The 72,089-nt window shown below is 42.8% G+C and overlaps 2 long non-coding RNA genes across 3 annotated transcripts; one reads left to right on the forward strand and one right to left on the reverse strand.

Annotated features, from left to right (window-relative positions):
* Positions 1-20,301: 20,301 nt before the first annotated feature.
* On the reverse strand, positions 20,302-24,627 carry LOC116585555. Its single transcript, XR_004283684.1, has 3 exons — positions 24,530-24,627; positions 22,067-22,800; positions 20,302-20,971 (listed from the first exon to the last, which is right to left on the reverse strand). It is a non-coding gene; the product is annotated as an uncharacterized LOC116585555 (long non-coding RNA).
* A 137-nt stretch (positions 24,628-24,764) lies between these two features.
* Positions 24,765-47,354, forward strand: LOC116585556. 2 transcript variants are annotated; one of them, XR_004283685.1, is made up of 8 exons: positions 24,765-24,859; positions 26,144-26,515; positions 29,602-29,700; positions 30,597-30,685; positions 32,615-32,718; positions 38,832-38,932; positions 47,214-47,239; positions 47,313-47,354. It is a non-coding gene; the product is annotated as an uncharacterized LOC116585556 (long non-coding RNA). The 2 variants fall into 2 exon arrangements; XR_004283686.1 differs by lacking the exons at positions 24,765-24,859; positions 26,144-26,515 and adding an exon at positions 27,430-27,777.
* Positions 47,355-72,089: the final 24,735 nt, after the last annotated feature.

The raw sequence follows: 72,089 nt of genomic DNA on the forward strand, positions 1-72,089 counted from the left end.
ATCATGACCTGAGCCGAAGACAGAGGCTTTAACCTACAGCGCCACCCAGGCGCCCCTTGTAGGTTAAATTTCTGACTCTTGATTTCAGCTCAGTTCATGATCTCAGGGTCATGAGATCGAGTCCTGAGTCAGGGTGCATGCTCTGGGGGAGTCTACTTGGGTTTCTATTTCTCTCCCTCAGGCATGCATTCTCTCTCTCTCTCAAATAAATAAAGTCTTTAAAATAGTGAAACTCAGTACCAGAGAGTATAGTGATGGTTGCCAGAGGTTGAGGGAGGAGGAAATGGGGAGTCAGTAATCCAGAGGTATACAATTTCCGTTACGTCAGATGAATAATTTCTAGAAATCTCGTGTACCTATACCTATATAGTGTGCCTGTAACTAACAATACAGTACTTACAGTTCATTACTAAAAATCTGTGAAGAGGATAGGTCTCATGTTCAGTGTCATTGCCACAGTAAAATAAAAAAAGTAAGAAGGTAAAGGAGCTATCACTGGAGCCAGACGAGGAGAGTCATTTCGAAAAGGCCACTTTGAGAAGAGTTGTGGCTTTTTGTTCTACCCTACAAGGTGGAAGAAGGAAGATATGTATTCCGATGTCTCTCTTCTCCCTGAGTATCCCCTCCTGCTGGGACTCTGACACGTCCAACAAGAAGCAGAGAGCAAGGGCTATCGGTTTCCAGCGAGTCAGCCTCTTAGAGCAGAGAGCGGGGTAGAGAACGTTGAAGAGAAGACACGAAAATGCAAACGGAAGTATTCGCTCACCCAGACAGATTGAAACCAAAGAGCAAACTATCTCATTGGTACGGTGTCCCCTTTGGGGCTTCTTTTGAAGGGCTGCCACCATTGAACTGAATCTAACTCAGCTCAGCTGGCCAAGGGAGCAGGGTCCGCCCTCTGGTTGTATGAGGCCGAAGGGGATGGAAGCAAGTCAGTGTTACGTAAATATGCTTTGTTCAGATGAAGTGTCACCTTGGGCTCCACGTCTTCACATGTGAAGAGGGGGGTTCTCTGGGTGAAGAAGGAAGGGAGTATGGAGGCCTCCAAGAACTTGGGGGCCTGGAGCTGTGTGGACACAGTTTTACAACAGCGAATCTTTTTAAAGGCTCTCCTCACGCACACAGGGAAGCCGAGAACCAGTTGAGTGGAAGTCTACCATTCAAGGTCAAGCAAGGAGCAGTGGCTCCTCCATGTTCAAAGCCAGGTCTCTTCATTCCTGGTCTCATGGTCTTCCCATCTGCCCTTGCTGCCATATCATAGCTTAGACTGTTTTTACTTTCCCTTTTTTTTTTTTTTTTTAAAATTTTATTTATTTATCAGAGAGAGCACGCACACAGGCAAAAGGCCAGAGGCGGAGGGAGAAGCAGACTCCCCACCAGGCAAGGAGCCTGACACAGGACTTGATCCAAGGACCCCTGGGATCGTGACCTGAGCCGAAGGCAGACAATTAGCCGACAGAGCCACCCAGGCGCCCCTGAGGTTGTAGACATTTAACACGAGCCCGCAGCCTTTGACATGGTGTCCTTTCAGGCTGATGTGGCTTGTAATTGCTATAGATTTCCACATAGTAATTCTCTTAATTATATTTTCTGCGTCTTGACCGACTGTGACATGAGCTGTCATTTTGCCATCTTAGTTTTGCAGATTTTGCCTTTAGGGAGCCACTCCTTTGACTTCCTGGTGGAGACAGAGTCCCAGGACGCAGGCGCGCAGCCAGGCCTCCGGCCACTTGAGGACTTGGCGGGTGGCCTCCCAGAGCTTGTGGCAGTGGCTCCCCTGTATCTTCACACTTAGAAATACTATTTTTTAAAAAAATGAAACGACTGACCCAACGTAAAATAAACCAAGATCACGCTTTTATTTTTTATTTTTTTATTTTTTTTATTTTTTAAAGATTTTATTTATTTGTTAGAGAGAGAGATACAGAGCGCAAGCACAGGCAGACAGAGTGGCAGGCTAGAGGCAGAGGGAGAAGCAGGCTCCCTGCCGAGCAAGGAGCCCGATGTGGGACTCGATCCCAGAACGCTGGGATCATGACCTGAGCCGAAGGCAGCTGCTTAACCAACTGAGCCACCCAGGCGTCCCAAGATCACGCTTTTAGAGTAACAACTTAAAGAAGCCAGATGCCAAGGGACAATTATAGTCTGTGCCATGTTCAAGCCAAAAAAAAGGATTGGGATTTGTTTCTGCTATTTATTATCTTCTTCTTTTTTTTTTTTTTTTAAAGATTTTATTTATTTATTTGACAGAGAGAAATCACAAGTAGACGGAGAGGCAGGCAGAGAGAGAGGAAGGGAAGCAGGCTCCCTGCTGAGCAGAGAGCCCCATGTGGGACTCGATCCCAGGACCCTGAGATCATGACCTGAGCCGAAGGCAGCGGCTTAACCCACTGAGCCACCCAGGTGCCCCTATTATCTTCTTCTTGAGATGATCGATGAGATATTTTATTAAGCTGATAGGTTAATAAATGAAAGAATAAGAAAACAGAATTTCTTTCATGCGTAGTCTTTTATATTGGTGTCTGTAGCTGACAAGGGACGTGAATAGGTTTCTCCCCCTCACTCACGCAATCTCTGTGCATTGTTAAACTAGACATGTCAGTGGGCAAAGCAGGCATAAGATACAATTATCGTGATGCCCTTCTAGTCTGTCTTCTGGAGAGGGAATCTCTAAGGGAGTTATAACTCCTGTGTCTTCTCCTTTATTCACCCTGACCCCAGGAAGGTGTCAGGGTCATGTCACGGGTGACCATCAATCTCCAGAGCCTTCTATGAATGTGAGCATAGAATTGTACTTTGTTGTCTTCAATCTTTTTTTTTTTTTTTTTTTTTTAATCTCTCTGAAAGGAAATCACTGTCAATCTGTACACTCTAGCATTTTACCCATTTATTTACTTATTCAACATACTTTCTTGGGGCCTGTTAGATGTCAGACACTGCGCTAGGTTCCAGTCATGTAACAACACAAGATGACAGAAGATGGACAAACAACGCAACCTAACGAGCTATTAGGATGGTCTAAACTGTGTTCTGGTCAAAAACAAAAAACAAAACCCCCAAAATAAAAACCCCAAGGTTTTTGTGGCTTAACACAGCTAGGGTTCATTTCTGACTCACTTACGAATCTTACAGTTCTTGGGGCACCTGCGTGGCTCTGTCGGTTAAGCATCTGCCTTTGGCTCAGGTGATGATCCCACGGTCCTAGGATCAAGTCCTGCATCAATCAGGCTCCCTGCATCTTGGGGAATCTGCTTCTCCCTTTCCTTCTGCCCCTGCCCCCTGATTGAGCACATGTGCACACTCTCTCTCTCTCAAATAAATAAACATTTTTTAAAAATCTTGGGAAAAAGGTCATCATTCATGAATGATCAACGTTGGAAACCTCTTTTAGTCCTATGAATCTGCCGTGTGTTGAAAGAGTTAAATTTTCAGTTTTGTCAGACAATGTTCTAAAAATTAAAAAAAAAAAAAATCCAGTTGTTGGGGGCATTGCTCAGGGAATCTTCCACATAGGACTGAAAATGACTTTCAAAATGGAAAGCAGAGTTCTGGTCCAGCAAAGCTACTCTGGATTCGGTTGGATCACTAAGGGCTTCCAAAATAAATGCTCAACAGCTGAGACACCCAGGCACCCAGAACAATGACCTTTTTAAGAATTTCAAAATGAGCAGGCCGTGCTTAGAGCAGTGATCTCAAAATGAAGCCATGCATTCTCTTCGTATGCCTTTTGACTGGTTCCAAACTTCCGGTCTCCAGTTAGCGTTTTTATTGGAAAATGGCACAGGAAACCAGAGAGACTAGAATGGTATCGATTCTCAAAGGGGTGAGTTAGAGGAATGGTCCCATGGGGCAGAGTTCATGATGTTAGGTAGCCTGTGTAAGAAAATGACAAAAGGGTCCCCTAACGATCCATGTAGTCATGACTCTGTACAAGTACAGGGAGAAGGTTGATGAGCGGCTCTTCATCCTGGTGCAAGACCAGAGGAAGGAGAAAGGGGCTACAGTTTTGGTCAGAGATCATGGGTTTGGGAAGAAGAGCTTTTGGCTGAAAGTGAGCAAACAGCTGGAGGCAATGAAGAAAAATGAGAGATTTCCCATCTCACATTTAGCCAAAGCATTGGCAGGCATGTGGGGGTTCTGTCATTTTTTTAATGGGATTCTTTGGAAATGGGAGCACATCCTGCATCTCTAAGGGATGTCACTGGTAAGGGCTTCTCTTGCAATTATCCCCCCTGCTTTCAGAAAGCTTTTCCATATTGTTGAGTTGCTTCCCTGTGCTGGGTACAGCCCTTCCAGTGGACCCAAGAGGTTTTAACAAGCTTTCCTGAGTGTAGGGCAACAAGCAGGAGCAGGAAAGATGGATTATATTGCAGAAAAGGAAAACAAAATTGGATGCATATATTGCTGCTTCTGGTGTTTGCCCATGCACAACGCACAGGCCCGCTTCTTGGTTCTGGATTTATGCCATGTTGCTGGGAGCCACTGATTTCTCATGCACATTCACATCTTTGCTTTCCGGGGTCTCAAGGCCCCAACCTTTTTCCTGATTTTTCTTGGAAGAAAGCAATATACAAATCACCTCCTTTTTGCACTTTAAGTTTGGCTGCTTGTTGACTGAACGGTGTGTTTCCAGAAGAGCCTTTGCTTTCTTTCACAGAGTAAAGCACACCCAGGCGTTCCCTTTTGTACTTTTCACCAGCACAGCCCTGGCTCTTAAAAGGATGAGTTACTCTTCAAGACTTTCAAAGTCCCAAACCCAGTTAGTAAGTGGAGTCAAGTGTTTGAAACTTGCCATTCCCCAGATCAGTTTCTGCCAGTTTCATCAAGTGAAAAATTTGTTTCTCAGAATTTCCAAAAGTTAAAATAAAATTCTCCCCTTTCCATGAATATTCTTGATATTGCTCAGTCTATCTGATCGGGGGTGCTTAGTAGAGGAGACTATGCAGACAGAAGCCTATTCATACAAAAGTTTCAAGAAGATCCTGGGGAGGAAATAAAGGGAGTGAACTTCACTCCTGATCTGCCATGTCCGTCGCTCCTCAGGTCCTGTTGCTTTACCTCCTCGATGTCTCTCAAATACACTTCTTCTGCCAATTCTGCCCTTTACTCAGTCCCTGCTGTTTTTGTATTCCCAGCTCCTAACCAAGACTGGCAAATGTGAGGTACTCTTTCAAAGATTGTTGCATGATTGGATGGGTGGAAGAAGGAATGAAAAGGACTAGTGATTCTAGAGATTTGAAGGTGGAATCCCAAAGCTGGAAGAGAGCAAGGGCAGTAAACAGAGGGGTCAAGAGAACAAAGCAAATTTGCAAAAGGTAGAATATGAAGACAGCAATGAATTTTTACAGATCAGTTAGGCAGGAGAGGAGAAGTGTGGTTCAAGTCCCTGTGTAAAGACAGGTAGTTTGCATTCATTTATAGGCTGAACTTGAGCCATTATCAGGAAAGAATAAATATAAACAGCACCATTATCAGACGGTCATTAGTAGCTAACATAATATTAAGCGTGTCATGTACATCACTGTCATTATTGTGTTGGTATTGATGGACATTAACATCATTAGTCCTTACATCAAATATACATAGACAACTGACAGAATGGGAGAAGATATTTGCAAACGACATATCAGATAAAGGGCTAGTGTCCAAAATTTATAAAGAACTTAGCAAACCCAACACCCAAAGAACAAATAATCCAATCAAGAAATAGGCAGAGGACATGAACAGACATTTCTGCAAAGAAGACATCCAGATGGCCAACAGACACATGAAAAAGTGCTCCACATCACTCGGCATCAGGGAAATACAAATCAAAACCACAATGAGATACCTCACACCAGTCAGAATGGCTAAAATTAACAAGTCAGGAAATGACAGATGCTGGCGAGGATGTGGAGAAAGGGGAACCCTCCTACACTGTTGGTGGGAATGCAAGCTGGTGCAACCACTCTGGAAAACAGCATGGAGGTTCCTCAAAATGTTGAAAATAGAACTACCCTATGACCCAGCAATTGCATTACTGGGTATTTATCTTAAAGATACAAATGTAGTGATCTGAAGGAGCTCATGCACCCGAATGATTATAGCAGCAATGTCCACAATAGCCAAACTATGGAAAGAACCTAGATGTCCATCAACAGATGAATGGATCAAGAAGATGTGGTATATATACACAATGGAATACTATGCCGCCATCAAAAGAAATGAAATCTTGCCATTTGCGATGACGTGGATGGAACTAGAGGGTATTATGCTTAGCGAAATAAGTCAATCGGAGAAAGAGAACTATCATATGATCTCCCTGATATGAGGAAGTGGAGATACAACACAGGGGGTTAAGGGAGTAGGAGAAGAATAAATGAAACAAGATGGGATTGGGAGGGAGACAAACCATAAGTGACTCTTAATCTTACAAAACAAACTGAGGGTTGCTGGGGGGTGGGGTTATGGACACTGGGGAGGGTATGTCCTATGGTGAGTGCTGTGAAGTGTGTAAACCTGGCGATTCACATTACCTGTACCCCGGGGATCAAAAATATATTATATGTTTATAAAAAATAAAAAATTAAAAAAATATATACATAGGCAGATATAATTACCCTCATTTTTTGCAAATGGAGAAATTGACATTCAGAGAAATTAACTAACTTTGTCAAGGTGACCTGACTAGTCAAGGTCTAGTCAAGGACTAGTCAAGGACTAGTCAAACTGGCATTTGAACTCAGGTCTGTCAGAATCTAGATATTGTGCAATTAACCTCTGTACCATGTTTCATATAACTACTGTTCACACATAGCATAAGGTATAAAGATGTTGAATCATTATGTTGTAAGCCTAAGACTTGTAACATTGTGTGTCAACTGCACTCAAAAAAAAAAAAAAAAACACTGCTCATACATTGTATCTTCCTAACTTGGGTATGGCTTGGTAATCATGTTCACAAGAAGGAAGCAGCATGAAGGCCAGAGAGTAAGCTTAAAGAAAAATGAAAAATGCAGGGAGAGGGGATTCTAGGTAATCTTGACTCATTGCATAATTTTGCCTAGGTTTGCTCTAATAATTCCGGGGTGTGGGCTCAGATTTTAGTGGTAACTATATATCAAGTAAACACCTAATTCTCCTCCAAATTCATTTCTTAGATGAAGCAGCTAAGGTTTGGAGAGCTCCCTTGTATATAGATGCATACAGCTAATCCCTTAACTGGGATTCCCCCGACCCCCTGACCTGTTCAGTCATAAGGCCACCTTCTTACTGTAACCACATAGTGATCTTGTGTGCGATAGCAAGCATTTATCACAGGTAGGGTCATGATTATTTTATAGGGAAGGGATGGCACAACACAATGAATGAATCGGATTACGTAATTCAATTCGTTCATTTAGTCCTTGAGGAGATGGGGTAGGAAAGCGAATTGACTTGATAGTGATCACAGAACTTGTCAATCAAAAGGCTTTGCCAGGATCCAGGCTTCTTGCCCCCAGAATAAACTGCCCTTTTGGATTTCAAGGACATTCTTTGACGAAAGCCTTATCCAGATCTGTAAGCAAACACGGCACAAGGAAGGGTGAATCCTTCTTTGTCTTGGGGGAACTCCTTCCTGGGAAAGTGCATCACCAAGGGCTCTCAGTGGGCTCTGATCTATTTTCTTTGGCGGTTCCACGTGTGCAGAATTAGATACTATTGACTTGCCTGTGGGCTTTCTATTAGACTTTTGGAGAAAAAAAAAAAATCTGCCTGTCAGCTGCTTCAAAACGAAGCCTAATTATTCTCCACTCTGCAGTGACAGACGTCACAGTGATGGCGTATTTGCGTTCAAATACTGCGAATGCTTGACACACGTTATATCCTAAATATTTGAATATCGCAGGCAGAATGTGTTTCCCCGCTAGTATCTGCTGAATTGTAGAATTTAGGGATTTTTATGAAGCAGAGGGGACACTGGAGAAATTAAGTGGAGAACAACAGTCAGACTGCTTTTCAAGGATAATCCCCTGTGTCCAAATCATGTATGTATTATTGTCCTTCGTTTGCATGACCAATTACAGGGAAGTTCCTTATTGGGAGATGCAATAATTTTATATAATTGCAGTAGCTTCAGCCGTTCTGAAGGAGGTTTCCCTAGCAGAACACAGGCTCAGGGAAAACAAATTATGTTGATTTACTAGCAATTTTGCAAATGGATTGTCTGGGGGAATTAGAGGGTGTCTTTTTATGGAGCACAAAGAAACTGCTCACTATTTGACATTGTAAATTGCTTGCTTGGAATATGCAGAGCTGCAGACCCATAATTGCATGTCATTGTCTCTGAGGAGACACCATTTTGCACTTGGATTTGGAGACTTTCCGTGTGATGATTAAGGGAGGGAGATGATACTCATTTACCCGGGTAGCAGAGGGCAGGGCAGGGGCTAAGCACATGCAGAAAAAAGCAGAAAAGAACAAGGCTATTGTAACTTCCTGTTTAAGACCGTTTCAACAGCTCTGATTTTACTGAAATTAGCTTATATGAACGGTTGTCCCCAAAAGAGCAGCGAGAGAAGGGAAGATAGTGGGCTACCGAGAAACCTCCTGGTCTCATAAAATCTAGGATGAGATGGATTTTAGAGAGAGTCTAGGCTCAGTTGCCGTTCACTCTGCGGGCAGGAAAGCTGGGAGGTTTAAGGTCATGTCTGGCTGGGACACAGCTGGATGGTGGAGGGGTCAAGGCTGAATTTTGTTAGCAGATTTTCTGAAGTCCCTGCACGGGGAGCGGGGACGAGTCCTGGCAGGCTGGTGGTATCAAATCGGGTCTTGCAGCATTTTACAATCTCTGTATGGCATTTTATTTATTTTCCGTGAGACTCAAGAAATTGACCATGGTGATTTTCAGGTGGCCCAATGTGAGCAGTTGCTGAAAAAGACCAGCGAGCTGTGTTCTTGACAAAGCCCCTGCGTGCTCTAGTTGGCCATGGGGACGTGTGACTTGGCCAAAATGCCTCATGGCTTCCAAAGTTTAGAGTGCTTCTGTTTTGTGCTGATGTTATGAATGAAGGGTATAAGGATTTGAGGATCCCACTCTTCCTCCGACGCTTCCTCCTTCCTCTTTCCTCCGCATTTAAGAAAACTTGACTTCCTTGGGGGAATTTCTGGCCTGGAGGGGGTGGAGTACCAGTGATAAACCTATGCTTTCTTCATTCCTTTAACCAGAACCACGTTTTTAAAAGTTAAAAAAAAAAAGTTTTTAATCTGCTGAATTTTTTTTTTTTTAATTTGACAGAGAAAGAGAGATCACAAGTAGGCAGAGAGGCAGGCAGAGAGAGAGGAGGAAGCAGGCTCCCTGCCGAGCAGAGAGCCCGATGCGGGACTTGATCCCAGGACCCTGAGATCATGACCCGAGCTGAAGGCAGAGGCCCAACCCACTGAGCCACCCAGGTGCCCCTAATCTGCTGGATGTTTTAAATTCTTGATTGGTATTACTCACGTGGGACTTATGTGACATTTGATCTCATTTTTACTTAACACTAGATTTGAATATTACAGAGGGTAGAGCTTCAATCTGAGACAGCTTTTTTTTTTTTTTAAAGATTTATTTGAGAGAGAGACAGCATGAGAGAGAGAAAGAGCATAGAACTCGATCCCAAAACCCTGAGATCATGACCTGAGCCAAAGGCAGATGCTGTCCTGCGTGGCGTGTCCTGCCTCACACACAGCGGGTTCTTAGTAAATGATGCTGAATGATGGACACATTCCTGGCCATCTCTGGACCCTTCCCTTTCTGGATCTCTCCCAGTAGCTAGGATTGCACAAGTAGGGTTTCTGCCCACAACCTCTCTTCCTCTGAGACGTGGTGAGTCATGGTGTGGAGATCTCTGCTTTGCTCCCGATAAACCCTCACTCAGGCACTCACTTTCTTCTTTCTAGATGTGTCTAGTAAAGAGAAATCTAAGGGCAGTCCTCCAGACCTACAGCTTGGTGTCCATCAGTGTTCTTTATTCTTAAGTTCAGAAACTCAGTAAAATAATTTTTTTTCACTGCCCAGGCAGAACAAGCTATGCTTATTATATTTCTAGTGAGTTGGCTTAATGGGAAATACAACTGTCATCCTTTTAGAGAATTAGCCCTTTTTCCATGACCCTGCAATTTTTTTTTTCAGGAATCCTTTCTTTCTTTCCTTTTTTTAAAGATTTTATTTATTTACTTGAGAGAGAAGGAGAGCAGAGAGGGAGAGTGTGGGGCTTGATCTGGGACCCTGGGATCATGACATGAGCCAAAGGCAGACACTTTACCGACCAAGCCATCAGGCACCCCCCTCCCACGCCCCCCCCCCTTTTTTCAGGAATCTTGCTAGAACAGTGGAACTGTTTTTAGTTTTTCTGGAGCTACTATCATTCGTCTACACCTTAAAATTTAGAATATCATAGAGCCATTATTTTGGCAATGTCTCCATGAGGTAGATTCAAGGCTAATGTTCCAAAGGCCTGTTTTATTAATTTGATTCTTCAGAAAACTTAGTTTTAGATTCGTAAATAAATCGTGTCCTGAAGTACATTATGTAACTCTCCCAGATTCTATCTGTGTTCTGTGTGCACTCCTCTTTGAGATCAGTCATTTGATTATATCTTCACTTCGTCATTCTAAAATAGGATTTTAGTTAAGTCATTGCAATGCAGATGGAGTAGGAAGAATTTGAGGAGGCTGCAGGGGTAGAGCTGAAGACCAAGTTTGGATAAACTTGTTAGCGAAAGGAGGGAAATGAAGGGAAAAGCTTAAGATGGCGGAGGAGAGAGAACTGAATAAAGTGTGGGAGGAAGGGTCATCATTGTAGAAACTGATTCAGACTGCGTGTTTAGGAATTACAGCAGGTGTAAGGAATGTGATCTGAGGGCATCTGCGTGGTTCAGTTGGTTAAGCGTCTGCCTTCGGCTGGGGTCGTGATCCCAGGGGATCCTGGGATCGAGCCCTGCATCCCACACCTGGCTCCTTGCTCAGTGGGGAGCCTGCTTCTCCCTCTCCCTCTGCAGCTGCAGCTCCCCCTGGCTTGTGCTCTCTCTCTCATGCTCTCTCTCTCTCATGTAAATAAATAAAATCTTAAAAAAAAAAAAAGTTATATGATCTGGGGGAGAAGAGGAATATGTTTGTCTATGCTAGATCACTATGAGATGTGCAGTTTGACTAGGGCCTGGAAGTTGTATCCAGGATTTAGCTGAAAAGGACCTGGCATTCTACCAGGTACTTGGATGTTAAAATGGATTCAGAACCATTGAAACCTTTTGCTCTCTAAGGATAAGCAAGGCCGAAATCCCTCTGTTCTAGCAATTTTATAAACCAGAGCACTCCCAAGAACTCTCAAGGAATAATTATTCATCCTTGCAGATGAGCTCATATTTAAAATGGACAAATTATATAAGTGAGATCTAGCAGATGCAACCAACAAAATAATTAGTATCCAAAGTAGCAGACACTTTTAAAAATATTTATTTATTTGAGAGAGAGAGAGAGAGAGAGAGAGAGTGTGTGTGTGTGCCTGCTAGTGGGGGGAGGGGCAGAGGGAGAGAATTCTCAAGCAGGCTCCCTGCTGAGGCTCCTGACTCAGATTCCATCCCAAGACGCTGAGATCATGAACTGGGCAGAAACCAAGAGCTGGCTGCCTAACCCGCTGAGCCAGGTGCCCCCAAAGACAGATCAAAGAGAAACTATATTACGGAAATATTTAGTATGATTGCAGAGGTAAAATAAAATAATAGAAAACACAATGAAGGAATAAAATAGTATGAATAAGAGCAAGTGGGTTAGGGACGAGGAACCAAGCAGATACCTAGCAACAACAGCAACAAAAAAAGTGCAGTCCTTGAAATTCACAGCAGAAGAGATGAGTTGTAGAGGGGATTAGGTATAGAAGAAGAGAGAATTAGTTGAACTAATAGCATTAAAGGGAAATCCCATGGAGATGGTAAGATGGAAAGAGTAAAAGAGCATTAGTAGGTAAATAAGCCACAGGAACAGAATGTGCAGCATAGGGAATATAGTCGGTGGTATTGTAATAGCATTGTGTGGTGACAGATGGTGTCTACGCTTATGGTGGGCACAACGTAATGTATAAACTTGTCGATTTACTATGTTGTACAAATGAAACTAACATACATTCTATGTTGACTCGACTCAAAGTGTTTTTTTAAAAGAGCTGTTCATAGATAAAGATGTCAGGATATGCAGCAGAAAGTATGCAAGAAAGAGAATGGAGAAGAGGTAATGTCAGAACAGATAAGAATTTTTTATAACTGAAGAAAGACATAAGTCATATTGGAGAATCAGTGTTTTCCAAGGAGAATAAAAAAAAACCTCCCCGCTCCTTCTTGTTATTTAATATTATCCTCTTCATTGAAAATCCCATATTTTAGAAATATATCCATGATATGGGTGCTGGGACGGCTCAATTGGTTAAGTATCTGAATCTTGATTTCAGCTCAGGTCTTGATCTCAGGGTCATGAGTTCAAGCCCCATGTTGGGCTCCCTGCTGGGCGTGAAGCTTTCTTTAAAAAATGTATGTCTGTGATATTGTAAGTAATGTGCCACGAATACAATATGGACCAAAATAGCTCTTCCATGTGGAGAGTTCATAGTCATCATTCTCTACATTGTCAGCGAGAACATATCTCAAGGTTCAGAAACTGAACTAAGCATTTTAGGTCAATTACTTCATTTACTCTTGGAGTCCTATTTTATAGCCTTGTTAGACTAATTGAAAGATGATATCCTCTATGTCTTCTTCTGAATAAAATAAGGGGACCAAAATTAATTGTGCAGGAAAATGTTACATCTTTTCAGATTTTCTATGAGAAAGTCTTTTTACAAATATGTTTAATGTGATTCAAATGATGACCAGCACAATTAATTTATTTAAGGAATTCAATAGGCATTTATTGGTCATCTACTATGTACATTAGGGGTGTAGGTGCTTTAAGGTCTGAGGGTCTCCCCCCCAAGTTTTTAACTTTGATACTATGTATAGTTAACAATTACAGTGTTATAGTAGTTTCTACTAGTAAGTAGTAACTAGTGGTTAACTAGTATTAGTTAACTACTATATGTTAACTATACTGATACCAGTATATAGTATCAACTATACCAGTATATAGTATCAACTATACGAGTATATGGTATCAACTATACTGGTATCAGTATAGTTAACATATATAGTGCTATACTAGTTTCCAGATGTGCAACAGAATGATTCAACACTTCTATACATTACTCAGTGCTCATCATAAATGTACTCTTTATTTTTTATTATTTTTTAAAAAATATATTTGACAGAGAAAGCACAAGCAGAGAGAACAGTAGAGGGAGAGGGAGAAGCAGACTCCCCACTGAGCAGGGAGCCCTATGCGGGGCTCGATCCCAGGACCCTGGGATCATGAGCTGAGCCCAAGGCAGATGCTTAACTGACTGATCTACCCAGGCATCCCATATTCTTTAATTCCCATCATAGATCTGAGGGTTTTACCAATCACAGCATACATGTCAATATAACAAGACTTAGTGCCTCAAAACAATATTTATTTGCTTTTAGTTCTGTAGGCTGACAATATGGGCCAGGCTCTACTTGCACAATTCATTTCTGCAACCCATGTTGAAAGGCTGGGCTCATGCATGCATTTGAGCTTTGGTTCAGATGTCAGCACAGCAGAAACTTCACTCTACATGCTCTCACATCCCCCAAGAAGCTACCTGGGCCTTTTGCCATGGTGGTAGGAAAGTTCCTTGTAGGCAAGCACTTTTCAAGCTTCTGTTGTATCATGTTTGCTGATATTCCATTGGCCAAAGCAAGTCACAAGGCCAAGGTCAATGTGTGTGTTGGTGGGGGTGTTTGGGAGTGTTAGGGGAACAGCCAATGGGCCTGGATACAGACAGACTAAATTCACGGGCACCATTTTTAACATCATTTACCTCAAGGGTCATTAAAATTTTACTTTATCTTTTTTTTTTTTTTTTAACAGATTTTATTTGAGAGAGAGAGAGAGAACACGAGCAGGGGGAGGGGCAGAGGGAGAGAGAGAGAAGCAGACTCTCCGCTGAGCAGGGAGCCCGATGTAGGGGATACAGGGCTTGATCGCTGGACCCCGAGAAATCAACGCTTACCTGACTGAGCCACCCAGGCACAAGGGTCATTACAATTTTAACTGGAGTTGAAATCTCAACCTGAAGTTGTGGGGCAAACACAATTGGAGTTTCACTATTCTTTTAAGATTATAAGCCTTAGTTATTTCTTAGATCATGATGGTCTACCTTGAAGCATTTGTTTGGGGAATGTAGTCTAGATGGGCAGCCAATCTGAATTCTTAGGTAAAAGCAGGCTCCCATTAAACAGTGTCCAAGAATCTGTCCATTTTAGCTGAGTAGATGGGTCTTATACAGTCAGTCAAAAGTGCTCCTTTTTGAGAGCTTGCCTTGAAGGCAGTGAATTATTGCTTCTGTGGAAGGATCAAGTGACTAACCTTCCATTCATATCTCACTGCCACAGGCAAAGACTCTCTTGACCTCCTTAGAAGCTGGAAGAAAGATGATGCCCTCCAGGACATTGGACAGCTCCGTCGGCAAGAATATAATTAATCATTGCTTTCTGGGTCAGCTCCTGAAACCACTCCGTTATCATCATCCATCTCTTTCTAGAAGGGATCTTTAAATTCTACTTTGTTAAAGAAAGAATCATGTGGCTGCTTTTCGTGGGTGGGGGTGGGATATGAGTTTTGGAGGGCATTGTTCTTTGCAGAGAGAGATTTTTAAACATCCGTTAAGTATATTGGTTAAAGTCTTAATGTTTTTTTTGGATACTTGTGTCTTCAGAAAATTATCACTGTATAGGGGTGCCTGGGTGGCTCAGCCGGTTAAGTATTTGTCTTTGGCTCAGGTCATGATCTCAGGGAAAATTGTCATTGTACAGGCTATGATGGACATTTCCTGCCAGCCATGGTTGCCCCTTTGTTTCTTCCCAGTAGCCCCAGACTTCCATGTGGGTATTGACATGTTTCCTAGAAAACTGGGTCTATCTCTAGCTTTGAGATTCCAATTAGACAATCAGTGAATTTTATTCTACTGGCCTCAGTTCAAATGTGGGCAGGTAACCTAAACGATTATAATTAAATTGAATTTGTGGGAACGATAGGGTGATGCTCAACGCAGAGTGGCAAGATAGGAAGAGGTCAGATCCAGGGTGTCATCCATGAGCTGCTGGATCAAGCTTTACCTGAGTACCTTTTCAGTTAGGTGAGCCAGTACATTACCTTTCTGTTTCATCTAGTTTCAGTCAGGGCATTACATTATCTGTAGCCAACAGCACCCAAACTGACAACCAGCTGACCTCCAAGAGCAATGAAAAGTTTCCTTTGGTGAAATTCCCTTGAAGCCTGTGGAGTGAGCAAGAGGATGTTGGTGAAGGAGAGGATGATTCTGACCTAGGAGGGAGGGAACTTTGTCCAACACTCTGCTCCCCAAAGAGCCTTGAGCAAGAAAGATACAGACACATTGCATTGAATGGTGCAAGAACTATCAGTGGGAAAGAATACTCAGAGATGAACTATGTTCTCTTACAGAAGGATAAGGACTGTTTTTTTTGGTCTGGGACCCATCGGCCTTGGCATTCCATTTACACATAGTCATTGGTATTAAAAAATGATTTCATAGGCATGTACTGAGCATCTATTATGTACCAGATGCTTAGAATACAGAGAATATTAATAATAATCCCTATATTCAAAACTTCAAAAATTGGTAGAGAGAGGGTGGGAGAGATCCAGGGAGAGAAACACACCTTACTGGAGCAAATCTGCACCACGAGTTCTAAGACCATGGAACCACCAGATCCGTCTGGAGGCTAGGACAGTGTGGTTCCTGGTTGCAAGTTCATGACTGTTCTTTTGTGACTGTTGTTTTCCTGTGGCAAACTGAGAACGTTCCTAACAACCAAATGAGTGAAATCTCCATAAAACCAAATTCATGAAATTGAATGACTCTCATTTATTCTGAGGTTAGATTCTTCCTGGGTTTGTTGGTTTGTTTTCAGTGTTAACTTGGCCTGAGCCTGATACCAGACCAGAGCCGGAGCGGAAGGCAGCGGCTTAAACCACTGAACCATCCAGGCGCCCCAGAATTTGCTTTATAAATAGCAATAATATCTGTTATGATACTTTGGCAATCTCTCGCCTAGGAAATAGATGGAGGTGCTTTGGGGAGGGTATTGTGGAGTGGATCTGAAGAAGAGATACAGTGTCCCCAGGTATAGGGAAGAAAGCCGGTGATCAGCTTATGCAAACACAGAGATATGAAGTGAGCAAGGCCTGTTTGGGGAATGGCAGGCATTTGGGCGTATTTCAAGAAGGGGATGGTAGGTGCTGAGGTCAAAATAACTGGCTTGATTCAGATATTAAAGGGCCTTGAATGTCATGCTAAAGAATTTGGATTTGACCTAACAGCATTTAAAGGAGGGAAGAAACATGATCCAATAGGTGATTTAAAAAGTTAATAAAGTAATAGGGAAATGTGTCCATTTCTCTGACAGTTACTTCTTTCAGTGGCTCTAAAAGTGGAATTACTTTTCAAAGATCAAGGAAGAAACTCTTAGGAGTGCTCTGATATTTATCAGCAGTAAGAACTGATCAGTGACTCTTGCAAAAAGATGCATGACAAGCTTGGCTATTGCTGGTTATTTTGTGAACAGTAAAGGGAACCCATATGCCCCCAACACACACACACACAGACACAGACACACACACACACACACACACCAGTGCTCCAGAGTATAGCTCTTAAATCAGTTTCTTGTCTGATTTGTTACAATGAAAAAATATCTGTTAGTCTTTCCAGAAGCCAGTGGGAACCGTTGGAAGGCATCTAGTTACTGTTAACAAGGAGCCTGGTAAAGACAAGGTCATAGCTTCTGGACTCTGGGTCTGTCTAAGCAGATACTCTTTTGGGAATAGCAAACAGTTGTTAGTGTCATTTGCTCATTCCAAATGAAAACAAAACCCAAGGGCAAGTAAACTGCCATTTGTATCCTCATCTCAAGGATGGATTTCTATCGGGAAGTAATTGGGGCGCCTGGGTGGCTCAGTGGGTTGGGGCCTCTGCCTTCGGCTTGGGTCATGATCCCAGGATCCTGGGATTGAGCCCCGTGTCGGGCTCTCTGCTCAGCAGGGAGCCTGCTTCTCTTCCTCTCTCTCTCTCTGCCTGCCTCTCTGCCTATTTGTGATCTCTGTCTGTCAAATAAATAAATTTTTTTAAAAAAGTTTAAATCGGGGAGTAATTGAGTGGAAAGAAAATCTTTGTCATTGACAAGAATTTTATTGGGCGTCCAGATCCTTGCTTATTAGCTATGTGATTTTGGCCAAGCATCTTGACCTCTTTGGTCCTCAGGTCAGGTGCCTACTCCATCTCAGAAACTGCTAGAAGGTTGAGGTGAAATGACCTCAAAAAAAAAAAAAAAAAGCCCAGTTGCTCGAGTATCACAGATGTTCACAAAATGGCAGCTGGCTCCTCACAGATGAGAATGCTAGGCCATTTTTCTTTACCCTCTCCAGGGTCCTAGGCAAGAGTTCAAAGGGAAGCCTGTGTCCCACATATCTAAATGCTTCAAAGTTCTAAATTAAATGAGCAAACTTAAATACGTATGTTATAGGGTTCTAGATTGGCAAATATACCTTCCCAGTGAAGAGCTCAAAGCTTTGTGCAAAGCAAAAGTTCCTAACAAATAATTGTGGAGAGCACAGATTTCAAGTTAATTTCATTTCATCATTGTCAAAGACCACGATCCTTTCCAGGAAGATTCACCTGCACTGGACTAGGAGAGAGAGAGGTGAGATTTCTCCTTCACTGGTTGGTTCAAAGGAACCTGAAACTCAAGGCCAGACTCTCACATCCCCTCCAACCTCTGGTGCAAGGTCTGTCTCCTTGTTTCTATGTAGTTGATTCCGCCCTTTTAACAGGGTATCTTGTGCTGGATGTGCCAACACTTAGGTCCAAGCTCTGCCCACACACATTGCAATAGTCGCCCTTCCCTGTCCCTTGGGCTAAGGGTATACACAGCGGTGGCCTTTCAGGAAGCTGGATCAGGGGAGAGGCCCATGTAGGACCTGGAATTGGAATTAGGACCACCAGCGCAGGAATCACAGAGTCCCTATACCCCAAGCATTACAGAGGAGAGACCTACCCTGCAGGTGGCCACATCACCTCTCTTGAGCAGGGGTATAGATGGAGGAGAGCAAAAGTGGGGCCCTTTAAAGCATAGGGTTCAGCACAGGGGAGCTTGCTTCGTGCGTCGTAGGGGCATGCTGGGTTTAAAGGATAATTTTGAGCAGTAATCTCTTCCCTCTTATTTCAGCCCCCCTTGAGTGCCTCTGATCATCTTTTCTTCTTTGTTTTCCCTTCCTTTGTGTCCCGCTTTGTTGACTCTCTTCCTCACTTCTTGGACCCTCCAGATGGCGACACGCTCTTCTCCACCCCCCTGGATGTGGAGTTTCTAAAACAGTCAATCACTTTGCACAGCATGTTCATAATAATTACAAAAATAGGACATAACTTCACTCTTCTCTCCACTTAGAGTTGGGTTAGGAGCTGTTCCATTCTATGACGGGGGAGTCCCACTCTTAATTATAATGTGGAGGGGACACGTAGCAGGGGGTTCATCGTGGTGCTGTATGGGCTGACGAGGTAGGGGAGGTAGAACTTGACCTTTCTCAATTAACATCAGGTTTTCTGTCCTTAAACAAAAAGACAGATTGTCGAGAGAAGAACAAAGAGCTTCTTAACTTATGCAGCAACACGGTCGGCGGAAAAAACCTCCGTGAAAACTCAAAGCTGTATGTTTGTAGGAAAATGACGGGCTAAAGGAAAGTGATTTTAAGCTTCCAGGGGAAGCCACCCCTCCTACCTTTAGGAAGCAAAGGGGACGCTTTCTCTGTGTTTACTGCTTCTTAATTGCCTTTGGCTCACAATATTTTTGGTCAGAGAGGCATCTTTTTGGGGTGATGTATTCTGATATCCTCCAGTGGGGAGTTGGGAGGCAAAAACCTCATTGATACACATACAGCAACAGGGATGGATTTTAAGGGCATGCTGATATGTGAAGTAGCCTAGAGCATTGTACCTTGTGTGGAATGAGACTCATTTATAAAAACGGCATAGATTTTATGAGAGCAAGGGTAGTAGAGGAGCGTCATGTGGAGTCATGATGCTAATATGCCATGGAGGAGAAATGTGATGACCTCAACTCTAGGCACCCGAAATTCAAGAAAACAACATACCGTTTTTTGGTGGGTGATGCCTGTGTGGTCATTGAATTCCTTTCCTTTCAGCCTACCAGCCACAGTCTTGAATTGCTTCCTGGGATGACAGCCTCCCCAATAGTCACTGTGCCCTCAATCCTGCATGCCCTAGTAAGGCCATGGGGACAGGCGGCCGGATTACACCCTACTGGGGAGTCTTCTTGCTCTCCCCGGAGGACTCAGGGATGGCTTTGCCATACCTGCCCTAGAAAGAAAGTAAGTTTGTAGATTCGGGCTCCGCCAGGTGTGGAGGCTGTGGGTCCTTGGTCCAGAGTGTTCCTGGTCTCATTTACTAGTTTTATTTTATCTTATTTTTAAATTTTTTATTCTATTTTCTAAAGATTTTATTTATTTATTTGATAGAGAGAGACAGCGAGAGAAGGAACACAAGCAGGGGAGAGTAGAAGGGAGAGAAGCAGGGTTCCTGCTGAGGAGGGAGCCCGATGTGGGGCTTGATTCCAGGACCTTGGGATCAGGACCTGAGCTGAAGGCAGATGCTTAACAACTGAGCCACCCAGGAGCCCCTTTATCTTATTATTATTATTTTTTAAAGATTTTATTTATTTGAGTGGGAGAGAGAAAGAGAGAGAATAGAGGAAGAATGAGAGGGAGAAGCAGGCTCCCCACTGAGCAGAGAGCCCGACATGGGGCTCAATCCCAGGATCGTGAGATCAGGACCTGAGCTGAAGGCAGATGCTTAACTGACTGAGCCATCCAGGCACCCCTCATTTGCTAGTTTAAAAAAAAATGATAGTAGAAGTTACTTTGGGTTTCCCTTTCTCCTCCCATGTTAGCACAGTGCCCACTAAAATAAAATAAAAATAGAATTATCAATGGAACCATAGTGAGAACTAATCGATTTAGACCAGGACTGGCTTATGGTTCTTGGTTCATCTCCAAGGTTGGGTGGGCAGAAGAACCCATTGAGTTGTCAAGAGAAAGTTAGAGATGTCTATTTACTTTGTATCTTTTTTTCCCCATATTTTTTAAGCAATAGCCATGATACATTAAAATATATTAATCAAAGGTGCAAACTAAAAGGTATTTGGAGACCGCTGCTATAAGGAGACGTTTGTTTGCTTGAACCCTTAGGACCTGTAGAGTGGTGATTTGGCATTGGTCTACATAGAGGAAAATTGTGCAATTTTCCACAAGTTGTTTTGGGTGATTTATACTTTTTTTGGGAGGTTGGTGGGAAGAAGTTACCTGCTTGCTCCCAAACATTTAATAGCTTGCCTATTATTGTCTAAAACATAATCTCTTAGATCCAGAACATCTCTCCTTGGTCCTGTCATGTTGCTCAACGGAGGGGTGCTGGTGGAGTTTTGGGAGGATAGCCTTCCCTGGTGTGAAACTTCCTGGACCTAGGGAAGTTTAGCTCTCCCTGGCCTCCACCTATTTGGAGCTTTAAGAGCAGTTCTCTCTGATACTCTGCCTGCGTCTTCTGGGCTTGTCACAGCCTCTGAATTCTGCACCTCCACCTGGACCCCCTCCATGATCGCACCAACCCACAAAGATCTCTTCCTCCTACGAATGCACAATGTCATGCATTCGACCATTATAGCTTATCTTGCGGTATCTTTTACACTCTCTTAGGTCATTTAGTATGCATATTCTTTGTAAACTTCCATGTGTCCATATATTACGTTTCCAAGCAGCTTCTAAAGAGGGATTCCTGAAGGGTGGGAGAGAGGAAAGAAGGCCTCCATCACTTTTCCTTTTCTGATCAGGGACTCCTTCTAAATAAGGGTGCTACACCAAAAGCTTTCATTCTAGGAAAGCTGGGCATAACTGACCGCAGGCAATTTAGGAAGTCCTGAGGAATTTCACTGTGGATTGAGAACTCTGTTTCTTTGAGGGACTTGAGTTTTTGTTGAGCCACTTCAGGATAGTAAGCTTCCATAAACACGAGTTGCATAAGTGAGCTGAAAGTCGTAGTAACCAACCTCTTGTGAGAACTTGGTCAAAACTGCTTCCTTCCCTCAAAGTGGTAATTAGCAAATTTCCATTTCTCCATGAAAAGAGGAAAAAATGTTCTCTCCCTTTCACGTCTCTCTCCTGGCCCTGAAGATCCATCATCTAGGATTTCGGTAGCGTTTTTTGATCGTGCTAAAAGCTCTTTCTTCCCCCCTTAATTTGGTAAGTGAGGAGAAAGGCAGTGATGATTTTAAATAGTTTTTTTTTTTTTTTTCTCCCCACAAGCCTCTTGGAGTTACACGTCCTTGCTTCGAAAGACCTTTGTACAACTTCATGCTTGTTACTTTGAGCTAACAGCCAATTAAATTTGCATGGGAAAGAATCTGTGGAGAGCCTTGGGTTGAAAGCACAGAAACGCTAGGGAACGTTTAGTAAGTTGTCAGCATATAAATCATCACTGCCCGGACCTCCTGAGCTTGTTAAGCTTCAAGCTGAATCAGCAAGATTTACCAAGTCAAGGGGCCCTAGCACTTGTGTCTGTGAGAGGCGAGAGTCTGCATTGATAAAGGGGGACATTGATAAAGGGAAGTGGGGTGCTGGTTTCCATTCTGCCAGCTGGGGACCAGAAGATACCACCCCTAAAGTTTCTATTTGGCATCAGGATTTTGAGCTGGAGGCAGAAAGATGTCTTTCTGAGCCTTCTGTCATTTGAGCAAAAGCAGAAACTCCTGGAAAATGGGGGGGAGGGTGCCATAAATCTCTTCTGGGAAAACTGTATGGGCGTGAAGAGGCAGGCACAAAGATAGGCCGACGCCAATAGTCGCTATTTCATTAGTTCCCTCTATATATTTACCTCATCACCGTGTGCCACCTTTGAAAGCCGAGGACCCTTCTCCTTTATCTTGTCACTTCCCTGCAAATGGGAGAGATACTGCAGAAGCCCAGATTCTAACAACACCTTAGCCTTACTCATCTGTGTTGCATACTTCCAGAGGGACGCACGGGCACATGTTAATAAACTTTTTTTTTTTAATCTGTTTTTTGTCCATTACGTTTTCCCAAGACCCTCGTTGGAGAGAAGGGATTTTTTTCATTCCTTAATGTCAGTCTTAGGGGTGGAGCTGAAGGACCTAGGAGGGAGGATGGTCCAGGTAGCAAGGACCCCGTGATTTTCCGGAGTGGCTCCTAACAGTGCGCATAGATCAAATCTCTGTATTAAAATGTTGGACTTAGATACGGATAAAGTCTCTTTGTAGTGAACTCTGCGGTGCATTTGTTCTATGAAAACAGATGCATGACTGGTAGAAATCCTGCTCCCGGGCCAGTGGAGCTGATGCTGAGCCAGCAGCAAAATTCTCTGCAGGATGTGTATGAGTGCAAAAACAGTTCGGAATTCAGGGACGCAGGTTAAGTGTCAGTCATGCACCACTCACATTTTGGGGCTCTCCTGTGGGCTGCTGAGCTGTTCCTTAGTGCAGGGTGGTGCTCCTACCCCAGGGCCTTTGCATTTGTAAATTTTCTCTGCCTCCCCACCACTGGCCCAGATCATCACATGGCACACCCACTCACTTCCTTCTGGTCTTCACCCTTAAAAAAAAAAAAAAAATTCAACTGAGTAAATTTGAAGATCTAATTGGTTTTAATAAATGATTCACAAATTGAGCTGCATCCCATCTAGCCAGTGGAGGGGGGCTCTGGCAGCTGCTGAAAAGGAAAGGTTTTTCAAGGCAGAGTTGGAGGGAGTGAGGGGTGGGATGGAGGAGGAGGGCATGGGGGGTTGAGGGTGGGGAGGGGAGAGTTTAAGGGCTGGTGGCCCTCCCCTAAGGGGCATGTAAGGGTAGGCCAGTGGGTTACCTCCTAGTTGTTAACCAGGAAAGTCTAGTTTGGCTGGTTAAGGATTACATTCCTGGGGGTGGGAGAGGGGGTTGCAAGTGCTAAGTATTAAGTACTAAGTCTTCGTTTACTGTCTTGGGGCCTTTACCCAAGTGACAGTATTTTTGCCCCTCTGGTTTTCTTTTTTAACATCTCAGATGACACTTTCTCAGGGAGGCCGTCCCCGGACACCCCATCTAAAACTGCCTGATCCTCTTCCCCATTATTTTTATCTCAGGCTCTTAGGATTACTTAACAGATTCTAAAATGTACTTGGTCTTCATCTTTTTTTACTCCACTCTGTGCTCCCAAACAGAGTATCATCAGCTGCATCCAAGGGAGTTTTTGTCTGCTTTGTTTGCTGTTGTATCCTCCATGCCTAGAATAGTGTTGGGCACATAGTAGGATCTCAATAAATACTGGTGGAAGGCACTGAGTGACTGCTCTCCCCTGCCCTACCCCCCTGCCCCAGCTCTCCAGAGCTCCCCACTGCCCTGCTGTCACTCTGCACTCCCAGAGCTCAACCACCCACCCTGCCTACCCCCACCCCCACAGCCTCCTCAGCTCCCTGGGCTGTCCTTTCTGAGGTGAGGTTCTACACTCCCTAGATTTCAGCTCTCTCAAGCCACCACGAATCTTTTAAAAATAATTTTTGCTGCTGGTAACTATGTAGAAGGCGGGATTAGCTATGATGATGATAATGGAGACGTCTCTGGGTATTTATAGCTTGTAAGATTGACTATCAATATTACTCTGAATTCCAGCAAAATTTGGAGGATCTAGGCAGTCTTGCATCTGTTTTTCTCTCTACCTATATTTTCTTTTTAGAAGAGCCTGTAAAAGATCTTGGTCCTTTTGACTTTTTTTTCTTTTTTCTTTTTTTCTTCTTCTTCTTCTTTTTTTTTTTTTTTTTTTTTGGTACCTTCTTTTTACCTTCCTGGAGAGCAGGATGCTTGTTTGCCAACTGGAAAGAGATCATCAGCCTGTGCACAGGGGAAAGCCAAACACTAAAGCACTAGTCTTTTCCCGGAGAGAAAGATTGATTGCAAAGTGGTCATACCAGGAAAGACGGGAGGCTGGCTCAAATCTGTCAGCTGAGATTAGAACAAGTTTTTTATTTTTACTTTCATTTATTTTTATTTTTTATAATCACAGGGGTGCGGGAAGGGCGGGGACATTGATGATTACTCAGGAAGAGCGATGGCACCTACCACAGAGCAAATACATCTATAACATATATCCCGCGTCCATTGCAGCATGGAGACTTAACATCAAAGGGAGGTAAAATTTGCTCCCCCTCCTACCGCCTCCATGAGGTCGCGGGTAGGACAAGGAGGAGGCTGTGCGGATGCTCCAAACGCTGGTGTAACCTGGATGGAATATTGGGCTTCCTGTCCCTGGTAAGGAATGCGGGGTGTTGCGGGCTCATGGGCCGGAATCTTACCTGTGACCTTCACTTGTGTAGGTCCAGGCCTCTGCTCAGACAGCAGAGTGGGGTCTGAAAACAAACAAGAGCTGATCCTGGAGGGACAGGTCTCTGAAAATCAAGCTGTAAATGTCCTGTGAGTGTCAACCTCATTAAGCCTGGGGGGTGTGGTTTCAGTTGTGACATCACACAGGACAGCTCCTCCCACTCCACCCTTCACCCCCCATGTCCAGGCAGCTGTGACCTTGGTGTCCCTGTGGTGGGGGGTTGCAGGGCTTGGGGGGTTCCCGGCCGGACACGCTGTGACAGCGGCCACTGGGGACCCTCAGGGGAGAGCTGCTACCTCAGGTTTCTCCAGACTTCTCCATGGTTGCAGAGATGGTCTGATGGAGGGAAGGCTGAAATTCCCTTGTTGCCAGACTTCGTGAGGATTATCAGATCCTACCAGAGCCTCTGGTCCACAGAGCACCCATTCTGGGCTCCGTCCCTTATGTCAGGAGGCTGGGGCACAGTTCTGGGAGCCATCGGGGAGAGGGGCTGCTGGTGGGGAGACAGGAAATCAGGGACCATGATTGCAACGCTTCATTGTATAATTTCTAACAGGGTCTAATGTTATTTTGTTCCAAATAGTAAGGATTCGGGGTAACAGCAGGAGAAGGGAGCTTCCATCAAAGAGATGGGGTTTAGGAGATAAAAAGAATTTGGTTGGGCTCACATTGCAGGTTCTTAATCAGTATTTAGGAGAGTGAATGCCTCCAGTCTTCAGGGAATATCTTGTAGAAGAGGGACTAGGTCAGTGAGTATGCGCCTTCTGTGGACTATGGAAGGAAGCCAGGAAACCGAATTAGAGCACCTCAGATGAGACTAGGCTCAAATCCCCTCTTCCCCTCTCCCAGTCACCCTGCAGTCCCTTTATTTCAATTTCCTATTTTCCTGGGAACCCTGCTGTGAAATCTTCTGTCACACCCTACATTCCTTTTTCTCAGAGCTTCTTGAGGTTGGGAAACCTGTCCCAATCTTCTGTGTGGCTGAGGATCCCTAGTAAGAATCCCTGAGGTCAGAAAGGGTGTATCTTTGGTTTGAGAAGGAAACCAGGAAAATGGAACTGTATCAAGTCTGCTCTGATGTAGCTCGGAGTAGAAGCCGGTTTGGCTGGGGAGATTTGCAAGGGAAACCATCGCCTGGGAATACATTGCTTTGTGTCTTCAGGTAGTGTGCTTTTGATGACCTTTTTGATAAGAGTGGGAGAGGTTGAAGAGCATCTCTGACTTAGTGAGCTAAAACCCAAATCACATTAATTGATTAATTAGGCTGAAGAGGCCTTAGATACGATCAAATTGGTCCCTTATCCTAAGTTAGAGAATTTCCCTGTGCCGACATTCAGGGCAGAGGAGTCAAGACTCCTAAGGTCAGTTTGTCTCTGTCTTACCTGGAGAAGGTAGCCCTTTGGCCCTGAGGCTTATCCTAAACCCTGAAGTTTGTAGAACATGCTATATTTATTTGGAATAATAATATGTGTGTACTGTAAGGAATAGTAGAATTTCAGAAAGTAGAAATGCCACCTTATAAGTAGGGTGTACATGACCTAACTCTCTAGATTTCGCCCGCCCCTTTCCCTTCTTTGTTCTCCAGATAGAAAACTATATTCCTTCAACTTCCGGGAGGGGAGGAATCGGAGCAGCTCTCTCTTCTCCCCTGCAGTGGCTGGCATTGGAATAACGACGCGCCTGGCTGTTTCTGATTCAAGTCCAACTCCAAGATTTGTTTCTTCCAACTCCTCAGGCTAGGTACATGGCCGGTGTTCAATTCATACCTGTTGATTAACTGAATTGTAATTGATGCTTTGCCTTTAATAAGGAACCTGGAGACCTTGTAGGCATTTTCCTTTGGTGTTTTACATGAGAATGTGTCTGGCCTTGTATTTGGAATAAGCATCCCCGCTGGATATAGACTCTGAGGCATGTGGTGAGGACACGATTTCTTGCCCCCGAAAGCGTATTGTGTGTAAGGTTCCAAGGTTCTCCTGAAACTTTTTTTTTTTCTGAGTTTAAGTTAAAGCGAATTAAATGCAGGCAGTCAAAAACATTGAAGCGTTCCTACCTTGCAGGCTTTTTTTTTTTTTTTTAAACCTGAAATTTTAGCCAATAATCTTAGGAAAAAGAATGTCACTAAAGTAGGGCACGCCGTCACCTCTGCTCTCCAGACAGACTATTGTTTGTTTCCTTAAGAGGTGACATTCGGTGTGGCCCAGGGTGGCTGTTGACAGCAGGATCCTTCAGGCCAGCAGGCTATTGTCTGACTTGTTTTGTCCAAAAGCAATTCTATCCCCGGGAAGACTGACAGCAAATAGACTTCTAGCAGAATAACAAGTGTGGGGCCGGTGACAGGCTGACATTCTTCAGAATTTTCTACAGTAAACCAGTCTATTGGCTCTACCTTGGGTTCTGCTCAACCTACAATAAAACATTTAGGAAGACTCCAGAAGCCCCCATCCTTGTCCAAATGAAGAAGAAACGCTTGATTTCAGGACTGGCAGTCGGTGAAAGCAATCCTCCCCCAAGCAATGCCTTTGTGAATTAAAGTGTGCATACAACAGCAGCTGATGTCCATTACGGAAATGGAAATGTGAAGAAATCAATTTGTTCCCGTTTAGAAAACATTTTCGCTTTAGATTTGCAAAATTAACCCTGGGAAATAAAGGCGGACTTTTTTTTTTTTTTTTTTTTTTCCCTTCAAGAGGTAGATGTGGCAGAGTGTTAGGTTATAAACCTAAGGAGAGAGAATTCATTGAATTGGATGGTGGTAAATAGCATTTATCTGAAGTTAATGAAATGTAAATTAATTGAAATCATATATATGTAAAAATCTATATGTATATGTGATTTCATATATATATGTGAAATATATATGAAGGCGTATCTATAGGAAATATCTATCTGGCTTCAAAGGAAGGAGGCAGGAGAGTATGGAATGAGGTATTGAATGAGGACAGCTTGCCCCTGGATGGGGAGAAGGAGCAGCTGGTAATGAAGGTCTTCTGTTTGCCACTGTGGATTAGGAATAGGGGCCGTCAGAAGGGAAGTGACTACCCTGTGTCTCTTTTCCATTTTCTGATGTTCTCTGTGAATGTTCGATGCAGCAAGAAGGTTCTGAGAGTCAGAGTCTTGGCAAGCTGGAGAATGAGTGGAGGAGCCCAGGGAATGTCTGGCATGGAAAGAAAGCAGAAATCATTGGTCATATCCTGTATCCCGCAGAATTCTTCTGAGGTGATGCATTTTTTTCTTCTTTTTCTTTTCGCTCCCGTCTTCTCTGCCTTCTCCTCCTCCTCCTCCTCCTTCTATAGAAAGCATTCATTTAAAAAATACAGGGGAAAGAAAGCAAAAAAGTAGAGATCTTTTAAAAAGGTCTCATCACCCAGATAAAAGCGCTGTTTGCTTTTTGTAAAGATGGGAGATGTGACAGCCTGTTTATATGCTGGGATTGATCCGGTAGGGAGGAGACATTGATGATGCACTGAGACCGCATCAGGCTCCCTGCTCAGCAGGGAGTCTGCTTCTCCCTCTGCCTTCCGCTCCCCCATGCTGTGCACAGTCTGACTCTCACTCTGACAAATAAAATCTTAAAAAATTATGCTCAACATTTTATCTAAAGACCCTGTGCATGATTTTAAATAATTCATAAGAGAGAATTTATGTAGATGTACAAATGAAAGGGTCGATAGATGGGTAGGTGGGTGGATGGGGGGGTGGACAGAGCTGATGGATAGGTTAAGGAACTCCTAGAGAATAAAAGTGATAAATATAATAGAAAGATATTAGATGCCACAAGTGACAGCTGAGTCCTCCAATTTCTGATTCCTAGGATGTAAAACCTATCAATCCAGGAAGAAAGCATTTAAAGCAGCTGGCTCATCTTCTGTTTCTATCCCAGTTACTCAAAGGGAAGAAGACAGCTGACCCAGACTAATCTGCTTATAGCTGCTGATGACCATCTTCCTGGTGGATAGGCTAACACCATTTACTAGGAGGAAGAGAGTCCTTACTTACACAATGCTCTTAGCAGGAAGTCTTGGGATTAGGATTGTGGAAGGCAGACTAATGCTCCCCCCAAAGATGTCCACACCCTTATGCGTGAAGATCAACTTTACTTTGCTGGGGAACTGGTCCAGAATCCCTTTTTACCTTAAGACGATATTCACACTCCCAGTCTCCTCCAAAGCGTGGTCTAAAGGATGGATCTCACCCTGACAACTACAGGACATCATGCTGGTTCCCTAAACTGAGAACATCATCCTAACAATTTGACGAGCAGGCAGTGACAGGCGCTCAAGATGCTGTAGGAAGACAGATATATGCAGAGGATTGGCAGCCACATCAGGAACGTTTGCAGGGACATTTGCAGGGACTCAATGGCTCAGGGCAATTCCTCTAAAGTAAAACACAAACTATCGTCCCTCAGGCCTCCTTATCACTAAGCAAGAGGCAGAGCGCGTAGTAGGACTCTTTGGATCTTGGAAGCGATATATGCTGGACTTTGGAAAACAAGTCCCACTTTTTTAATCAGAAACCAGGAGGCTGCCAGTTTCCTGTGGGGTCCAATTCAGAAGAAAGCTCTGCAGCATATCCAAGCTGTAGAACAGTGCCCTGTTCTCTTGGGTTGTATGAGCCAGCAGGTGTGACTGTATTGGAGACCTCTGGCTAGTGACCTTACTGCATAGTCTCTGGCCAGCCCCTGGGGTTCTAGAGCAGGTGCATGCCCTGAGAGCAGAGAATGACACACCTTTGGAGAAAGAGCTCCTGCAGGTCAGATAGACTCCAGTAGATGCTTGTAGTTCTGATCATTGTGACTTAGTTTATAAATGGAAGTTCGTGCCTCCTAATCCTTCAGTAAGGGACTTTGCAATTAAAACTTCGCTTATGGGTCCCAGGCTCCCTTTAAAATTAATTTAAATTATGAAGTATTTCAAACATGCTATCAAGTCAAAAGAAATAACATGCATAGCATATACTCATCATTGAGATTAAACAACCTGTTAAACTGTTGATATATTTATTCAATGTTCTTGTTCTCTTTTGTTTTTTACTTTGTAGGAAATAAGACAAGATGAATGGATCAAAATCCTAACCCCCACTTCCCATCTTCCTCCTATCCTGGAAGTGCTTTTTTTTTTTTTTTTTTTTAAATCTTTCGTGAGTATGTTTTTATGCTTTTATTACACATTTGTGTATTTATGGATACTGTCCTATTGCTACTTGCTTTCTGCATCTGACATCATGTGTTTGAGGGCCGTTCCTCTTGATTCATGCAACTCTTTCTCATTTTGGTAGCGGAAAAAATTTCATTGTGCAACTGAGTTGGTTTATCTGTCGTCTGGTTCCTTGGCAGATTTTTCCAGTTTTCCTATTTTATGTGTAATGAGCTCAAAGAAACATTTTCTTTGTAAATATATGTGAACATTTTTGTAGGATAGATGATAGGAGTAGATGTCGTGAAAAGAAGGGCCATCCGTACCCCAATGTTCATAGCAGCAATGACCACAGTCACCAAACTGTGGAAAAAGCCAAGATGCCCTTCAACGGACGAATGGATAAGGAAGATGTGGTCCATATACACTATGGGGTACTATGCCTCCATCAGAAAGGACGAATACCCAACTTTTGCAGCAACATGGACGGGACTGGAAGAGATGATGCTGAGTGAAATAAGTCAAGCAGAAAGAGTCAGTTATCATATGGTTTCAGTTACTTGTGGAGCATAAGGAATAACAGGGAGGACACTGGGAGATGGGAAGGAGAAGGGAGTTGGGGGAAATTGGAGGGGGAGACAAACCCTGAGAGACTGTGGACTCTGAGAAACAGTCTGAGGGTTTTGGAGGGGCAGGGCGGGGGATGAGCCTGGTGGTGGGTACTAAGGAGGGCATGTATTGTATGGAGCACGGGGTGTGCTGCATAAACAATGAATTCTGGGACACTGAAAAGAAATTAAAAAAAAAAAGATGATAGGTTTCTGGTCATTGTGATTGTCATTATGTATGTATATACATATCTATTTGTCTGTCTGTCTATCTTCTACATCTTTCTTCAAGTTGATTGGGTATTATCCAGTTCTTCTTTGAAGACGTTCAATCAATTTACATTCCACTCACAGCATGAAAGAGTTGCTGTTCCAGAGCTGGTAAGTAGTTGGTGCCAAACTAGATATAGTGGTGAAATAGGTCAACTTTGTCTACCAGTTGCTACCCTTTGGGAGAGTTCCCCCTTACTTGGAAGCTCCACTTCTGAGGTGCCCCAGAACTCTCAGGGCGTGACTTTAGGAGTTGTACCTCTTGAAAGATACATCAGTCACTAGGTTTATTAGACATTTTAATGTTTTGCCACTCTGATGGGTATAGGTTTTGTTTTACTTTGCTAATTTCTTTCATTTTAATAGCTGTATTGATTTTCAATGAATAGAATTTCTTTGTTTTTTAGGTGTGCCTGTGTGGCTCAGTGGGTTAAGCCTCTGCCTTCTGCTCGGGTCATGATCTCAGGGTCCTGGGATCAAGCCCTGCATTGGGCTCTCTGCTCAGCAGGGAGCTTGCTTTCCCCAAACCCCCGGCTGCCTGGCTCTCTGTCTACTTGTGATCTCTGTCCATCAAATAAAGAAATAAAATCTTTAAAAATATAAATTTAGAATTTCTTTTTTAAAGATTTTGTTTATTTATGAGAGAGAGAGATAAACAGACCCCCTGCTGAGCACAGAGCCTGATGTGGGACTCGAACCCAGGACCCTGGGATCATGACCTGAACCAAAGGCAGATGCTTAACTGACTGAGCCACCCAGGTGCCCTAGAATTTCCTAATCATTTCTTTTATATATTCATTGGCCATTTGGATGTTTTCTTTTGTGGTTTTCCAGTTGTTATTAATTTTACATTTTTCTCTTGGATTGTATGCCTTTTTTCATAAATATTTATTTGGCATATGTCTTATTAATGTCCTCTTCTAGTCTGAGGCTTGCCTTTTTAGTTCTTTGTGCCTTTTGTGATAAAGTGGTTCATTTCAGTGTAGTCCTATATACAATTTTCCTTATAGTTTTGGCTTTTTGTATTCTGCTTAAGAAATTAATTTTCATCCGGAAGTCATAAAGATATTCTCCAAATTTTAGAGATTGGCTTCTTATATTTAAGACATTGACCTACATGTGTGTGTTGGAGGCCTACTTTTGTGTTTCATTATATGAATTACCAAAATTTTCAGCACCACTTATGGAACAGTGTATTTTTTTCACTGTTTGATTTGTTTTATCTACTCTGTCACCTGCCAGCTCCCTTCTGTATGTGGGCTCCCTGAGTGATTTTTTTCTTTTTTAAGATTTATTTGTTTATTTATCTGACAGATCACAAGTAGGCAGAGAGGCAGGCAGAAAGAGGAGGAAGCAGGCTCCCCGCTGAGCAGAGAGCCCGATGCGGGGCTCGATCCCAGGACCCTGAGATCATGACCTGAGCTGAAGGCAGAGGCTTTAACCCACTGAGCCACCGAGGCGCCCCCTCCCTGAGCCATTATTACATTGGTTCCATTATACTCTCCTAGTAAGTTGATACTTATAAAAAATGCTCACATAGTCTTTCCCTTAGAAACAATTTGGGCTATTCTTGGCCTACTGAGTGAGTATGGGGATCAAGTTTTGTGAAAAACCTGTTGAGACCTAGAAATATAGAGAAGAAGCTCGTCGGGGCCAGAGGGGAGGGGTGGGGAGTGGGGAAGGATGGGCAAAGTGGGTGAAGGGGAGTGGGAGGCACAGGCTTCCAGTTATGGAATGAAGAAGTCATGAGAATGAAAGGTAGCATAGGGGAGAGTCGGCGGGATGATGATGGCATTGTACGGAGACAGATGGCGGCCACGCTGGTGGTGAGCAGAGCGTGACGTGTGGGCATGTCGAATCATTATGTTATACACCGGAAACTAACAAAACATTATGTGTCAACTACACTTCCATTTGAAAAAAATCTGTTGAGAATTTGACTGAAATTATACTGAAAATATTAATAGATTTTTCTAGTGTCAGTGGGCCCTTACTTTCCTGGACAAGCCCTGTTTCAATGTGTTCTGTGATTACTTTCAGTATTGCTGGGTGCCGTCTCCTGATGTCTTCTATAGGATATTTGCTTCTGTTTTCGCAAGAGACATTAACCTTTTCTTTACCCTGGCCTGATTTGGGGGATGAAGGTAAGAAGAGTCTCCTGAGGTGAGTTGCAGAGGTCTTCTTCTTGTCCCATTGTCTAGAACAAGGGTTGGCAAACTGTGGAGTGCTCACTGAGTTCAGTCCGCTGCCTGCTTTATAAACAAACTTTGGTTGGAACACAGTTTTGCCCATTGATCGACGTGTGTGTTGTTTGTGGTAGCTGTCATGCCGTAGCTCGTCATTGCATTGGAAACACTATTGCCTGTATGTGAAGACAGGAAAACGGTGAACTCATTATAAGTGGGGGAAGGAATCATAAATAAAAAACCCAAATTGGTGGAAAAAAAAAATAGAGAACACCCATGGTTCCAAAAGCTAATTCTTGAAAAGTATTGATGAAAAAGATGAACTTCTAGCAAGATTATCCACAAATATGAGAAAATAAATGCCAGTAAGAATGGAAAACCGGACATAAAAATGAATGCTACAGTTCAGGGCTCAGGGCTCTCAGTAGAGCACAAATAATGCTATTTCAATCAAATGTGAAAACTTGGATGAAATACTTCATTGAGAAAGTAAAAATTGATGAAAGACTTTTTTTTTTTTTAAATAGATTTATTTATTTATTTTAGAGAGAGAGGGCACACGTGAGAGCGGGGAGGAGGAGCAGAAGTAGAGGGACAGAGAGCCCCAGGCAGACTCTATGTCAAGTGTGAAGCCCGATGGCAGGACTTGATCCCACAACCCTGAGATCATGACCTGAGGCAAAACCAAGTGTTGCCCACTTAACTGAATCAGAATTGGTTTTGACTCCAGAATGGACAGGGCCGGGACACCTGGGTGGCCCAGTGGGTTAAGCTTCTGCCTTCAGCTTAGGTCATGGTCTCAGGGTCCTGGGATCGAGCCCCACATCAGGCTCTCTGCTCAGCAGGGAGCCTGCTTCTCCTTCTCTCTCTGCCCGCCTCTCTGCCTGCTTGTGATTTCTCTGTCTGTGTCAAATAAATAAACAAAATCTTAAAAAAAAAAAAAAAGAATGGACAGGACATCTAATAGATATATAATCATCATGAAACTGTGGTTAAAAATCGAAACACACACACACACACATACCCTATATACACACATATACATCCCAAGCCCACTAGGACCAGATCATTTTATAAGCAAGAGCTATCACATTTCAGAAACAGTCTCACATAATATGTTCTGGACTAGGGGTTGAAAAATTAAGAGTATCATTATACAATTACTCTTTTTAGAAATTACTATAATTAATTTCTTGGGCCCTAGGGATAGTGTCAGATTAAGTCTGAGCCTGTACAAGGGCACAGGCTTGGGGTTACAACTCTTGTGAAGACTTCCCTTCCCTTAGTCTATCAGACTCCAGGATGATGTAGACTGTCTTCTCACCACCGTGTGATACTCAGTAGATGATTTCAAGCCCATCTTTTCACTAAGGCTGCAGGTCTTTGAAGACCTTGTTTCTAGCACTTTGCTTTACTCAGGCTCAAGATCTCATCTCTTAGCTCAGAGGAAGGGCCCAGGCCCCTTGTGGCTGAGGCATTCATCCTTTTCCCTCACTTAGGGCATCTGCCACACCAGCTCAAAGACCCTAACAGTTGTGATTCTGGGTCTTTCTTTAGTTTTGGAAACCAGGAAATAACCATTACAGACTAAATTTTGTTCTCCTCCATCCCCCCAAATTCATATGTTGAAGTCCGAGTACCCTAATCCTTAGAACAGGATTGTATTTTGGGACGGGATCTTTAAAAATGTAAGTAAGTTAAAATGAGTGCCATTAGGGTGACCCTCATTCAGTATGGCTGTATCTGTAGAAGAAGAGGAAATTTGGGGATGCCGGGGTGGCTCAGTTGGTTAAGCATCTGCCTTCGGCTTAGGTCATGATCCCAGGGTCCTGGGATGGAGTCCTGCATTGGGCTTCCTGCTCAGCGGGGAGCCTAATTCTCTTTCTGCCTGCCACTTCCCCTGCTTGTGCTCTCTCTCTCTCTCTCTCTCGGCGTCAAATAAACAAACAAAATCTTAAAAAAAAAAAAAAGGAAGAAGAAGAGGAAATCTAGACACACACACATACAGAGAAAAGACTGTATGAGGACACAGTGGGAAGACAGCATCCACAAGGCAAGGGGATAAGCTCCAGAAGGAACCAGCTCTACCGATGTCTTAGTCTTGGACTTTGAGACTCCAGGACTGGTAGACAATACATTTCCTCTGCTTACGCCACCTCATCCATGGTTCTTTGCAATGGCAGCCCCAGTAAACAGGTGCCCTCCCTTTTCCCCGTGAGCCCCACTTTGCATTTAACACCATGGTTTGTGAATTCTAGGGAGCATTTCTAATTGTAGCTGGGAGGATTTTCAGGTTGGCCAGGAAACATACCATGGGAATGTAGGTCCCACGCTCCTTTCAAGGAGCCATACTGTGCCCTCTGGACTCTGCCAGTCTTCATGAAAGGTAGTGCCCGGTGTCTGTCGGTGAACACCACACCAGAGGTCAAGAGCCCTACCTAGGCTTTCAGCAGGGCTTTCCACTTTTAGGCTCTTCTCTGTGCAAGAGTGGTCTTCCATTGGACCTCACGCTTCACCCCCCCAGACGCCCCTCCACAGCTTACTGAGCTGCCTTTCAGCAGGCCGTCACCCCACTTTTCCCCCTGAGCAGCTCCCCCCGTGTGCCTGTTGCCTTTGCGTTCTGCAAAGCATCTCACGCAAAAAAGCCTTGTGGGCCTAAAATCAGTGTAAAGGTATTTTTTTTTTTTTTTTTTTTTAAAGATGAAATCCAAGTTCCTGTAGAACACTGGATCCTGGTAACTTTCCAGCAGCGAGCCAGAAGCTCACTGATCCCATCTAAGGCGCCCACCGTCCCGAGAGGAAATGGAAGGTGCCCAAGCCCCGATGCCAAGACACACACACACATTTTGTCTTTTCTGAACCAATTAGGTTTGGACTTTACTCCACCGGCAATGGAGAGGTTTTATCCCCTTCAGCTGACAGACAAGGACACTCAGACTCAGGGACGGGAAGAGATCTGGCTGGGATTCCTCGGGGAGCAGAGTCACAACAGAGCTGGGACTAGGATGGGGCCCCTGAATCAGACTGTGTGTTTTTACCATGTTCGGAGCTGGGCGAGTATCTAAGTGGTTTTGGAAGAGCCCAAACTGGCTTCATTCAGCTCAGACCAGAGGCAGAGGAGAGAGAGGTCATAGTTAAATACAGGGTTGTGAGCATTCCAGACGAGGGGTAAAACTGACCGTCGCGTAGATCAGGATGTTGAAGCTGAAAACAGTATTTTAGAAATAACGACATAGCCATCGAGATAGGTCAGGTGCGTGGTTAACAGCTGGGCCACAGATGCAAGGATGGTGGAAATATATGGAGAGTCCTTAACCCCAGCAGATGTAGGTAGAGTAGAACAAGTGTCCTATTCTTTGCAAAATATGGAGCTCAGAAACGTCATGTTCTTTGTATGCATTTGAGGAAAAAACCTAAGTAGTGTTACATGGTTATCAGAAAAAAAAATGCTGCCAAGGTGCCAAATTTGGTCAAAGAATTCGGGATTCTGTGGAACTATCACACCCTACCCATCCCCTGCTATCCCCCACACCCCTACGCACATACGGTGTAGAAAATGATTATTCTGTAACTCACTGGAAATCTGGATATACTCAGAGAATAAAGGAGTGTGGGGTTGATTCTATTCAAACGGGTAAAAATAATCCGCGTGTGTTCAAGAAACTCTCTGGGTGTGACCACCTCTGTTGCTGCTGATTATTTAAAGTCAACGTTGCAGATTGGCTTTGCTCTGCCCGGGCCCCTCCTAACCTTGGCAGGGCCCCTCCTAACCTTGGCAGGGCCCAAGGTGGAAGTGGAAAGGGAGGCCTAATACCATATTTTAAAAAGTTAGAATTTACCAATTAAGCCAGCTGTGGAAAGTGTGGAGTGTGTTCTACCGTTCTACCCTGGTATGAAGGTAGGAGCCAGGTTCCGTGTTGAATTGTGAGACTCTGGGGAGTCGGATGAGGCCCTTCATCCATGGCTCCTGGCTCCCCAGCATTGAGCCTAGCCCCTAGCCCATGCCCCATATTGTCCCGTCTCCAACCCCATCCTTTGTTGGGGACGGTTGTCTCACACACACATATGGACACCCAGTCTGTGATCTAAGCACTGTCCTCAAAGGCACTCTTGGAACGCCACTTAGGCTGAGAGGTGTATTTGGGGGCATGGTTTCCCCTTAGGGGGACAGTCTGAGAAAGAGGTCTATGCAGTCCCTGGAAGCAGGTTCGGGGAGAAGGATCTCTGGATCCAGTGGAAGAAGAACATAGTCTTGGAGGAAGGGAACATAAGGCTTTGGCACCTGTCCTTGGCCATGGCTTCCTAGCCCTGAGGAAGGGCAGGGCCAGTGCATGGAGTCCCTCTGGCCTGGACCTTTGCTGATGCTGGCTTTGCCTCCTCACTCTCCACTGTCTGGTTCTGTAAGACTTGGTTCTTGGACGGGGAGACGGGACCACTTGGCAGGGCTGTGAGTTGAATGGGAATCATGGCAACGCTGACAGCCTGCTGTTACAACTAAGCCTCTCTTTTGTTTCTAAGGATCATGAAGGAGGTTGAAGGGAGGGAGAAAATGGATTGACGACATTGACATTGACATGTTGCTGCTTCTGATTGCATGGTCTCTTCTCTTTCTTTCTTTTTTTTTTTTAAAGATTTTATTTGATTTTTATTTGACAGACAGAGATCACAAGTAGGCAGAGAGGCAGGCAGAGAGAGGGGGGGAAGCAGGTTCCCTGCTGAGCAGAGAACCCGATGTGGGGCTTGATCCCAGGACCTTGGGATCATGACCTGAGCCGAAAGCAGAGGCTTTAACCCACTGAGCCACCCAGGCGCCCCTCTCTTCTCTTTCTGATATAGGTTCTCTGTGGTTAAACCAGTGCACTGGACAGCATCCTTCCAGGGTCTTCTTACTGTGTTTCATCTCACCTAGCTACCTGGCCCAGTGACTTCCTTCAGCTGCTAAATCCTCACCTTTGACGTGTCCCCCGATGCTCCCCCCATCTGCATTTTCTGTGACCTTTGCATTTCCTTTGGGGATCTTTTGATCACAGACATAGCTGCCATCCTCTTGGGCTATGTGCTGTTCTACCCTTCTTTTGTGCAGAGAAGTCCCTGGACTTCCTTCTACAGCCTCACACCCCAGCTCTGGATGGCCCCACATGGTCCCACTAGTTCTTAAAGGCTTTTTACTTTTTTTTATTTGACCGAGAGAGAGCGGGAGAGAGAGAGAACACAAGCAGGAGAGGGAGCAGCAGAAGGAGAGGGAGAGGCAGACTCCCCGCTGAGCAGGGAGCCTGACACAGGGCTCGATCCCAGGACCTGAGCCGAATGCAGACGCTTAGCTGACTGAGCCACCCAGGTGCCCCCGGTCCCACTAGTTCAAACCAGCTTTTAGTTTGGGTTCAGTCTCCCGGCTGAAGCATAACATATGCATTTAGAGATGTAGACACATACATACACATGCAGAAAAAGACGTTGGAAATCATCTCTAAGATTATTTAAGCATCCTTTGGCCCAGATTTCCAGTTTATAGAACAGGAACGTGAGCCCCATCGATGTGTTGTGAAACGTCACACAGCACGCCAGGGACATAGCTGGGACCCACAGCCAGGCCTTCTGACCCCTTCTCCACTGCCTTCCCCGCAGGTGACATCCCCATCATGTAGATTTTCCGTCTCTCTGCCAACTTATAATTCCTAGAACTAACCAAATATCAGAAAATCCATTTCAAGCACTGTACTTCTTGTCTGTTCCCTTCCTCCCTCCCTCCGTTCCTTCCTTCCTTTTTAAAATATTAATTTATTTATTTGGGGGTGTATGTGAAGGGGGAGGGGCAGAGGGAGGAGCAAGGACCCTGAGATCATCACCTGAGCCAAAGGCAGATGCTCAAGCGACTGAGCCACCCAGGCGCCCCATCTTCTTCTTCTTCTTTTTTTTAAATTTGTTCAGGTTTCTCTTCTTATGGTATCTTCTGGTCTACGCACACTAAAACAGATATGTGACTTGGTTCACATTCGGTTCTCTCTCCTCCTAATATCGACCTTCTGAGAAGAAAAGAAGATAACGTTCTTTTTTTTTTTTTTCAATTTCAGAAGCCAATCTGTGAATCTAGGATGGGGATGTAATGGTAACCGTAGGATAATCAAGCTGTTTGCTTCTCATTGACACCAGAAGCTGGGAACACAGTGAAAAGGTGAATAGATGCTTAGTCTTTGAATGCATTCCCCAACAAGCTAATCAATCGCATCAAGGCTGCCTAAGGTCAAGGTTATTTCTTGCGTGTTTCCTAACCCAGCATTGCAACACCGGTACACACGTGTGCACATGTGTGAACCATATAGAAATGATTTATAATCTTTTTCTGAATAGCCTTGCAGAATATCTTGCAGAAGAATTCTGTGTTCTAGGGCAGAGAGAGCCATTCACTGCATGTGGGTAGTAGTTTCTAGCCTAATTCAGTTCCGCGCGCGCGCGCGTGTGTGTGTGTGTGTGAAAGTTGAGATATTGGAAAAGGTACAGAACTTAATATGTCATTTATTCAAACCAGCCAATTAGGAAAGATTTTGTTCCTTGCCTCCCATGTGACTCGGTGTTGTCCCTATTCTGTGAACTTTGTCAGATTTGTTTTTGCCCTCCTGGGGGTTGCAGTCTGGTTCATTCACGTCTGAGTCTCCTTTTGCTGATACATCATAGGCATTGAAGAAATAAAATCGGTAAATAAACACGTGAAAAATTCAGTTAATAAACCTAGTCCATGGCTAAGATGAAATATTTACTGTCAACGCTGTATATCACTTGGTAAACTCATTAGTGAGGCAGTCACTGTAAAGAGAATTAATGTAATTTCCAAATTTAGAGAGAGTGTGAGTGGAAGAATGAAGACAGGCTCATTTTCCCTTTACTCTTTATATAATCCTGGGAAAATGGAGTGGAAAAATCATTCCTGCTCTAAATCTCATTTCAAAGGTTGTAGGTTGCATGGGTTCATAATTAGCGTCTTTGTAGAACTTGACAAAGTATTGGACACATGATGGGGGGACTGCAGTCCATTCTCGGCACAACGTCTGTTCAATAGATCTTCGTGCCTTGTTGCTCTCATCAAAGCGAATGCTGACATTTACTGAGCACCGGTGTATATGACATATAGCATTTAATGTAATCGCAGTAACCCCATTGGGGTGTGGGTGGGTGGGGGGGGATGCAATTTAAGTTGTGTCAGACCGCATAACTGAAGAGCGAAAGATCCAGTACTTAGGACTTGATCTTCCCGCTGAGGGCATGCTTCATGCATCAAATAGTCCCACTTCTTTAGAAGTCTGAGTTGAATGATGCTCTTGGTCGTCTAATAACACTCTTAACTTCATTTTTTTTTTCAGTATAGATACAAATTTTATTTAATTAAAAAGTGGGGTAATCACATTCATCTACAAAAACAATTGATTGTATTATTTATACAAGTATAAAAAGCCTAACTTTTTAAAGAGACTCATGACCCCAAGATTAAAAGGTGAACCCTGTAATGACTGAAACAGCCAGCTGCCCCAGAATTACATTATTTTTTTTCTTTTTTTTAATTTTTAATTTTTTATAAACATATATTTTTATCCCCAGGGGTATAGGTCTGTGAATCGCCAGGTTTACACACTTCACAGCACTCACCAAAGCACTTACCCTCCCAAATGTCCATAACCCCACCCCCTTCTCCCAACCCCCCTCCCCCCAGCAACCCTCAGTTTGTTTTGTGAGATTAAGAGTCACTTATGGTTTGTCTCCCTCCCAATCCCATCTTGTTTCATTTATTCTTCTCCTACCCACTTAACTTCATTTTATTCCTCTGTTGATACTCGTTTCATTTCAACAGAACCTTCTATTGGGTCTTCATTGGAAAGGAGAAAAAAAACTGGGTATAGTTTTTTCCCCCATAGTGTTCAAAATCCTTGAAATGTTCTTAAGACCAAACAGTTTTCATTAAAGGCCATCTTCTGGAAACTTCTGAGAGTTCCATGCTAGGAAAAGAGCTTAGCCTTGAAATAGGACTGTGTCATGCATTTTTAGTCAAACAGAGGCCCCTAAGTGCCTGGTGATAAACACAGGTAATCATAACAGTGAGAATACCGAACTTTCTACCAGGCATTATACTCTGCATTTTATGTCAGTAACAATTAGAGCAACATTGTTTGAATATGTATTAGGTGAAGGATACTGTGTTTTGCATACATTATCTTCTACTTCTTTTTCAGAGTATTTCAGGGAAATAGAAATACATTATTTCCAAAAGAAAAGAAATATATTATCTCCATTTTACATAGGAGAAAATTGATCTTCACGGAGGTCGAGTTGCCTAAAATCACATGGCTGGTTAGGATCGAGCTTAGAATTGATTTTTTAATGACGTGATTTTTCAAAAACTGGAATATTGCAACAGATACCCCTGGAAGTGTCTTCTAAAAAGGAAGGAAATGTCCTCTTGAATGCTCTTTACCAGAATGAAAGCTGAGAAATGAGCCCCCCTCCTTCCCAGGTAATTTCTGAGCATGCTTCCCATGTGAGAAGCTCTCTGCCTGAGAAGGGCCTGGGAGGGTACTCTGACACCACATTGCTCTAAAGGAGTTTACTGAATGTTCGGTAGAGGTCGGAGAAGCCCACAATAACAACGTTCCACATAGATGGGACCCAGGGGGGAGCTGAGACAGAACACAAGGGTCTTACTCAACTTTGTACCACTCACTGGCATCCCGCAGAAGAGGAATTAAAACAGTTTTGGTTTTTTTGTGTGTGGGTGAAACAAAATGGCAAAAGCTTTGCCCACCGGCTTCGGATGCTTATTAAACATTTTTCTGGATGAATAAAAAGAGTGCTAAAAGCTTGACGAGCCAGCCTTGGGAAAAGGAAATGGGAACAGGCGGGAAGAAAGGAGGTAGAATGGTGGGAAATGGTGGTGGAGGGAACAGCTACCTGTCCCACTGTTCTATTTTTTGAAGTTTTAAAAAACGATTTTATTATTTATTTATTTGAGAGAGAGAGAATGAGAGAGAGCATTAGAGGGGAGAGGTCAGAGGGAGAAGCAGGCTCCCCACTTAGCAGGAAGCCCGATGCAAGACTCCATCCTAGGACTGTAGGATCATGACCAGAGCCGGAGACAGCCCCTCAACTCACTGAGCCACCCAGGCTCCCTCCCCCACCTTTTTTTTAAAGTGGGCTCCATGCCCAGCATGGAGGGCTTGAACTCACAACCCTGAGATCAAGAGATGTACATTCCACCCACTGAGCCAGCCTGAGGCCCCTCTGTTGGGCCCATTTTAGAAGCAACAAAGATAACAGGAAACAGTCCCTGTTTTCTCAGAAGCGCCCAGTTCCTGTGAGCAGGAGGTGGCAGCCCTTAGCATCTCCCACAGTAACCCTAAAGCATGACTTAACCGGAAACTGAAGATGTTCACGATTGACCTACAGTTGCCTTGGCTACTTTTTGTTTCTTTTTCATCTGACTAACAAATAACAACTTATATAGATCTAATTCTCTTCTTGATCCTCTGTAAATCAAACTGAGAACTTTAAGGATGGCGATAAAGAGGAGATTGAGTTTTGAGTCTTTAGTTCGCTACCTTAAGTTCTGAGAGGCGTGGGCAAGCAGCATGTTGTTTTGGGTGGAGTCCTCTGTACGCCTGGAAGTTGGGTTGACATAATTAAGCTCGCACATATGTGCGTAAGTGTGTATATAAATATATCTCAATTCTCTCTTGTGTCTAACCAGCTATCAATATGCTTTATATATAGATAGATTTGGGGAGTTCCCAAGGCTTATTGATTCTAAGTTCTATAACATCCAAGTTAGTGCTATAAATTACTTTGCCTCATCTATATGTAAAAATTTTCCACTTCAGAAGGTTAACATTTTGCCCACTTCTCTGCACAAAAACCACTCTGTTAGTGATGTTCAGGGCTTTTCGAAGATGGCCAAGCCAGTTCTTACGATAGGGTCAATGACCAGTGATCGAGCTTTGACTATTTATTTCATTAAATTCTGTCCTCATTTCGCACTGAAAAAACATACCCTTTGGGGGTTAAGGTCTTTACTGATAGCAGCAGCATTGTAATGGTGTGGACATGTCACTTGTGCTACAAGGTCTCTGTGTTGCGGTTACTGTGGGTGAGGTTTGAGGAGGAATTTCCCATCCTTACCAGTCAAAACCCACTGTTTCCTCTAAACAGGAGCGTAGCATCAGGACTGATCTCTGATAGCATAGGCTGTCAGCCTGCACAGTTTGGGTGTCATTCTCAAGAAAGAGAGTACACAGGGTGTCTGGGTGGCTCAGTCCATTGAACATCTGACTCTTGATTTCGGCTCAGGTCATGATCTCGCTGTCATGGGATCAAGCCCCATATTGGGGTTCACCTTCAGATTCTTTCTCCCTCCCCCCTCCTCCTCCTGACTAACACGCATGTGCTCTCTCTCTCAAATAAATACATAAGTGAACAAATAAAAGGGAGTACATAATTATCTTAATTTTGTAACCAGAAAAGCTTATGAGCATACGAACATCTTGCCAATGCCGGGGAGGAAGATTTTCCTCTGGCTTTCAAGATCCTTCCAGCTGGAGTTTGATTCAAAGTGGTGTGAGATTAACAGGAAAAAAATCAAATTTAATAGTATACATACATAGGTATGAGGAATCCACACAGATGTGCAAATGCCAAAGATTCGAAACATGATGCTTAGGAAAGGGGCAGCGACCTGGGGATATGAACGGGAGAAAGGGAAGAAGGACCATTAACAGGAAGGCTAGAAGAGATATTTGGATAATGTAGATACGTTTCTCCTATAAAGGCGGGGGGGTCCTCTGTTAATAGCTCTCTTTCTGGTATAAGCAGGCAGTTGTGGGGAAGGTAAACAGTTTTTCCTTGAATCTGCTGGGTTTTGATTGCTTTTAACTCAGAATAATGTTCACGCCTCTGGGGCCCATGGTGGGGTGGCCTGCCCTTAGCCCCTACACTAGGAACTTTCTTTCACAGAAGGGACTGTGAATGTGAGAGCTTAGGCCTCATTAGTATCACGGTCCATTCGCCTCTGCTTGGTGCTTGTCATACTACCTTCAAAATGCCTTTTCCTATTTCTCTTGCTCCCACTTAACTCTGAGTCCTTGGGGGCAGAGGCCATGTCTTTTTAATCTTTGTATATTTAAGATGTTTTTTAAAAAAATGCTTGTTAAGCTGAACTGAACTGGAAAATGCATTAGGAACTGGCAGCCTTGATGTGCTCCCACCTTGTCCTGCAGAAACTGGGTCAAAAGAGCTTTAATAACATGAAGGAATCCTCACTCATTAGCCTTATGGCGTTTCTCCCCTTGACAAATTAGGGCATGATCTTTCTCCGCCAAGTGTCACGGGTAAAAATATAACAGTGATTACTGTCATAGCAGTGGTTCACAGTAAGGTAGAAGTCAGACTTGAAGGAGGCTTGCAGAGTAATTGTTTTACATACAAGGAATAACTGTGGGTTGACCCATATTGGTGAAGTTATTAGGAGTGGGACAGAAGAGAGAGAAGGAAGTGTTTTACGAGGAGCTGGTGTTTGCTTGTGTGTGTATTAGTTATCTCTTAGTGGAAGCCTGAAAACCCAGTGGATTTCTGGAGACCAAGCAGCCAGTCCGAGTCAAAACAGGCATGGAGGTCTGCTGCATATCAAAGGCTTTTCCTCCCAACAGGTTTGATAAATTGAGATCACTTCCTGGGCTTTTGGATTTTGATCCATGGAAGGGTAACCTAGATGAGAAGTCTTAAAGGTAGAAGGAATTTTTTTTTTTTTACTTCAGAAAAATTAAACTGGCTCTATGTCAAGGTTAGAAGTGCTCTAACCCCACCGGCCATTTACATCTGTGTTTCATTTTCTTTTAAATTTAAGTTTTAGGTAGTTAATGCATAGTGCAATATGGGTGTCTGGAGTAGAAGTCAGTGTTTCATCACTTTCATACCACACCCAAGGCTTATCACAAGTGCTCTCCTAAGGCCCATTCCCCATCTAGCCCATCCCCACCCACCTCCCTCCAATCTTCAGTTGTTCTCTATCATCAAGAGTCTCTTATGGTTTGTCTCCTTTTTGTCTTTTCCCATTTCCCGTATGTTCATCTGTTTTCTTTCTTAAGTTCCACATATGAGTGAAATCCCATGGTATTTGTCTTTCTCGGACTGACTTACTTCACTTAGCATAATACACTCTAGCTCTATCCACGTTACTACAAATGGCAAGATTTCATGTTTTTGATGGCTGAGTAATATTCCATTGTATATATATATATACCACGTCTCCTTTATCATTCCTCAGTCGTACATCTCTGCTTATTGGTTGATTGATCAACAGTTTATTGAGGGTAGAGGATGGGAGGGAAATCAAGTGTGCCAATTAAAACTGTGAGGCTGTTTAAAAAGATTCTGGGAATGAAACTTCCTGAAGATATTCTGGTACAACCATGAAGGGGACAATGATTTCCATGTAAATAAAACTAATGTGGACTCCTGGCAAAAGATGAAGCTAAACTGAATTTTGTAAGAGGGTTTGTGGTTTGCGATCTGCATATGTATGTAAATAATCGAAAAGTGAAATCTCATGTTCTATCATATTTTTAAAGTCTTAATATCAGATGTAATGTACAGTATTCCCTTTTAATTTGGAACTCTTTCTTCTTCATATCCTGACTTCTGATTTAGTGATTTAGATCCTTGATCTGATTTAGTGATCCAAGAACACACAGATGTGGTGGAAGTGATTTTACAGAAGGAAGTATGGTTGGAGGGCATCGGGAAGGGAAAAACTTTTTCTACCCTCTTAGCTTTGGTGACTGGGGCATGCTAATTAAATTAACAAAAAGATGGGTTAACAGAAGAAAAGGTGTACAAAGTTTATTTGATGTTTCTATTTTGATGTTTATGTGTATGGAGGGCTTATTAGTAAGAAATGAAGATCTGGAAAGGGTGGCTGGATTCAAGGGCTTATCCACACATTTTAACAAAGGGTGATAAATCTGTGAAGTGACAAGAAAAAGGAAAAGGTTTTTGGGCTTCTGGGGGCAGTAGATTGTGGGGATAGGAATAGAAAGAATGGAAGATAAGGGTAATTTTACTAAAGTATGATTGTGCAGACCCATGTCAGTGCTGACTTTCTAAGATGTAGAGGAAGGAGTCCTGCCTAGGGATCAGGAGGTGTGGGCTGGGGCCATGGTTCTTATTCTAGGCTTGTAACAAGGAAAATAACTTTTCTTGGTGTGTGTGTCAGTGGTGGAGGGGGTGGGGTGCTGGGTCAGAATAGATTATCATCCTCCAAAGTATGTTCTATAGATTCTTTCAAAATATGAGTCCTTGGACAATGCAGCAAGAAACATCCCTTTCTTGGAAATTCACGGAGCACATAGCACTAAGAATTGCTACAGTAAAGAAATCTGCCAAATACTGTTTTATCCAGGATTGCCAAAAAGTGTTTGACCATAGAAAAACCTTCTGTTACTACTTTTGTTATTCTTTCAAAATAGCAGCTTTTAATTACTCCTGAAATTATAGTTCCATAAGAAATACTTTGGGGGCACCAGGGTGGCTCAGTCAGTTAAGCATCTGCCTTCAGCTCGGGTCATGATCGTGGGGTCCTGGGTTTGTGAACCAAGTAGGGCTCCCTGCTCAGCATGGAGTCTGCTTCTCCGTCTCCCTCTGCCCCTTTCCCCTTCCCTCACCTTGTTCTCTAGAGCGAGTGCTCGAGCATGGGTTCTTGCTCTCAAATAAATAAATAAAATCTTAAAGAAAATACTTTGGAAAAATGTGAGCTTAATGATCTCTAAAATACCTTGCTGGCCTTACCCTTAATATTTTTAAAACTTATTTTACTTTAGGAAATAACGCATTTGTGCATAGCTAATATGTTGAGTATTCTACGGAAGGAGGCCAGTAAAGGTGCATTTGCTTTTTTAAAAAAGACAGAGACAGAAAAATATGTATACCTGAGAGAATACAGCAAAGACATGGTAATACAGGCGGAAAAATATAGGCAGAAAAGAAATTCAGCTGATAAGCAATAGGTATTACCATTAGTGTGTGGTGTGGGTGGTTGAGGGAGAGGTTTATGAGTGTTTCATTCGGGAGGTTTGTGAGATGTTAGTGAAAATACCCAGAGCCACCGGGGAGAGCTAACAAGTGAGGAAAAGGGGTAGGGTCTTCTCAGAAGACTATCTGTTACCTATATGATCTTTAATCTCAAAGAACTCAAGGAAGCCATACGATGAATGTTCCTGTATTAATAATCAGTGACGTCGAGTAGTTGTGTCTCATAGGGGATGTGTGGGAACACGCAGCAGTACGCTGCTGGATGGGGAGCCCTAATGAGTTTAATGATATATAATCTGCTTGGAGAGAATATTTTTGAGTTTTAGTGGAGAACCCATCTTGAGCCCAGGCATGGCCCCATCATTGGTGGGGCCCTTTGCATTTTGCACCAGGGCACAATGAAGAGGTGGTGATGGGGGTGTGGGGGAGGGGGTGGAGGGGTGGGAGTCTCTCTTTAAAAAAAACAACAACAAGAAAAAGTGTCATTTAAGTGCTGGCATGGAATAAAGAGATGAAGAAAAGAAAGTTCCAAGCAAAGAAATAAAAATGAAAAACTGAACCGAACCAGCTTGAATTTTATCGTTGGTCTTTATATTGCGCCATGGCGGCTTTCAACACAGATCGGGCGCGTTTAATTTTTCCAACTCATCAGGAGCCTTTAAGTCAGTCGCCGCGGTGGCACCATTTGTGTTTTGCAGCTCAGTCATATATACGGATAAAGAGAATTGCTCCTGACATTTGGATGGGGTCTTAACCATTTACGGAGAACTTTCATGTGCCATTCCTCTGTATACAAATTAACATATTTTATGGAGGATCCAGTAGGGGCTCAGAGAATATATCACATGCTAACTAGTCTATCAAGACAGAGACTCTAATTTTGGCTTCTAATATATTGAGGCTCTATCTATATCCTTTAAATTATATTGCTGTTGTAAAAACGTCAGAATCTATAAAATGGCAGTTTTCCTTTGTTCATGCTTAATCAGATCCTTTTTTCTAGCAGGCGGCTTTGGGCTTTCCTCCCCCAAGAAGGAGCGCTGGAGTGCGTTAGGGCGCTGTGCACCGAAGTTTCCATCTCCACCTCTCTCTAGCTGCAAAGGCTTGGACCAGTCACTTGGGGCTGAAAAGAGGGCCTAACTCCCCGGATTTACCTGAAGGTTCCAGGAGGTGCTGCCTAGCCACCCTATGCCACCCATGCAGAAAAAAACCTTTTTGGGGGGTCATTTTGTTGCTCCGAGCCCTTGTATGGCAGAAGGAAGATTAGGGAAAGGAAAACAAACCCAGTATTTTTGTTAGTTTTTCTACTTTCCAGAAATCCAGCGAAAGATTCCATTTGGGGACTCATTAAAATAGAAAAAGGAGACCCTTTTTAAAGTAGTTTTAAATGGGAGTCATTTTCAGCCCTTTCAAGGTCCCCAGATGGACCCCCAGCCGATCAGGTAGCTGGTTTTTCTCTCTCAGGGGTTAGAAGCATAAGCCTCTTTCAGACTCTGAGCTGGAGAGACATCAAAAAGAGCACATTAGTGAAAATCTCTTATCCCTGGGAGAGAAACAGGCCTTTGGGTCCCAGCTTTAGAATAAATGCTAAGCTGCCTCTGTCAAATTTGGGGGGATTTAGAGAGAACCAGCCAAAAAAAAAAAAAAAAAAAAAATCCCTTAACCTGGAATCAAAATTCTCAGGCCCACCTTCAGAGGTGGGTGACTGCCTGAGAAGCTCCTCTTTTATGATGCAGATGCCCCTGGGGAGCCCAGCCAGTGAGAAGCCCTCATTTGCCCTTCAAAGCAGTGAGGTCCTGCGTTTTTATCTGAAGGGGCTGTGGAGTTGACTGTGGGGGGGTGGGCTGGAGAGGTGGGTCTGCTCTGTTGGTGCTAGAACCAGTACCAGTTCCCTGAGCAGCCCTGGGAGGTGAAAGGTCAACTTTGGGAGGCCCAGCCTCGCTCTGACGGTCCTTGAGTCCCTGTCCTTGAGTTCAGCTTGGCAGCCAGTACTATTCCGTTGTGAGGTGAAGATCAAGCCTTGGATCTCAAGGGAAGGCGAACAGTTTCAAAGTTTCTTGAATATTCTGAAAGGTGTACTCAATGTGCCGTCTTTTATCCATTTGAGGCCTTCGCGTAGTAATCACGGTTGTTTTAAATTCCTGGTCTGCGAATTCCGACATCCCTGCAGAGTCTGCATCTGACGCCCACTCTGTCTCTTCAAACTGGTTTCTTTTCTTTTCTTTTTTGGCCTTTTGGTCTGTCTTGAAGTGTTTTCATGATAGCCAGACGTGACTAACCCAATAAAGGGAATGGCTGTAACCGGCTTTAATAATGTGTGGTGAGGTGTAGGCAAGGGGAGAAGGGTCTAGTCCTAGGAGTCAAGCCTCTGACTTCACCCTGAGCCTTTACCTCTGGACTGCGGACTTCACCTGCATTCCTCTGCTTTCTTCTCCCTGCTGAGGGGGCACAGGACTGATAAAGGGGGATGGGAGTGTATATTTCCCCTTCCTAGTTTGCTTAGGCTCTGATGATACTCAAGCAGGTCAGGCTGGGATTACCCATTTTATTCTCTGGACAGGATGCTCACGTGTGTTTCAACACGACCTCCTTTCTCCCCTTCTGTTGGAGACACCAGGGGACTCTTCTCTGACCCTCACTGTGAGGACCACATTGAGCTCTTAGAAGCTGTCTTAGAACTGTCGTTAGCCATCAGGGAGATTCAAATCAAAACCACATTGAGATACCACCTTACACCAGTTAGACTGGCCCAAATGAACAAGACAGGAAACAACATGTGTTGGGGAGGATGTGGAGAAAGGGGAACCCTCTTACACTGTTGGGGGGAATGCGAGTTGGTGCAGCCACTTTGGAGAACAGTGTGGAGGTTCCTCAAAAACCCTGCAATTGCACTACTCTCCTCAAAGACACAGATGTAGTGAAAAGAAGGGCCATCTGCACCCCAATGTTCATAGCAGCAATGGCCACAGTAACCAAACTATGGAAAGAGTCAAAATGCCCTTCAGCAGACGAATGGATAAGGAAGATGTGGTCCATATGCACTCTGGAGTATTATGCCTCCATTAGAAAGGATGAATACCCAACCTCTGTATCAACATGGATGGGACTGGAGGAGATTATGCTGAGTGAAGTAAGTCAAGCAGAGAGAGTCAACTATCATATGGTTTCACTTACTTGTGGAGCATAAGGAACAGCATGGAGGACATTAGGAGAAAGAAAGGAAAAATGAAGGGGGGGAATCAGAGTGGGAGATGAACCAGGAAAGAATGTGGACTCCGAGAAACAAACTGAGAGTTTTAGAGGGGTGGGGAGTGAGGGGATGGGTGAGCCCAGTGATGGGCATTAAGGAGGGCAGGGATTGCATGGAGCATTGGGTGTTATAGGCAAACAATGAATCATGGAACACTGCATCAGACACTAATGGTGTACTGTATTGTGACTAACATAACATAATAAAAATAACACACACACACACACACAAGTTTGGAGGCCTCCCTCTGACTGGATGCCCTGGGGTTTTTAACTTTCAGACTAGTCCACATAGAGCTTCTAGCAAGTACTTACTCCCAGTTCAGGTTTTCCCACCCCTGGGGGACCTGGTTCCCCTGGCAGATTCTTCTGGGGGATGTTGGTGTTCTTTGCATTTGCCTGTCTGTCTCTCCGGTTCTGGGAGCTGTTGTTTGTCCCATGACCTCAATTCTCTTACAGATCTAAGAAGAGTTGTTGATGTTTTTGGTTTGTTCAGCTTTTCACTTGTTGTGGAGATGGAGTAGTGACATCCAGGCTCCTGGTGTGCGGACCTGGGAAGGAGGGAAGTCTGGAAAGCTACATTGACATAGCTAGTGTCTACCAGTTCGAAAGCATGACCTTGTATGTCCAGGACAATCTGTTACTCCCTGTCTCAGGGGTGATGTTGAAAAAGCTTATAATCTCTGGTTTTATCAGCCCTCAGAGGGTCTCTGGTTTTTTTCTGGGGGCATAACCGATTTTTCAAGTTCTCTAAACAAATATGATAATACTCCATCTCGTGTTTTTAAAAGAGTGTTTGTGCACATCACTAACCACAGTTTCCATTCTGGTCTTGAACCTGCTTGCTTTAGCCCCTCAAGAGACAACATGGGGCTCTTCTTTGATGTTCTCTTTGGGCTGATAGCTGTTTGGGGGCATTTTAGGGACATGTCTCTGGTACTTCATAGATTTACATTTAAATTATTAAATAACAGACCCAGGGCTTGTAGTTAGTGGAGACAATGCTCCCTCGAGGGGTACGCTGCTGAGGCACTGTTGCAGGTGGCAGAAATAGCATGGATGTCATTGTCCTGAGGCCTGTGGTTAGCTGTAAGAACGTTCTCCGTGGGAAGGCGCCGTGTTTGCTGGTCCAGGACTGGATTCAGCTTGGCCTTTTGTGCTCACCAGGACCTCCCAGGAAGTGGTTCCCCCTCCCCCTCCATCTTATCCTTAATACTGGTCCAGGAAGGGCTGGTGTATATGTTCAAGACCTGACAAAAACCTTCACTTGGGTGTACTTTACTTATTCTTCCCAGAATCCTCCCTTCCATTTGCCAAGACAACAACTCTCCCTTCAAACCCTCTTCAAGCTTCTCTTCAAGAGCATTTGTTTGGGCTTTTCTGTTAGAGTCATCCTTATGGTCCATTAAAACTGGAACTGAGGTGATTGGTAACCAACTTCCCTTGCCCTTTCTTGAAGGTGGGAAGGAGACAGTCTTTAGTCATTCCAAAGGGAAAGGGGTAGGTGGCTTATTTACATTCTAGGCCCTCTTCCCATGAGTTCAGTTCTTTAAACAAAGTGAGAGCATGAGTGTCCCCGAAATTAAAAATCTTGTCAGATGTTACCTTCAGGAGTCTTAAAGCCAGGAGAAGGAATAGGTTGTTAACGTATTTGAAATGTTGAGAACCACTGCTGAACGACCTACTTTATTATTTTTGTATTTCCAATATTCCTATATATAAACTAGGTAGGGGGGACTTGTGTCTCCGAAGAATTGACAGAAGGAAAAAGGGGCTGCATATTTCAGTTATCCACAGTCTTTTACCTGTATGTAATTCACTAAACATTGTTTATTTCTTAATAAAGATTAAAAAAATGTAATATCAATACTCAACGTGGGATTCAAACTCACAACCCCGGGATCAAGAGTTGCATGCTGTACTGACTGAGCCAGCCACATGCCCCTCAGTAAACATTAAGCACCACCAGAGCTAGATTGCGCCGGGGAATTGGAAGATTCTGAGATAAATGGGACATAGCTCTTACCGTAAAGAAGCTTAGAGAACAGAGGATAAAATAGGTTCTAAGAATACAAGCAATGTGCAGACTATGGAACAGAAGTGGGAAACATTGCACTTTTTTTGTGAACGAGAACAGAGGTGGTGTTTGAAGGATTGAAAGATGGGTAAGACTTGACAGCTAGAGGTACAGTCATTCTGGAATAGCCCCCCACCGTCCATCCCACGCCTCTGTTAGGTCAGAGCAATGTCATTTGGGGGATTGATTCTATCCCTGCTCCCTGGATACACTCTGATTGGTTCAACCTTGTTGGTGCAACTCTGCATCCTGACTGTCATAATTAATTCAGGTAACCCAGACCTGAAACATTTTGTTGGATGGCAGATGTAGGTTGAATTTGCATGAATCACAGGCATTTTCTTGGAATTCCATGACACTGATGCTGTATTTCCTTCAAGTTGTTAGTTACTATAATGTATTGATAGGGAGCAGGGAACTGTAGGGTCTGCTATAGGGGAAGCAAGTCTAAGGACAAAGTTAACTCGAGATGGGCACAGAGCGATGGAAAGGCAGAAGAATGGAACTTGAGTACTCTTCTAACAGGTACAAGAAAGTTGAAATCCTTCAACATCTTATAGTTACATAAGATGATAAATTCATTTAACCATTCTGGCTAGTTCACATGAGGACTTCTGTACTTGGAACCAAAAGTATTATAGATGATATGAGATGGGGGAGGGTGGGCATTTCAGGGAAGCTCAGTTTAGGCTCTTGAAACATCATAACAGGCAAAGGGTAAGTGATTACATGTGCCATATTTGGGGGAGGGGCGCAAGGGTCCTGAACGGCTGGCTGAATTTGAGGAATTTTAGAATTTTTAGAAATTTTAGAATTTTTTTTTATTTCTTTTCAGCATAACAGTGTTCATTGTTTTTGCAATGCGTGCCCTCCCTAATACCCACCACCTTGTTCCCCCACCTCCCACCCTAGAATTTTACAGCTGAACATAAGTATAAAGATCACTTGTTCCAGACCTTCTTTTGTCATATGAGGAAAGGGAGGGTTAGGAAACCCAACTTTTCAGGGTTTCAGTTGGGGAAACCACCTTTTCAGGGGTTCAGCTGGGTGGAGGCAGGCTTGGTCGTAAAAGCTGCCAGTCTGTTCTCTTGATCCTGCCTGCCTCCCCATTTTGTATGTGATCACAGTGCCTGGCCTCCGGACCAGTTTTACTTCCTCCTCAATGTCCCATGTAACTAGGACAAGATGGCGCCCATCATTTCTGCCCAAACTCTTATTATTCCCTCTATGTGTCCTGTCTTGAGTTACTCAAAACAGAAATGTGATTTTTTTTTCCTTCCCACCTAAATGTTCTTCTTATGTGATCTTGCATACCTTCTCTCAAACTCTGTATCCAGATGACTCCCAAACATACAGCTTTAAGCCCATGACTTTCAGACTCTTGGATACATTTTCCATCTGTACATTTTCATCAGAAATTCTCGGAAGTATATTGGACTGAACATGTCCCAAATGCCATAGATTTCTCCCATTTGCCAAGAAGCCATTATAGCCGACTAGTGGGTCCACTTGTCACGTTTCTGAGATTTATTCCCAGTACTGCCTTCTCTCTGAATTGAATCGTCCATCCCCACTAATTAACCAGTTGGTCAGTACTATTTCTTTTGTCTTTATAATGCTTTCCATTCCCCCTGCCCACTGCCATTGTTTTTATTCAGGTATCAATGTTTCTTTCTTTCTTTCCTTTTTTTTTTTTTTAAAGATTATTTATTTATTTATTTGACAGACAGAGATCACAAGTAGGCAGAGAGGTAGGCAGGGAGAGAGGGGGAAGCAGGTTCCCCACTGAACAGAGAGCCCGACCTAGGGCTCTATCCCAGGATCCTGGGATTATGACCTGAGCCGAAGGCAGAGGGTTTAACCTACTGAGCCACCCAGGCACCCCTCAACGTTTCTTAATCAGAAATTGAAAGTCCGGGGCACCTGGGTGGCTCAGTGGGTTAAGCCGCTGCCTTCGGCTCAGGTCGTGATCTCAGGGTCCTGGGATCAAGTCCCGCATCGGGCTCTCTGCTCAGCAGGGAGCCTGCTTCCTCCTCTCTCTCTCTGCCTGCCTCTCTGCCTACTTGTGATCTCTCTCTGTCAAATAAATAAATAAAATATTTAAAAAAAAAAAAAGAAAGAAATTGAAAGTCCGTCTCCTTGCCCCCAGTCTTGCATTACTCCTAACCTGTCCCCCACCCCCACCACTTGTCAGTGATAGTTCTAAAAGGGACATTTTAGATGACACTGTAGTGGCCCCAGCTACTGATCTCCCCTGCCCCCAGCATTGTGATGGCTGTTTTCTTGGTCATTTGACTTGTTTGTGACCCAGCTGAAGTCTCTTTCCCCCACAATGCACAGCCTTCGATGGCTTTGCTCAGATTTTCCTCCCCATTTTAATCTTTTGCTCAGCTACATAGGGTTCAGACAAAGCCACTCTTGGCCAAAGTCATGTTTAAGGTCCCTTACGCGGCCGTTTTGGTTTTTTGCCTTTATTGGTGTGTGTGGTTTGTTGCAAATCAGGGAGTTGTGTCATTGTTGTGTGTTAGTTTTGCTCAACTTTAACTTGGAGCTCCCTTCCCATGGCTCTTGAAAGGACAAGCCTGGGCGTAGGCACTGTCTTCCAGACTACTGGCCGCGCTTGTGATATTATTTGTAAGCCTGGCTGTCTGGGAGTCGTCCTCTGCATGAGCAGCTTATTGTTCAGCCAGTGTTTGGTCAGAGGCGGTGCTGGAACCCCTTGTAGCAGGAGGCGTCCACTGCGTGATGGTGGATCTGTATGGCTTGGGCTGCTTTTAAGTGTGTACCAACCCTCTGTGACTGCTCACGAGTAGTCATAACCTGACATGTATGCACCGCTTTCCTGAGACCCACATCACCTCCAGGACCAAAGCTAATTTCCTTTTTTTCATTGTTGCTTGTAAATATTGGAGAGGAGGAGTGAATGTGTAAGAGGCACAGGTGAACACTGGCTGTATCTTAAGAACTGCAAACGTGTATTTGTTCAGGACTGAGATATTTCACAACCTCTTTTTTCCAGTTGTAGGTCTTCTGTGGAAACCTGAGCCTACTAGTTGCTCCTAATCCAGTTTTCCTCTCTTTATTGCCAGTGGCACATCAGATTTTTAACTGGCCATACAGCCATTTAAAGACTACATTTCCCAGCATCCCTTGCAGGGAGGTGTGGCCTGTGACTCAGTTTGGGCCAATGATAAAGGTAAAGATATCAGGTTTGATTTCTGGAAAGTGTACTTAAGGGAAGAAGCACACTCATTTTTGTCTCTCTCTCTCTCTCTCTTTTTTTTTTTTTTTTTGCCTCTGGAATGACTGTATAAAGGCTGGGTCTTAAAGAGTTACCTTAACACTTGATGGGGCAAAAGTTTTAGAAATCAGGGTCTCTCACAGTTGGTGGAACTGCTCTACAATCCTGGGCTATCCACCTGTGGACCTTAAAAATGAAATTAAATGAAAAAATAAAATCACGTGTTTTTTTTTTTATTTTAAATATTTTATTTATTTATTTGACAGAGAGAGATCACAAGTAGGCAGAGAGGCAGGCAGAGAGAGAGGAAGGAAAGCAGGCTGGCTCCCCGTTCAGCAGAGAGCCCTATGTGGGGCTTGATTCCAGGATCCTGGGATCATGAGCTGAGCGGAAGGCAGTGGCTTTAACCCACTGAGCCACCCAGGCACCCCTAAAATCACGTTTTAAGCCAGTATTAATTTACCTTAATTTGCACGCAGTAATGAGTCTAAAACTAATCTCATTGATGCAGCACTAGATCAATTTTTAAATAGAAAGTGAGAAATGTGGTGTTAGGTTATGTTTGAAAAAAACACTATACCATTTTGTGATGGAAGTGGTTAATCAAAGATCACAATGAGGGATGCCTAGGTGGCTCATTGGGCTAAGTGTCTGCCTTTGGCCCAGGTCAGGATCCCAGGGTCCTCAGATCAGGTCCTATATGTGGCTCCTTTTGCTCAGTAGGAAGCCTGCTTCTCCCTCTGCCTGCAGCTCCCCCTGCTTGTGCGCTCTCTCTCTCTCTCTGACAAATAAATAAAATCCTTAAAAAGAGGAAAAGATCACGATGATATGCCGTTTTAAAAAAACTAGATTTCTGATATAATTGACATACAATTTACAACTGCACACGCTTTAATCATTCCGTTTGTTAAAGCATGACATATGTACACACCTGTGAAACCAGCATCTCAATTAAGATAATAAATATTTCCATCGTACTCAGTTTCTTCTGCTCTTTGTAATCCTCCCTTCTGGCCTCTTTCTTCTTCCTGCTCCCATTCCCCAACTCCAGGTGATCACTGATCTGCTTTCTCACGTTAGATTGTTGCTGGATTATTTTTATTGCTGGGTAACATTGCACTGTAAAGGTATATCACATTTTGTTTATTCATTCACTTACTGATAATCGCTAGGTTGTTTTCAATTTTGGGTATTATAGATAGGACTGGTATAAGTCTTTGTAAGTCATTTTGTGAACATCTTTCACTTATCTTAAGTAAATGCATAGGAGTGGAATGGCTGAGCCACATTGTCTGCTTACGTTTAATGTTTTAAGAAACTGGAAAATGGTTCTCTTAAGTCTTATCTCCCCACTGGAAGTGTACATGGGTTTAGTTCCTCCACATCCTCATATTTGATACGGTCAGTCTTTTAAGTTATAGACATTGCAAGAGTGTAATAGATCTGGTTTGGTATCTCATTGTGATTTTAATTTGCATGTCCTTAAGACTAATGATGCTAAGAATCTTTTCATCCTTTTCCTTGGTACATATCTTCTTTGAAGGTGTCTCTTCAAATCTTTTGCCTAATTTTTATTGGATTTGTTACCATCTTATTAGTTCCTAGTAATTGTTGCTTCCTTATTATTTATTGTTGAGTTTTGAGAGTTCATTATGTTTTTTGGTTGTAATTTCTTTATCAGACATATGGTTCACAAATATTTTCTCAAGTCTGTGACTTGTTTTCTCCTCTCCTCCTTTGCACAGTATTTTTCAAAACACATAAGTTGTTAATTCTGGTTAAGTTCCATTTATCAATTTTAATTTTTTTGACTTATCAGTTTTTATTTTATTTTTCTAAGATTTTATTTATTTATTTGACAGAGATCACAAGTAGGCAGAGAGGCAGGCAGAGAGAGAGGAGGAAGCAGGCTCCCTGCTGAACAGAGAGCCCAGCGCGGGGCTCGATCCCAGGACCCTGAGATCAAAACCTGAACTGAAGGAGGAGGCTTTAACCCACTGAGCCACCCAGGTGCCCCCCCCTTTTTTCATCAATTTTTAAATCGATCTTTAAACCAAGGTCACAAACATTTTCTCCTAGGTGTTCTTTTATAACTTACAGCTTTAGGGTTTTACCTTAGGTCTATGGTTCATTTTGACTTAATTTTTGTATATGCTGTGAGGGATGGGTGGTTCTCTTTTCCCTCCCTCCCTCCTTCTTCTTTCTTTTGAGTTTATTACTTTTTTTCATTCTCAAAGGTACAGGTTTTTATTTCATTGATTTTCGCTATTGTTTTCTATTTCATTTATTTCCATTCTAATCATTATTTTTTCCTTTATTCTGCTTATTTTGTGTTTGTCTTGCTTTTCTTTTTCTAGTTTCTAAATGGATGAAAGCAGTGGCAAGCAATTTGAAACTTTTTTTTTTAATATATGTGTTCAGTGCTGTAAATTTCCATCAAATTACTGCTTTTGTGCCATCAATTGTTTTGAACTGTTGTGTTTTCATTTTCATCTGGTTCAAAGTAACTTCTAATTTCCCTTTTGATTTTACCTTTAAGTCGTAGGTTTAGGAACGTGTTATTTAGGTTCCAATTATTTGGGGAGTCCTCAAATATCTTTCTGTTGTTGATTTCTAACTTAATTCCACTGTCGGAAAACATACTGTGTGTGATTTGAATCTGTATAACTTTATTAGAGAGTTGTTTCATTGCCCAGAATATGGCCTGTTTGTAAGTCTTCTGTGTGTCCTTGAAAAGAACGTGCATTTTGCTGTCGTTGGGTATTGCATTCTGCAGATGTCAGGTCTAGCTGGTTACTATTAGTGTTCAAATTTTCTGTGTCTTTACCGATTTTCTGTCTACTTGTTGAATCAGTTATTACACAAGCGGTGTTGAAATACCTATCCATACTATGGTTTATCTGCTTTTTGCAGTTTTGCCCATGTTTCCTTTATATATTGTGCAGCTCTGTTATTAGGTACATGAATCTTTAAGATTATTATACCCTCTTAATGAAATGACTCTCTTTTTTCTTTTCTTTTTTTTGCTTAAAAATCTATTTTGTCTTATATAAGATAGTCTTGCTTTCTTTTCATGAGCATTTGAATGACATACCTTTTTTTCCCTTTTACTTGTAACCAATTTGTATCTTATTCAGTCTTTTCTCCTAGCTTCAAGAACCTTTGGAATACATTGTAGCAATGCTTAATTATCCTTGTTTATTAATGCTACTTCTCTATAATTTCTGAATTGATTTTATTTGTGCTTCCCCCCCGCTCTACTAATGATAGCTTTTTTTTTTCTTTTTTTTTGCTTCTTTGCATGACCAGTAATTTTTAGGTAAATAACACACACACAGTGAATTTTACTTTGTTAGGTGTTTGGGACTTCTTGTGTTCTAATAAATATTTTTGAGCTTTGCTCTGTGATACAGGTGAGTTGCTTGGAAACAGTCTGATCATTTTGGGGCTTGCTTTAAACCCTTGTTAGGTGAGATAACAGCAGGTTTCCATTGAGGGGAGACATTAGCCCACTACTGAGATAAAAAACCCTTGTAGTTATTCTACCTGATGAGCAACCTATTAGATTTTTCACTCTGGCTGATAGGAACAGAAATTATGTCTGTTCCTATTTAAGCTGCGAGCATTCTTCCTTCGTATGTGTTTAGGTGGAATTTTTTTTTGGTCCCAGAGCTTGGGCTGTTGCCATACACGCATGATGTACTGATCAAAGCTTAGCTGTATAATCAAGGGAGACTCCGCACATTTCTAGAGTTTTCTGTCTGTGTAGCTCACTCCTGTCTGGGACTCTGCCCTATAGGGTCTAACCAGGTCCCTTCTGGAACTACCCACTCTCTCTGTTCTCGGTTGAGGAAGACTGCTAGGCTCTGCCTGGGCTCCTTGTTTTGTCAGTTGGGTCTTTTGGGAGGAAGACACTGAGATTACAAGGGGTTTATTAGGGGATGTCAACTGTGAAGGATAAAAATGGGCAAGAAGCTGGACTGCACAGTGAGCGTTTCAGACTGTATGAAGATAGAAAGACTAGGAGGGGAAAGGGGAGTGGAGAAGGATTTGGGGCAGCAAGCACTTCAGACTACACTGTAGATCTGAAGAAGCTTCCAGCCGGTCAGCAGGGGGCGCTAGAGCAAAGACTACTGGAAAGAGTCTTTCCCTGGGAAAGAAATGGCCAAACCTGCTGTGTCACTGTCGGGGGACTCCATGGGAAGAGCATGGCTTTGGTTAAAAGTTCCTGCGGATTCTGAAGGTGCACAGAACTGTATCCCTGGAAGGCATACAGAAAGTTCTCTTTCTAGGAGAGACTGACCAGCAGACCTCTCTGGCTGCCAGTTTCATTGTACTGAATGAAACAGCCTCCCTTCATGAATAATTCCACTAAAACAAAATCTACACTGTAAGTCATGTGTGTTCTTTGTTGACTGAACCCGTGAACACTTACCTAATCAAGATTTATTGACCTCCTGCTTCATGTTCAATACTGTTCCAGCCTCTAGAAATACGGTGTCGAATAGACATTGTACCTCCTCTCATGGAGCTTACCTTCCCGTGGGATGCATTCGTTGGGCCACGAAGCTATTGACTTTAGATGTCACACAACCTAGCAAAGTATACATACCAAACTTGAGCTCTCTGGGGCTTGAAGTCACTGGGCTTGCCCAGCAGAGGAGTCAAACAGGCAGGCTCCCAGAAATTACCAAATGCAAACCCACATAACCTCTTTCTCCTTCACTCCGCTGTTCCCAGCCACAGAGCTCAGGAGCTGTTTCTGCAAAAACATATACAAGCCCACCAGCAACTGGGGACCCTCCGTTCTTTGATAGGGAAGAGAAACATTCTGGCATTTACTCATGTAAGCCTGCCCACCTCTAATGTCAGGTGGCCCCTGCTTCTAATTCTATTCTGAAAAATGAAAATTTAATTCCCACCTCCCTGGTTCAATCATACACACTCAAAGTCTGTCATTTAATAAAAGTGTTCCTGTTTGTTTAAAAAAAAAAAAAAGGTAATACAGAGAGACTAGGAAATTGTAGGTGATAAGAACTTATAAAAATGTACAGCATCAAAAAAGGATTTCTAATTTAACATTGTTATTCATTGTCCAATTCACTCATTATAGACTAAGGCACAAACCAGACTGGCCAGTTGAGAGAACATAGTTTCTTTAGGTTTTCAAAACCAAACATGTGAAATCATTATGATGAAAATCAGCTTTTGGAGGATAGGATTAATTCCAGGGTTAATTTTCACTGGTAATAGTTCAAGCCTAACGTGTCCTTAAGTTCTAAGACTTCCCTCACTCAACCACTAATTCACCTGGAAAGAGACATCAGTAAATGATACACAGTCTAGTGATGTGGTTTTCCACCAAAATCTAGTTGTACACCCTTCGTGTAAAAACAGAATTTAGTTTAACACACCTCGAGGGCTAGATATAGTCTAGGCTCTGAGGAGAGGAAGATGCCCTAAGATCCTAACCTACAACAGAATCAAGAATAAATTGGGCGGGTTGCCCGGGTGGCTCATTGGTTAAGCATTTGCCTTTGGCTTAGGTCACGATCCTGGAGTCCTGAGATCGAGCCCCTGCATCGGGCTCCTTACTCAGTGGGGAGTCTGCTTCTCCCTCTGCCCCTCAACCCCCTTGTGTTCTCTCTCTCTCATAAATAAATAAAATCTTTTAAAAAGGGAATAAATTAGAGGCTGGGATATTCAATTGGAAAGACCTCCCAGTCCTCCCCCCCAAACCCCAACCAACAGTGCAAATATTGATTTGTCTCCTTTTGGTGTAAGTTTGGGGCAATGCTGCTGAATTCCTCTTTCTTAGACAGTAGAAGGTAGAGTCTCCCTGAATCTCAAGCTTAGACGTTTCTGCTCCCATACAAATCGCTGAGATAGGGAAATATATTCTTGGTCATCGAGACCACCTGGCAGTTTGGCATGATTTGTAGTATATTTATTTTTGAGGATAAGAGATTTCAGGTTATTTTTAGGTCTTTAGCAGGAAGATAACCTTTCGTTATATTAACGCTGTAAAATACTGCAGGTCCTGGCAGCTTTATGAATTCCATAGCCAGGGAATATGATGGGGGATCCAAGCTAGCTGGATGGGGTGTGTGGTGAGGAGCTGGAAGGTTTCACTGAGGACACTTCAAAGGGGAGTTCATAGAGGAGTTAGGGCAACAGTGATTGGTGGTAAGAGCAGTTCAAGGACAGGCAGCACTTGGTGGAAGCTCCAGGAAGCTTGACATTTTTGAGGAACAAAGTAAAAGACAACATAGCTATGAATGAAGAGATTAGTGCAAAGTGAAGCTAGAGAGAAAAGTAGGGGGTTGATTACACCAAGTGTTGTGAACAGTCCTCTTTTTCCAGAGGTTCTCTCACTCTCTCGCTCTATCCTAACTCATTCATTCATTCATTCATTCATTCCCTCTTTGGGGCCAGCCACTGTTTGGAGCGCTTGGTATATTTTAACTTATTCATTCCCCACAACAATCTAGATGCTATTGTTTTCCTCATTTTACAGGTAAGGAAGTAGGTCAGAAAAATTGAATAAGCTGTTCACAGTTCCATATTTACGGAGTGGTTAGAGCCGGGCTTTGGATCCTGAACTCCACTCCCTCTCAAGAACAATGGGATGCAGTAAAGGAGAGACATCATCTATTCCATGTGTAGGAGATGGCTCTACCCAGAATGTGGAGAAGGAATCTGATAACAGCAGGTAGACCCATCAAGGGTCTATTGTAATACTCTCAGCGAGAAACAATGGTACCTTGATGTATGGCAGTGACTAAGGAGATGAGGTTAACTGAGGGATATTTAGGACTCACACTTGACCGGACCTGGTGATCGGAGGTGTCAAGGATGGCACACACACCGCTGGCAAGAGCAAGGAAGTGCATGGTGGGGTCATTTACTGAATGGGGTGCTCTGACGAAGGAATGTATTTGAAGGGTAGGGTGGTCATACCCACTTATTATGTGTTGAGTTTGGAATAAGCATTTGGGATGGACGGGCATGGAGCAGATGGCTAAAGTCTGGGCTGGATATATGAACTTAGCATCTGCCTGTCAATAGTATAGATGTTAACTAAAGCCATGGAAAGAGAGACAGTTGCTGGAAGAAAGCACAGACTGAGAAGAAAAGGGCAAGGGCTCAAGGATGAAATGGAAAACAAAAACTAACCTATTGATATCTTTGAAGAATTGACCGTGTTGCCTTATTGCTCAGGAAGACGTTTTCTGAATTACGAATTAGTGACTGCAGATGGCGGGAACCAGGCTTGTAATGAGAATATGAGCCTAAATCATGGCTCTGTGGCATTTTAAAAAGCAAATGGGCACCAGAAATTCTTGCTGTGGCCAGGGACTGAATGCCTCGGAAGCTAGTTGTCTCTGGGACGATTCTCGTCCTCCCAGAATAGGGATTCATCATGGACTTGACTCTGGAGTGGCTCTGGATGAGAAAGGCAGAGCATCACATAAGACTGCTTCATCTCACAAAGGACCAAATGGACATCCACCATTATTCTTAACTCATCTCTTAAGTGTTATGACGTTGCCAGATTTGCGATTCAGATTTGGTGGAAAGTGGACCAATCAGATTTTCTCTTTCTGACTGCTGGGTAGTAACTTATGGATACTCCCAGTATACAACACGGCAAATGCTGTTACTCTCATGGGCAGGATAGCTAAAATTGCCTCCAAACCATACACAGATAGCATCTGCTATAGAATGATAACAACTGTGGATTACATTGTCGAGCAAAGTCCCGTTAGGAAAATGCTTCAGAAGTTAAAACTGAGTAGTGATTTTCATTTAACCCAAATTAGAGTATCAATCACCAAAGTTGTTTTGGGAGAATGTTAAAATAATTAGGCCAGTTAAATTATGATGTTCAAATATATTAAAGATTTTTAAAAAAGATTTTATCTATTTTTTTCTTCAGATTTTATCTATTTTTTTGACAGAGAGAGAGATAGCAAGAGAGGAAACAGAAGCAGGGGGAGTGGGAGAAGGAGGCTTCCCACTGAGCAGGGAGCGTGATGTGGGGCTTGATCCCAGGACTCTGGGATCATGACCTGGGCTGAAGGCAGAGGCCTAATGACTGAGCCACCCAGGTGCCCCTATATTAAGATTTTTAAAAAAATTTAAAATAATAAAATGTATGTGATTAAAAATGAAAAAATCTGTATCTATATCTATCTAAAATCTCTCTATAATATAATATATATTATATATAATATATGTAAAATACTATATTACATATATTATTATATGTATCATACATACATATGTATTATAATATATTACTATATATTATATATAATAACCTAATATATATTATATACCTATTATATATAATATCTATAACACCTATTGTATAGTAATACATAATACCTGGTGTAAAACATATATATATATTTGTTTCTTTTATTTGTTTGCTTTGTCTTATAGGAAAAGCTGCCTTTTCTCTGGCACATGGGAAATCTGGTATCCCAGGGAACAATGTCTTGACTGTAGTCTTTTAGGTTTCTGATATTGAATGAACACATATTAAGGGATAAGAGGTTGGAGAACAGAAGAGAACAGATGGGGATGCGGTATAGCACATTAACTATGTCGTTCTGTATGGGCATTCGGCAGATATACAATAAATACTTTCAGATTGGATGAATAGATCAGAAGAGAAGAGTTTACTGTGTCTACAAATTACATTCACCATCATTCACTAATCTTTTCAGTGTAAATCTACCTTGTTATAGACTCTAGTCTTGTGAGCTTGACCAGTATTCAAATGTGATGTATGTAGAACACACCTAAGTAGAAATAAATCTTAGATAAAAATTTAAACATATACCCACATGTGCTGTTAAAAGAGACAATTGACAGAGACGTGTACAAATACTTTGTAAGAAGATCAGTATCTGGGCACCTGGGTGGCTCAGTCAGTTAAGCATGTGCCTTGGGCTCAGGTCATGATCTCAGGGTCCTGGGATCGAGTCCTGTGTCCAGCTCTGTGCTCAGCAGGGAGCCCGCTTCTCCCTCTCCCTCTGCCTCTTCCCCGACTTGTACTCTCTCTCTCTTGCTCACTATCTCTCTCAAATAAATAAGACCTTTAAAAAAATAAAAAGACCAGTGTCTACTGAAGTGGGACATACATATCCTCTGTGATGTATCTGTTGTGTTGGATAGTGTCAGGAAGCAAGAACTCCTGTCTCTTTCAAGGTCCTTCTAACTGAACTGAGAAAATAAAATTGACATGAAACAGATTAATAAGGAAAAAATTAAATTTAATAGGTATGGGAAATCCACATAGATATGGAAATTCCAGAGATAAGCAAAATGAGGTATATATGCCATTCTGAACTAAGGAGAAGGGAATAGGGGAGTCTGGGATTTCAGAAGAAAGGAACGTATTTCACAGGATGATAAGAAGAGCAGATGTTTTGTAACTAGATGTTTGCCCTTCCCTACAGATGGGTCACTCAGATAAAATTTATCTCTATTAATAACCCTGAGTCTTGGAAAGACCCCCATTTCAATTCTTCTGTATAGTTAAGGGGAGGACAGATATTTCTTTTGAGCTTACAGGGTCTCAAGTGCTTTCAACTCAAAATAATCTACATGCCAAAGTGGCACATTCTTGGGCAGTCTGTCCTGAGCCCCATCAGTATCAACAGAAATGTGTATATGTGTTCACCAGAAGATATCTACTAAACGTACATAGCAGTGCTATTCATCATAGCTGTACCGGAAACTACCCATATGTAAAAAGAAAGTGGAAAACTATATGGCACTAAGAATGAATGCTAGGTATTTTAATAGGGAAAGAATACTTGTTTCAACAAATGGTGGCAAGACAACTCTATGTTAAAAATCAGGTTTGAAAAAAAATTGGTTTTGGAAAAGACCTTACACAATTTACAAAAAATAATTTGGAGATTGATCATAGACTTAACCATAAAAGCCCAAACTGGGAAGCCGCTGGAAGAAGAAATGGGAGAAGATCTTTATGCCCTTGGTGTACAACATTTTTCTTACATAGGACACAAAAGCACTAACCATAAAATAAGTAGTATATGGGGTTTAATAAAAGAATTATCATCTGTACATATCAAAAAACAGCGTTAAGAAAATGAAAACGTGAGCCAGAGTGGAGAAAATATTTACTCTACATGTCAGAATATATGAAGAACTCCTGCAAATCAATAATGAGAAATATGAACAAATGAATTGAAAAATAGGCAAGTGACTTCAACAGACATTTTACAGAAGAAAATGTAAGCTCATTAAAAGATGCCTGACAACATTAATCGTATTGGAAATGCAGATTAAACCTGCACTGAGGTGTCAGTTCACACCCACTAGAATGGCTAAAGTTAAAAAGTCTGATGACACTAAGTGTAGGTGAAGAGATGAAGCAACTGGAACTCTCATCTCACATGTTTTTTCTGGGAGTGTAAAATGGTACAACCATTTTGGAATATGGTATGACAAGTGTTCCCCCTTAATTTCCCCTATTTCGCCCATCCTCCCAGCCCCTACCTCTGGCAACCACCCATTTGTTCTCAGTATTTATGCGTCTACTTATGTTTCTTTGTTTGTTCGTTTTGTTGTCAGACTCCATACATGAGTGAAGTCATAGGTATTTGTCTTGCTCTCACATATTTCACTTAGCAGAATGCCCTCTAGGTCTGTCTGTGTTGTTGCAAATGGGAAGATTTTATTCTTTTTTATGGCTGAGTAATGGTTTGGTAGTTTCCGATAGAAGTAAACATACATCTCATTTCTTTTATAGTATTTTAAAAAAAGATTTTATTTATTTATTTGATAGACAGAGTTCACAAGTAGGCAGAGAAGCAGGCAGAGAGAGAGAGGGAAGCCGGCTCCCTGCCAAGCAGAGAGCCCAATATGGGGCTCGATCCTGGGATCATGACCTGAGCCAGAGGCAGAAGCTTTAACCCAGTGAGCCACCCAGGCACCCCTTTTATAGTATTTTTAAAAAAGTGATCTCTACTCCCAACGTGGGCTCAAACTCATGACATTGAGATCAAGAGTTGTGCACTCTACCAACTGAGTCAGCCAGGCACCCCCTTTGTTTCTTTCTATTTCTTGTGAAATTGGCTGAGACCTTCACTATTGTGGTGGGTTGAAATTGTGATGATGGCTGCTTTGTGGTGTTCTTGATCTTAAAAGAATGCATTTCAAACATCTCTATCATGTAGAATTTTGATTGTAGGTTTTGTAGATACATCCTTTATTAATTGAAATGTGTTCCCTTTTAACCTACTTTGCTGAGACATTTTGTCATTGTTAAGGATTATATTAATTTTATCTAGCAAACATTCTAATTCCAAGTAATTATAGGATTTTCTCCTCTTTTCCTCCAAAGTGGTGAATTACATAAAAAAGTCCAAGTCTTTGCATTCCTGAAATAAGCCCAACTTGATCATAATACATTACTTTTAATACATAATATATGTTTTTAATTAACAGTAGGATTCCACTCAGATAGCTAATATTTTATTTATGGTATTCATATGTGTCTTCATGAGTGAAATATGAAGGAATTTGAAGGTAATTTGAAGGAAAAAGATGAGCGTTTATTATTTGCAAATGATAGTATTATTTAGGTTACCAAAAACAGCCCAGAAAAATCAACATGAAATAAGCACCTGGGTGGCTTAGCTGGTTAGGCATCTGTCTTTAGGTTAGGTCATGAACTTAGGGTCCTGGGATCAAGCTCCATGTCCACTCTGTGCTTCTCCCTCTCCCTCTGCAGCCTCCCACTTATACTCTCTTTCTCTCAAATAACTGAAGTTTTAAAGAAAAAAAAAAAAGAAAATATATTACTCATTCTATTTCAAATAGTATCCAGAGTATAAGCATATTGGAATTAACTAAAAAAAGTAAGACCTCTATGCAGAAAATATTTTATTTTTTTATGCAGAAGATTTTATTTTATTTATTTAAAGATTTTATTTATTTATTTGACACAGAGAGATCACAAGTAGGCAGAGAGGCAGGCAGAGAGAGAGAGGGAAGCAGTCTCCCTGCCTAGCAGAGAGCCCGATATGGGGCTCGGTCCCAGGACCTTGGGATCACGACCTGAGCCGAAGGCAGAGCCCACTGAGCCACCCAGGAGCCCCTATGCAGAAGATTTTAAAACCTTGGAAAAGTAGCTAAAGGATGAAGAGGTACCCAATATTCTTTAATAAGACAAATTGACACAAACGTCACTTTTCTCTCAGTTACTCTCTAAGTTCAAAACAGGCAATCAAAATTTTAGTTGGAGCTATTGTGGAATTTGATGAATTTACTGGAATTTGAATTTACTCTAACATATGCAAATTGTGCAGCTAATATTAAAAAGAAGATTATAAGGAGGGACTAGACTCATGAGATATTAATGTTACAGAGGTACAGCAATAAAATACTACAGTGTAGGTACGAGACAAATAGATCAATAGATGAGAACAGAAAACTCAGTACCCAGGGCCGAGATCCTCTGGCCTGAGTATTCTGGGTTTTTTTTTTTCCTGTTTTCTGCTGTTCTTGCCTGATTTCCTGGGGTAGACCTCAGCAGCAACTCTGTGTCTGTTTTTCTTTCTCTGCTTATGAGCTCCTGCTCATTGATACTGGAAGTGAGGCTTTGCTTCCTTCCCCTGGGCTCTGGAAAATGTCTGCTACATTTGTTAACCCTGGGGACAGCACTGTTCTCTCATCTGGATGTGTATACATTGAAGGATGTATGCACAGGAGAGCATACCTGGGAACTGTTCTTCCCTGGAGACAAGGAAGCCGGGAGATCTGTCTACCAACCCAATCTGACATTGGTCAAAGAATGCTTCCCCCCTCTTCCCCCTTCTTCTCTAGCACTCCTAGATGGCCCCTTCTGTAGTCGGAGCATACTTGCCCTGCTAAGAAAGCCCTTGGCCTGAGAGCCACAGGTGCTTGCTGTAAAATGCTGTTGGTTGGCTCAGATGGAGAGTCTGGGCACCAAAACAACCATTATGGTGCATTACTGCCACCATCTTGCATCTAGATTCTAGAGAGCCTGGTAGAATTCTGGGGCTTTGAAGAAAAATCATAGCTATAGTTAGGTGGTGGTGTTCTCCCCCTATTACTTGGAGCGCCCTGGAAATGCCTGGAGTTTGGGCCAACTGCTCTAAACTGCAATGACTTATGTTAAAAGTAAAGTCTAGTTTTTCTTCATGGCAACACCTTATAATTGAGCACCACAAGCTCTAAGGAAATGATCTCTTCCCTTTGCTGAGGCTGAGTTATTTATAATCGTCAGCTTTTTGAAAGACTCTCACTTGTCTTCCCCTTTTAGAGAAAGAGTTCTTGCTCAGTTGCCAATAGCTCTGATTTACATCAAAAAAAAAAAAAAAAAAAGTACTGCATCCTGACTCCTGAGAGAACCAGACTTTCAGGCATTCTCATGACCAGGAAGAGTCCCTGAAGCCAGAGCTCCTGTCAGAGAAGGAGTAGAATATTGATGACTATCGGAAAGGAATGGAGTTTCCCCTTAGGAGTTATGCCTGAGCCATTGCTTCCATTTTGCAAGCGAATCACACAGTGATAAAGCTCCAGCCATTACAGTGGGCAACACACATAGAGGAAAAGGCTTTGGACTGCTAGGAGAGTGGGATTCAAGATTCTAGTTGACCATTTATTAGTTCTGTGGCAGTAGGTATGTATATTTTAACTTTCCCAGTCATCAGTTTCTCCTTATGTACAATTCAGGTTAACCTAATTCATGGGGCCATTTTGAGAATCAAATGGGATAAAAATAAACTGTGTCGATTTCAAAGAAGATGTTATTGGCACAATAATGATTAAAATATCAAAGGTGCCTGGGTGGCGTCATTGGTTGAGTGTCTGACTCTTGGCTTCAGCTCAGGTCATGATCTCAGGTCCTGGGGTCAAGACCCGCATCGGGCTCTACACTGTGGAGTCTGCTTGAGATTGTCTCTCTCCCTTTTCTTCTCCCTCTCCCACTTCCTGTTCTCAATCTCCCTCTCTCTTTCAAACAAATAAAATAAACCAAACCAAAACAAAACCTCTTTTTCTTACAGGAAATAGATCTTGCTTGTTCAGGGGGTTTGGTAGCCATTGGCTTTGACCCTTTCTGGAGGAACTGCTGACTGCTGAATGTGCTAAATTAATACAAGGGCTGAGTGTATTACATGTCGTCTTAGGACGACATAGCCAAATTCATATTATGAATACTTATTGGTTCTTCAAGACTTGTAGAAGAAAACTTCTCTTGTCTCTTTCTCCTCTGTTCTTTGTAGAATTTCCCCGTGACACTAGCACTGTGTTTTTCCAGCATGATGCTGTTAGATAGAGAATACAGTTGGTGATAGGAAATCCTTATCAAGCCATCAAGACTTGGAAGGGTGGGCTTCAGAAGGGTCTTTGGCTGTAGTTAAGTAAGAAGTGCATTTATAGCCTGCCAGGCAGGTGAAACAGGTGGTCTGGTGAACTCAGTCCATTCTGTGAATGGGTGGGCATCATGATGTCAGCAAATACAAGGCGCTGAGAAAGTCAGGGGTTCACTAGGAGGGCTTTTGGCTCTTGTAACATCACTGGTAGCTTGAGGTTAAACTAGGTCAAATCCTGCTATAATTGTGACCAAGAGATTCAAAAAGAACATGGTGAAGGGAACAGAAAAGCTCATCGATCCTTTGGTATATATTTAAGCATGATAGAAATCAGGAATAGTGGTGTGGCAGGCTGGAATGGATAGAGAAGGCATTTATGTAGAAGGTTGGTCTCATGCCATGTTTTGAAGGTGGTAGGGCTTGAAATGGCCAAGGAGAGAGATGAAGAATTTGGAACGCATCAAAACCAGATGCAGAGATGAACATAAAGGAAAGACAAGGGGAAGAACAGCCTTGGCAGAAGTTAAGGGTATTTGTTTGGGGGTGATGAGAAATGAGGTTGGTGTTGCCAGAGGTCACATGAGATGAGATAGGGGTTGCAGGTGACATCTCTGGAAAGCAGACTCTGAGATACAGAAATGCATATTGGGGGGCACCTGGGTGGCTCAGCAGGTTAAAGCCTCTTCCTTCAGCTCAGGTTTTGATCCCATGGTCCTGGAATCGAGCCCCACATTAGGTTCTCTGCTCAGCAGGGAGCCTGCTTCCTCTTCTCTCTCTCTACCTGCCTCTCTGCCTACTTGTGATCTCTGTCTGTCAAATAAATAAAATCTTAAAAAAAATTTATATTGGAAATTTATAGGGATGTGTTCTTGGAATCCATACCTGTTGGAAAGGGAAGGCAGCAGGACTGGGCAGAGAGAGAAGCTGGAAGAAGAGAGAAGAGGTGTAGGGTCAGCCAATCCCCACAGGAGGCTCTAGAGTTAGGATGGCCCTACAGAGTTACTGCAGACCTTTATATCCCCACATCATTTTGTGTTACCTGAACTGCCCCAGATAAACAGTAGGATCTTGGCCAAGGCGTCTCTCTTCAGCTAAGGGCACTGGCCTGGAGAGAAGTGGGGATCCAGATGCCAGCTGTCAGCCTTCCATGGTCCCCCTGTTGGGGGGATAAATTCTTGAGCCCTTAAGTAATTGGTGAAAATTGGCTGGTACATCACAGTGTCTACTTCAGATGCATAATTAGGATAGAACCAGATGATAAAAAGCCTGAGGACACAGGTGATTCTATGGTGAGAGGACCAAGACATTCACCTCAGCTATAAATTTTAAGGGGACTTCAGAAACAACTCAGACATAAAGATCAATTATATATATACAAATATATATTTTTAAAGATTTTATTTATTTATTTATTTAGAGAGAATGTGCAAGAAGGGGAGAGACAGAGGGAGAGGGAATGAGAGAATCTCAAGCAGACTCCTTGCTGAGTGTGGCACCTGATGCAGGGCTCGATCCCATGATCGTGAGATCAGGGCCTGAGCAAAAATCAAGAGTTGGTTTGTCAACCAACTGTGTTACCCTGGTGCCCCAAGATAAATATTTTAATGTAATACTTGAAAAAAATCCCAAATCTGTGCAGAAAATCCATAATGAGCAAATATCAAATTTAAAGAAAGATAGGATAAGTATTACCGATTTTTCCTTTTGCCCCAGGCTCCAATATGTCCAGTCGAAAATAGTGCCTGATGAATATGATTTATCCTGTAGGAAATGGGAAATCCTTGGGAGTTTTCCGCTTCTCATTTACCTATAAAAGCGGCATAATTGTAATATTAAATTTGTTTTCATTGAGTTTTTTACTCAGAATCTGATGAGTTGGACTCTTGTTTGTAAGAGATGGAGAAACCAATCAGCTCAACTTTGCTTACCCAATGATCACAGGGAATTTATTGCCCTACAAAGAATTCAGGATTCAGGTATGGTTTTAGCTAGGGGCTCAAATGATACCTTTACTCCTCAGTTTCTCTTCCTCTCTGGAGTGTCTTCACTAAGTATGAACTTCATTCTTCTATGGGTTTTTCTGATGATAAAATAGATGGTGTGGCTCTCCTGAGCCTCTCATTGTCAGTCAACCAAAGGACAAGAGATTGTATCTCTTCCTCCAAAACCCAGCAAAATTATTATCTGATTGGAACAGAAATTCAACCATGGGTCTATCACTATGACCAGATGGATGGCCTGATTGGTTTATGCAACAAGGCATATACCTCTCTACCTGGGTCTAGGTCATTCTATAGAAAATGTGTGGATTGGTGGG

The sequence above is a fragment of the Mustela erminea genome, chromosome 3, assembly GCF_009829155.1.
Source record: "Mustela erminea isolate mMusErm1 chromosome 3, mMusErm1.Pri, whole genome shotgun sequence".
Classification (NCBI taxonomy): domain Eukaryota; kingdom Metazoa; phylum Chordata; class Mammalia; order Carnivora; family Mustelidae; genus Mustela; species Mustela erminea.